Genomic DNA, 72,089 nt, shown 5'->3' with positions numbered 1-72,089 from the left:
ATTCAGCTAGATGTTCGGGGGTATAAACTCTACCAGTTCTTGTCATACCCTGTGCTGCAACGGTCTCTTCAAACCTGACCTTGCCTTTTCTCCTCGCCTCGGCTGTATAATCCCAGGGTACAACCTTTGTATGGATTGGTGTCATGGTCGACATTGCCTCTAAGATTAGCATGGCTAACCTCACTCCGAATGGAGCATGTGCCTTGGGTGGTAAAACTGCAACCTCAAATGGTGCGGGTGCATCTGCCGGAGACACGAATTCAACCTCAATTAGTGTTGGTGTCTATGCGGACGATGTTGCTTCAAATTCAAGTGGTACATACAAGTTCACATCAGCATCCTCAGACGGTTGTATCTGGACTATGATTAGATTGAGAGTAACTATCGGCTTCTTTGGGTCATCACCTTCTGCGAACAACCCGATTGATCCCTCGGGATCCCAATCATCCTCTATTTCAATCATGTGGATACCTCTACTCTTATGGTCTGGCAGGGGGTTGTTGCGGACATTTGGATCGAGTTCATTTGCCAAATTAATCTTGTTATCAATTAAAGACTGTATTTTGTCTTTCAAGGAATGATATTCATCGATGGTGTGCCATTTCATGCCGGAGTGGTATACACAGGATTTGTTTGGTTTAACCCACTAATAAAGGTTCTTAGGGGTTTAGCATGGATGGGGGTGACATAACCAGCAGCTTTGAGTCTTCCGTATAATTGGTCAATGGATTCCGCAATGGCTGTATATTGTTTTGGAGGTCTGTGGTCAAAATTAGGTCGGGGTCTAAGGAAGTTTTGGCGTGCATGAGGTGATTGATAGTGGGATGGTTGAGCATTGTAAGTTTGGTAGACATGAGCGGGTTGGGAGTATCTGGGTGAGGTAGGTTGATATGTGGGAGGTAGAGGCGATTGATAAGTTGGTAGTGGAGCTTGGTATGAGGGTGAATGTGCTTGGTAATTTGGGGTTGGCTGATATATGAGTGGAGGTGTTGGGTAAGTTTGGTATTTGAAGGGAGATTTGGTCCTTTATGCAACCATCACGGCCCCTACATTCATTTTCTTGGACACGCCACCAGACTGTAAGGCCTTATTGTAGCTTGCAAGGCCTCAAAGTTTGTAACATTCCGCTTTTGATACCCTCTTCAATTCTTTCACCCAGTTTGATAATGTCGGAGAATTTGTGGTTCTCGATCATCATCAGTCATTCATAATACTGCGGGTCCTGAGCCTGGACAAAGAATTTGTTCATCTGTTCCTTCTCTAAGGCAAGTCTGACCTTATCAGCTTCGGACCTCCAGCGATTAGCATACTCAAGAAATGTTTCTGTAGGCTTCTTCTTTAGATTCTGAATATAGAACACATCCGATGCGTTTTCTGTGTTAAATCTAAACCTCTCCATAAAGTCGGACGCCATGCCTACCTAACTTGACCACTTCTTTAGATCTTGGCTGATGTACCAAGACAACGCATCTCCTTTCAAAATCGTCATGAACAGCTTCATGCATATTCTCTCGTGTTTCCCTACTCCAACAAGCTTGTCACAGTACGTCCTCAAATGGACCCTTATATCCCCTATACCATCAAACATTTCGAACTTCGGATGTTTGTACCCCTCGGGCAGTTCGACATCGGGCTGTATGCAAAGATCTTCATAGTTCAGCCCCTCGATTCCTTTACTTTCTTCAATGCCCTGAATCCAGCTAGTCAATTTCTTAAGTTTCTCTGCCAGGCTTCTGATGAGCAGGTCTTTTTCATCAGACTCGGGTGTGCTTGAGATAGGTTGGGTGGAGTGTGGCATGGTCTCCACGTAGATAGGGGTGTTATGGTGGGTGTGAAAGTGGGTGTTAGGGGTATTTTGGGGTTCTGGCATGAGTAGCGGAGTATTGTTTGGGGTATGGCAGGTGTTGCATTGGGTCTTTGGTGGAACAGTATGATGGTGAGGAGCGGGATGATTCTGTTGCTTTGGGATGTTTTGTGGCGGTGTAGGGTTTTGAGTATTGGGGAAATTGATATCTATGGTGCTGAGGAAAAATGACAGGCTTGCCAGATTCCAAACCTGCTCGAGCTCTTCTTGGAATTTCGACAACTTTTGTTCAAGCCGGGATACATTCTCCTAATGAACCTGAGTACTATGGCCATTAGTATCCTCTACCTGTTTAGTTGGATTCTCCTTTCTGACGTTGTTCAAATCTTCCATCTTGCCTTTATTCTTGTTTTTGACAAGACTAAGAGGAGGAGTGGGTGGAGGGCCCCTGGATCTCGTGGAATAGGATGATGATGCCAGAGTGCACGAACTAACCTTGGGGAAGGGAATAATAAAAACAAAAAACAAAGAATAAAACAAAAAGGTAACCAAGTTAGTGAGGATCATAAAAAGTATTGCAATATTTAAACACATAATGCGGGAATGTAAAATGTGTCCTAATTTGGGGACCTCTTTGTACCTGAGGTAGGCCTAGCGACAAATTGATTTGGAAAACTTAGGATGCTAAATGACTCATTTTATTGATAAAAAATAGACGAATCCCAAATTTACACTAAATAAACAGGAAATAAAAAGTCACTAACGGCTATTGGCCTTATTACAATTTATAAAGCGAAAAGATAAACTCCTATCTACTTGGTCCCAGAAGGACCTTCCCCAGATTCGGCATCCTTGGCTCCGTCGAACAGCTTCCCCAACTCGCGAAGTCCCAGCAACAGGTATGCTCTGGCTAGGTGTTCGCCTTCTGTCCCTTCAACATTTTGGCAATCTTCGACCCTTTTGAGAAATTTTCTTTCCAATTTCACTATGCCTCGCTCCAAGTATCCTAGTCGTTTGTTGGCACTGACATCCATGCCCTTCCATTCCTTAATCAGCTTTTGGTTGGACTCTTGTATCTCGCAGTGTTCACTTTTGTACTCCTGGATCCTTTTGTGCAGTTGGTTGTATTTGAAATGTGCCTTGGCCCTTTTATCTATAATCCTGTGACCTCGAGCAAACCCTGGCTAGCCCAGACCATCATGATTGTCTTCCAACCAACTGGAGTAGAAAGGAGCGCAACCAGCATGATACCTGTCTGACTCGATGGTATCTCTCCCCATTATGATCTTGTAGTGCCACATATGCTGAGCTTGGTACTTGTAAGGACTATCATCATTCTAGAAGTCAGCCCTGAAATGACTCATCTCGTCGACCCAGGGTATAACCTGCTTCCTACCAGCTTGTCTCATAACTCGGAGAGGGACGTAAGGATATGTTCCCTCAGACCAATCAGTATCAGAAAAGGTGCATCTCTAGATCGGGTGATGAATTCCTCGGTCGGAAACTACTCAAACATCCATTGAACCTGTTCTTCCGCCAGATTATCAAATAGCTCGACCCATCCCTCAGCATCCTCTGATTGAGCGAACATATCGGGGATGTAATTCATTCGCTTTGGATGATGGAAAGTGATGTGATCATCCCATTCCCTTCGCTGAATTTCTTGTCTGTATTCGCCCATTTGGAGATGCTCTATGAGCCAGAGTTAAAGTAATAAATTGCAGCCTTTGAAGTGCTTTGCTCCTTGTTGACACTTCTCCAAGGCTTAGTATATGTCCGCAATGATCATAGGCACGATGTTGAATGGCTGCCCACCAATTCCTTCCATTAAGGTCTTAGTTACCATAGCTTACCTGGTATGAACTCTTGCTTTCTTCATCGGAAACTCGATCTGACCCAAGAAACAAAACATGAAGACGAAAACCTTACGATGAATGTTCCCCAAGGATGTGATGGAGAATTCGTCAGGGTAGGTATGATAGGATTTGCTGTGACCATACCTTTCTTACAAGTAGTCGAAAGGGATGTATGATTCCTTCAGACATGTCAATTCTGGGTTCTTCTTCAAACCCATCATTTTGAGGAAACCCTTGCCCTTACGGTTCTCAAGCATTAACAAACCCGGAGTTTCCAATACTAGACCGGCCAATCCTCCTATCTCCTCTAGTAAGGGTGTCATTTCAATGTCCCCAAAGTAGAATACAACCCTTTCACAATCCCAAAACAGTGTGGCAGCTTCTATGATCTTGTTGTTAGGTTGGATCTCCAGAAGGGATGGTAGATTTCCCAGATATTTTCGGACGAGAGTTTGATCACTAGAATGAAGATCTTTCCACCATCTTAGCAGCCTTGGGTGGATGTTGGTGACCATGCTGAATCTAGGGACTCCGTACCTCATATTTCTGCAAAACAAATAAGGTTAGACTCTTACCCCCACCAGACTCGACTATTTAATACCAACAATTAGCATAAAGCATTTAGTTCTCCAAATAAATGCACAGAACGTGGTAATGTCCATTTGGGTTTAGGGAAACCTAGTGGACTTTGGACAAGGCTATCTTAAAGGATCATTATGTGGACAACATAACTGACCTGGCTAGGTTTGACCATGATGCATGCACAATTTGAACAGAGTAAGGTTTCTATGGTGTTTTAGACTGGTACCCTTGAGCGGACAACTCAAGGGGAAGGCACAGAACTGTCGACTGCACCGCTGATCGACTAGTTTTACCGCAAATATGTCTTTCCAAATTTAGGGGGTAATGATATAGGAAGAGCGCAACCACTCATTATAAGTGTTGCTATTGTATTTGATTGGCACGAGTGGAGTATGATGTTGAGCATGATTATGCAATAATTAAAACATGTTGGCATGTATTTGCACGTTAAGAAAGTGATAAATACAGCAGTTTCATAATTTAAAGCAGCAATAAAGGAAAGAAACAAGAAGATATGTCAGTCTTGCTTTTGAAAAGAAATTAAATGCTTAAAGGAATTAAACAAGTAATTGCACATAAGGGAGGGTACAAATTCACAAGAACAATCTGAAGTGGTAAAAGCCTAAGTCTCCCTAGTAGAGTCGCCATGCTGTCGCGCCCCCTTTTTCCCTCTTTGCATCGGAAAATCGGGTTTATGACATTTTGGGTATGGGACAACTCATTCCTTTTGGGAACTGGGTTTGAATTTGAAGAGTCTCCACCTAATGATTTAAGGAGCATTAGGACACCTATAGGGTTCATTTCTAAGTTTGTTTGATAACCAAAGATAAGGTAAGAGCTTGAAATTATCCTAAGGGGAAGGTTTTAGGCACCCCTCAGGATCCACTAGTGTGATTTTCGACCAATCAGTTCTTGTGAATTTTGTACAATTAGAAGATAGACAAATATATAATCAAATAGTAGGGGATTTAAGTTTGAACAGATAAGAGTTTGAAAACAATTAAAAGGCGAATTTTGAAAATGAGTTATAGTTCTACAAATACTTGAGAATATAAAAGGAGGGGGGGTCCTAGGTTTATTTATAATATGAATCACATCAATGCGATATCTGATATGACACTCCTCAAAAGAGGGGATACACTGGCATTAGCGCACCCGTCATCATATCCATATCTACCCTTCACACCCCGTTAAGGTATTAAAGCGTGGATTGGTCTCGACCTCTATCGCATGCTATTACCTATCCAATTTCTATCAGTCCCGGAGGAATTTAGGACTACTATTCCTATAAGAGGGAGTATTTTAGGCTAACTCTTGGGTTATAAAGGTAAAAAGGCTAAGGCGACATACAAAACACGTAGGACTGAATATTAGAGGAAAACATATAAACAAATAAGAGGCTCATGTATACCTCCGCAGACAATGCACATAAATAACATGACTTAAACACAATTAGGGTTAGAATTTAAAGTACTAATTTAACTAGACTGATTTAGATCCTATAGGCATGATCTCTATTATAGCTGATTTTAATTCCTATAGACATGGTATCTACGTATTAAAAGCTGATTTTGGTCCTATAGGCATGATATCTATTTGAACATGCAGTGAAGTAGGCATAATTTATTTGATTAAAGAGAAATTCCTATAGGCATGATTTCTATTAAAATAAATTTTAATCCTATGGGCATGATCTCTATTTGTGTGAAAGTAAAGCATGAAGAACTTGAGTTAAAACATAGCAGATCCTATAGGCATGTTCTCTATTTTGCGTGAAAGTAAAACATGCAGAACTTGAATTAAAACAGAATAGATCCTATAGGCATGTTCTCTACCCTTCTAATAGCTAAAACATGCATAATTACCCCATCCCTTTTCACTAGCCAACCCCAATATTTGTTACAAATTATTACAGACCAAATACTGAATTATATCAGAAAAATGTAAAATAAGAAGTTACAACCATATGAAGCCTGATTCTGACTTCCTCTATGAGTTATGGAATAAACCACCTCAAATGCCACTTGTTTCAAAGCCTTTCTCAGAAACAGAGATTTATTTAAAACTGGGTTGAGAATTGTAAGTGGTAAGGGTGATTTGAAAATTGTAGTAATAAAACTCAAACTACACAGAATCAGCAGTTACACAAAGGGGTCGGGGGTTTTGGGATTATATTGCATGAAGCATATGACCCCAGAAAGGGTCAGGTTTGGTCATGTACATCAATAGATGATGATGGCATGCCCACAAACTAGCCACAGAACACAAACACATAGGGGAATATGGGGGTTTGGGATTCATAAGTCAACAAATCACATAACAAGTGACTGATAGAGTACATACATAAGGGAAAATATTAATTTAGAAGGGGAGAGAGCAGATTACAGCATGCTTAGTAATGTAACTTGATTGCATAAACATAAGCAGAAGCAGACAAGAGTGAAGGAAACTGAAACAACTAAAGAAACATGTTATAGGTTATGCTTGAAGATTAACTAGGACATACCAGTAGAGAAGCAAAGTGTAGAAAGAAAGGAATAAGCAAGATTCCACAGTCTAGCTCTGGCTTTCAGCCGGATAGACAAAGCAGTAGCACAAGTAGTAGTAGAAAAAAGAGAGAAAGTTTTGAGTGTAAGTGTGTGTTCTTGAACTCAATTGTCCGTGTATTTGAAAAAAAAAGGTTGCAGGGTATTTATAGCTTATGAAAACGAGTGAAAAGTAAGGTAATAAGTAAAGTCTTAACACAAACATAGAAACAATCACAAGTCAGAATCAATTAACACAAGTGATTCCCTTTAATTAAGGAATCACTGCTTAATGGATACAGATTGATTATTGTCATATAAGGGGCAGTAAAAGCATGAAGTAAACAATCAAGTCTAAGTACAAAATATGCTTATTTTGGGAAAAAATTCAGCAAGGTAAACCATCACAGTAAAGGGAAAGGAATCAATTAATTTTAAACAGGCGAGTGAAATTAGGGTTCATAAAAGAAAAGCTTTTGTAATCAGTCACAAGATCAAGATCAAACAAGGAAGAAACTTCAGTATATAATTAGAGTGAACAGAAGCATCAAACATGCGAGACCAAACACATTAGCAAAAGAGATAACGCAAACATACAGTTGTGGTAGAAATAATCTAGGATTCAGTAGAAAGTAAAATATTCGAAGCACAGTAGTCAAGTAGTCACATAGAATCAAAAGTGAAAAAGAACATAATAACAGGTAAAGAGAGTCAGAAAAAGTAAATATCTCACAGTAGTAATAGGTGAGAAAAACCCCTTTTAAGAAATTAGGGCTTCGACAGTAGTCGAGTTTGAGAGATAAAAAGAACTCAAATCAGATAAGTCAAATAAGGAGAAGAGAGTCAAAAACAAAGAACTTAAAATAAGCATACGTTTAGGCAAACAATTTCAGAACTCGGATAGGACAAAGAGGGAACGAGGGTTTTCAGCATGCTGAAATAAATAGAAGAACAACATGAGCAAGTCGTTTTAAACATAGCAAAATCACAAACAACATTAAAATCAGAGAAGAGATCTTTTGAAAAACTTAAAGGAAAACCTTAATCGTCGGAAAATGAAGAGTCGTTTTGAAAAAAAAAAGTTGAAGAACCTTCGAGAAAACACTTAAGAAATTCATAGCAAGCACAGATCTATGGTAGATCTAAAAAAATGAAAGATCTTAAAGATTAAGGTTTCGGAAAACCCAAAAAAGGTGAGAAAGACCTTGAAATCACCGATCTAACCAGGAGAGTCAAGGATCTGCCTTGAAAGTCCATGAATGGCTGGAGAAAGGTCATGGATGGCCGGAGAAAGGCCATGAACAGAAGTCGAGCATGGACTGGACCAGATCCCTTCGAGGTCTGGCCATGAAACCATAGAATCAAACACCCAGGAGCCATATGAGGCTGATACACATCTCCAATGGCCACGAGAGGCCATGGATTAGGTAGGGATTGAGGTAAATTAGGGTGAAATTAGATGGCGGCGGCTAGGGTTCCTGATGGGTTTCAGAGAAAGTTGAGAGAAGAGGGATTCAAGGGCGGCGTTTGTTGAAGAATGAGGTAGGTTTAGGGGTCTTTTGGGTTTAATTAAGGAAGGGCGAATGGTGACCGTTGATCTGAATGATCAACGACCTGGATTCAAAAGCGTAGGTAGGGGAATCCAGGTTGGGTCGTTTAATTGGGTTAGGGGTCGGGTTTAAATGAAATTAGGCCGGGGAAATTGGGTTTAATTTAGGTTCGAATTTAGGCTAAAATTGAAATATAATTGGGCTATTATTTAAATAGCCAATTTTCCCCTTTTAAAATTATAAAAATAGTAAATTAATTTCTAAAATAAATTGGAAGCTCTAAAATGATTTATAACATATAATTAATAATTTAAAAATATTGGACTTAATTTTATGAATATAAAATACAATTGAATCTTAAAAGGGCTAATATTGCAATTATATGCAATTTATCTTAAAAATACTAAATAATTTTGTAAAAATATGAAAACATTAAATTAGCTATATTTTAATATAAATATAAAAGTCCAACAAATGAATTACCAGAATAATAATTTTGGAAATAATTATTGGATTTCTTATGGATAAAAGAGGGAAATAAATTGATTTGAAAACCTTTAAAAATTATGAAAAAATAATAAAATACTTGGATATGCTTACATATGCATATATATGCTATTTTTAGGGTATTTTGCATATTGAAAATATGTAGGAAAAATTTAGGTATCATCATCATGTAGATGGCGTGGACTTTGGCACACCAAAATTTGAAAATTAGCAGAATTCCAATATTTTGGCCATAAATTGTCAAAACTGAGGAGCGGTCATGCTGAAGCCATGACTATTGTTCATGACCGTTGCTCGTTTTTGGTGTTTTAGGGCCATAAAACAGAAGTCAGGACGATTTTTGAAGTTTTGTGTGTTATAGTCCATGCCATCAGCATGAACTCGGGCGACCGACTCCGAATTGACTAAAGTTTTTTGGGCCCATCAAAAAGTCCTAATGAACAATAATTATCATTTCACCATGCCCGTTCCTTATTTTTGGCATTTTAGGTCCATAAAATAGGAATTCAACACGATTTTATAATTTTCATATGATATAGTCCATGTCATCTACATAAACTCGGAAGACCAGTTCCGAATCGCATAAAATTTTGCGGACCTATAAGAAATGTCCTAATGAACAATAGTCATTACTTCTCCATGACCAATCCTCATTCTTCGGTGATTTAGGGCCATAAAAAAGGAATTCAACACGATTTCTAATTTTTCGCGTGCTAATGTCCATGCCATCTTCATGAATTTGGGAAACCGGCCCCGAATCGCCTAAAATTATGTGGACCCATCTGAAAGAACCTAATGAATGGTAGTCATTGCTTCTCCATGATCATTTCTCATTTTTTGGCTTTTTAGGGTGATAAAACAGGAATTCAACACGATTTCTAATTTTTCGTGTTCTAGTGTCATTGTCATCTTCATCAATTTGAGTGGTCGGCCCCTGAATCGGCTTAAATTTTGTGGTCCCTTCATAAACGACCTAATAAATAATAGACATTGTTTTTCTATGACTGCTCCTCATTTTTCGAAGTTTTAGGGCCATAAAATAGGAATTCGATACGGTTTTCGATTTTTCATGTGCTAATGTCCTTGCTATCTTCATGAATAGATGACCGCTCTGAGTAGTCTAAAATTTTGTGGGCCTATAACAAACGATCTAATGAAACATAGTCATTGCTTCTTCATGACCTTTTCTCCTTTTTTGCTTTAGGTCCATAAAACGGGAATTTAGCATGCTTTTTTTATTTTTAATGTTCTAATGTCCATGCTATCTTCATGAATTCGGGCAATTGACCCCGAATCAGGGGCTTTTGTATCTATACCTAATTTTGAGGTCACAATTGAACCTATATCCACTTTGCAAAAAAGGTTACAAGCCTACCCACTTTAGGATCAACTTCAGACTTATCGGGTTTGAAGTTAAAAGATTGCACTTCAGATGCACTTAAGGCCAAATAGGTATGAAATGCAACCAATGGTTTCATACACTTAAGGCCATTAAGTCTGAAGTAAAAAATTGCACTTGAGATGCATTTAAGGCCAAAAGGCTGAAGTGCAACAAACGTTTTCCTACACTTAAGGTCAATAAGTATGAAGTGAAAAATTGCACTTCAGATATACTTAAAGCCAAATTGGTCTGAATTGCAACTAATATTTTCATGCACTTAAGGCCAATAAGTCTGAAGTGAAAAATTGCACTTCAAATGCACTTAAAACCAAGAGGTCTTAAGTGCAACAAACGTTTTCCCATACTTAAGGCCAATAGGCATGAAGTGCAAATTGCCCAGAAACAGAAATTTATTTTTTGAATTTTAACAATCCAATATATGATTTAATACCTAAATCTACTCCAAATGAGCTCAAATTTGAAACATAACCTCTAAATATCATCAAGAACAAAACTCAATCATCAATTTACCAAAATAACAATAAATCTAACGAAATCATTTTGCAATTATGAAAAAGAAGAAAAAAGAAACTCTAAGCAATAGTAAAAAATAAAGCGCCACAATAGCTCACCACTGTAAAACATCATAAATGACCTTAAAATATATTCATAAACACCACATAAAATCACTATTACAGGAAGAATTAGAATTAGAAGCAGAAGAAGAAGAAAGAGGAGAGAAGGCCTGAAATTGTTTAAACAATGGGTACAAGTTAAATTTTTTTTTGAATTGGGTATAGGTAATTTTTACCCTGCATCGCCAAAAATTATGTGGCCTAATGAACAATAGTCATTGCTTATGCATGACCTTTCCTCATTTTTTGGCGTTTTAGGTCCAAAAAACAGGGATGCAACACAATTTTCGATTTTTCGTGTGCTAATGTCCACGCCATCGTCATGAATATGGGCGACCAACCTTGAATCGCCTAAAATTATGTGGGCCTAACAAAAACAACCTAATAAACAATAGTCATTGCATCTCCGTAATTGTTCCTCGTTTTTGGCATTTTAGGGCCATAAAACATAAATTCAACACGATTTTCGATTTTAAGTGTGTTAATATCCACATTAACTTCATGCATTCGGGCTAAAATTCGTCGGCCGACCTCGAATCATCTAAAATTTTGTGCTAAACCTTAAATATTGAGCTCATCACATTTGAATTTGACATATTAGATCGATTTTGCAAATTAACGAGAAGTAGGGAAGAAGAAAAAGAACAAAATTGAAAGAAAATATTTGCTGCAAAGGTCTCTGCGTGCTGTTAGAAAAAAAATACCTTATTCAAACTGCCTAACAAAAGTAAAAAAGGACAAACGGAACATCATAGAAAAAGTGAACGTACAAGTTGCAGTCATCTTTCTAAAACTAGAAAAAAGAATTGTTACGAAGTAAGTAGTAGTAGTACTTTTGCTGGTACTTAGGGGTAATAACTTAGGGGTAATAGACCATCATGTGGTGCAGTGGATGAGGTTGCTCCTTCTTTAATCAAATGTTTCGAGTTCGAGTTCTGTATATGGAGAAATCATTGGTAGGGAGCGCTAAACCCCCAAATAGGGCCTTACCCGGCGCGAATTCGAATATAGTCAGACTCCAATGCGGGTATCGAACACCGGATGGAAAACCAAAAAAAAGGGGCAATAGGCCTTAGGTTACTGGAATTGAAGTTTATGTATTCAATAATTGTTGTGTTCTCTTCTTCTTGTCTCTGTTACATAAATGGTAAAAGAAATATCCACCTAGCTAGTTTGCTAGCTTATTTCCTTATATTCAATTCAGTTTGCTTTTGAGATTCTCTTTTACGTGCAATATCTACTCTTTAGCAATTCAAGAAAAAAGATACTCCGACTACTTATCAAGTCAAAAGTGAATTGCATCTAAAGAAATATGATCACAGGCGGGGAGACCTACCCAAAGGGTGGGTGGGTGGGGTGGGGTGTGGGGGGGTCAGTGCCCCGGTAACTTAAGAAAAAATATATGTATATATGTTTACATATCTTAAATAACATGTATTATATTTTTTGATTGGCTACATTGGTTGCAGGGGTGGATTTATAGTTATAATTATGGGGCACGTGAACCCATGGTCTCTCCGTAAAGTTAGATATTTTATGTACGTATTTTCTAAAATTGGCATAATACTAATTGTTGGCACCCATGTTTCAAGAAGGTTGAATGGTGCACTTGGTTGAAGGTTGAGTCATTTACCAAGAGGTATAAGGATCAATCCGCACTAGATATATTATTTTCTCCTTTTTTAGTTGTACACCCATATACTAGAAATTCTAGATCTGCCTCTGATTGGCTGATTTAGCTAGAGGGCACAACTTGACTTTTAATATGTTTCCTGAGTTCGATTCCGACTCCAGCATTTGCTCAAAATTTTATTCGATACTGGTGCTCCCGCCACTTTTAAATCCCGAGTCTACCTTTAACCACAACAGGTTGAATAATATCTTAGAATTCACCTCTGTGAATTAGTAGAACTAAACGTTTTCAGTGATCATCATTATCAGAACATTTCAAGTCACCATTTCCGCTTGTTGTTGTATTAGAATGTCTGTCATTTAGACCATTGAATCAATCAACTTTGACTGTTAAAGTGTCCTACATTAGTTAAGAGAACGAGTTGTTGTTTTCCTATATGATATTGGGCATCTCATCGAATAAGTCCGTTTTTGGAGTTGAGTTAGATTCAAGATCCATCGTTCATATCTTAACATATTATCAAAGTCAAATCCATCTATAATCTTGGTTTACCTAATGCTGGCCCCCATCTTATGCTCCAAATGCTTAGGCTTGTGCTAGGGGAGAGGTGTTAAAATGTCCGACGTTGGTTGAAGGAATGAATTGTTATCTCATTATATGATCTTGGACAATACGTATCACATGAGTTAGCTTTAATTTGAAACTTGAGTTACGTCTAAGATTCATTTTCTTAACATTAACGCTAACTAGCAAAATTGTAGGACTCTCTATAAGTAGTCTCAAGATTTCTAGCTTATGCTAGCTGGAACTAGTAGTAAAGTGATTTACTTAGATGGATTATTGCATGTATTTGTGAAAAATTGTGCACTTTTTCAAGGCATTCGTACCATTTGTAGCACAAAAGGGAGTAGCAAATTGCAAAATGTTTGGATTGAGGCTAAAATATCGTGTGAAAATCTTACCAAAAAGCTATAAGACAACAAATTAAAGGAGTTCACTTGCATCTCGTGTTCATGACATTATTCACATGTGAATCCTCCCCTAACACCAACAATATTGTAAATATGGGACTTTGCTTTCCCCCCGGAAAATGACCCTTCAAATGTTTGATAGAGTTTAAGTTATATGCATTAACGGTATATATAACTTACTTATGGTTGTATAATGTTTATACCAATCGAGTCACGTTTATCAATAGTAACAGGTATAACCTGTCTTATTTAAAAGTTACAAATCTTATAATTTAAGGAGGCTTATTCGTAGATCTCCTTTGATTATTAGATAGGGTAAAAAATAACGATCTATATAACTTACTTATAGTAGATTCTTTCTGCATCCCTAGATCGGTTCCAGACAATTTTTTTTTGTTTGTTTAAAATGAATTATTCTTGAAATAATTTTTCTACTTAGACTAATGAAATATTATTTATAAAAATTTCAAATAAAATGTTTATAACTAATGTGAAAAACAATGCAAATTACCCGATACAAAAATATGTTAAAACACACACGTAATGCTAGAATTATCAATACTACAACCTATTATTGAAAGGGTTAGTTTGGTAAAATCCAAAACAAATTTGTTAGGTCCCATGCAAACGTACGTTATAAATATTTCAAGACAACAACCAGCTGTTTCTTAGCAATGGAGAAGAGACAACAACCACCACCACCACCACCACCATCCCCGCCAGTAAATTGCCGGAAAATAGACATCGAGAGTGGCGGCAGCAGCACGAGACACCCGGTTTATCGCGGTGTCCGAAGGCGGCGATGGGGAAAATGGGTGTCCGAAATTCGTGAACCAAGAAAAAAATCACGCATTTGGTTAGGTTCTTTTTCTTCACCTGAAATGGCCGCTAGAGCATACGACGTCGCTGCATATTGTCTCAAGGGATGTAAAACACAGCTGAATTTCCCCGACGAGATAGAGCGATTACCGCGGCCGATTACTTCAACTGCTAGAGATATTCAAGCAGCAGCAGCAATGGCAGCAAATAATGCAATAATTGTAAAGAAAAAGAATCAAGAAAATTGTGGTAGTGATGATTTTTGGGAAGAAATTGAGCTTCCAGAGTTGAAGGATGGAAATGATTATAATCTTTATTCTGAGGTATGGCAATGGAGATTTTGTAATTATGGGATGTTTTCTAGTGATAATAATACCTTCATTAATGACGATGGAGTTGTGTAACTAACGTACTCCATCGTCTGTCCACTTTTACTTGTCGCGTTTCGTATTTCGAGACTCAATTTGACTAATTTTTTAAGCTAAATTGCATTAGATTCTAATAACATTTTAAAATTAAAATTTAGATATTCATAAACTATATAAAAAGTACTATAATTTGTTATTTTTCTTATACCAGAATGGTGAAAAAATACATATTAAAACGTTGGTCAAAATTTATGTAGTTTGACTCTCAAAAAGTAAAATATGACAAGTAAAAGTGAAAGGATCGGAGGGTGTACAAGTCAGTTGTTTTTGTAAAATTTTCAGTCAATATAGTATGCATTAGGATTTAAGTTATACTCCCTCCGTTCACTTTTAGTTGTCCACTTTTGACTTTGCACTGTATTTAAGAAAAAATAAATAAAGTATATATTTTACTACTTTACCCATAATAATGGTAGCATTTTCAAAATTTTTGGGGAAATGATTTAGAGAATGAGTAATATGATAATAAAAGGGGGAAAAGGATATTTCTCTTGATTTTGTGTATAGTGGACAAGTAAAAATGAAAATATATTTTTAGTATAATGGACAAGTAAAAGTGGACGGAGGGAGTATACACTAATAGAATAAAGAGTTTTCATACTATCATGTGTAATTTAATAACGAGTTGTTATCCTATTTTTCAATTTACGAGATTAGATTTGCTATGAAAAATTTACCTATTGTTATATATCGATTTAACTTGATGATGTAAATATTTTATATATATTGTTAGTGCACAAAGCTTAAACTCGCCGTTGAATATATATGTTTGCATTAGTAATTTCTCTAATTTGTATTTATGTTCAATTAATGGTTGTTCCTGTATAAAGATTTCTAGATGATTCATTTGACTGAAATGTATTAATTCAGGGGAGGGTTTTTTAGTCACTAAACCTTTATATATACTACTGCTTAGTGAATATTTGATAGTAGGATTTTATTCTTGATAATTAATGTCCGTACGTTTAAGGTCTTATCTTCTCCTCTCCCTTGAGTGGTAAGTACTCCTTCATACGTAATTAGAGGTGTCGAGTTCGAGCCCCTGAATATGAAGTCGCCTTTGTTAGGGAGCATTTTACGCCCAATGTGGAACTTCCCAACGCGAATGCGGATTTAGTCGGGCCCCAGTGTGGGTACCGGACGCCGGGTAAGAAACCAAAAATGTAAGAATTGGTTATTAATTTAAGCTATATAAGAATTACATAAGAATGATAGTTTTTTTATATTTGAAAATAATTAATTTTAAGTTACGTAAGTTTTGATGAATAAATTTGATACTTGTAACGATGGAACACTAAACGTACATGCAAACTAATCGGACAGTTACAGAAAAAGGTAATTATGGATTGAGTCTTTTAGCAGTAAAATCTTCTCCTAACTTGGTCAGAGGTGGTAACTATTCTTCAAGATTCAGTAAAGTAGAATTTTTAGTTTAAACTTTCAGGACGAAATTAAAAAATAGCCAAATTTTTAAGTGGTAATTCAAAAATAATCACAGTTTCAAAAATAATCGAAATTTAGTCACTTTTCATGTAAAGATAAATCTGAACAAAAACATTGTTCAAAATCTGAAAATATAATCCAGCATAATATACTGGAGTTCCAGTATAATATATCAGTCCAACATAATATGCTGGAAGTTCATACACATGTGCTTCAATCTCCAGTATATTATGCTGGAACTTTCCGCGTATTGGAGTTCCAGCATAATATGCTGGAAGTTCATACATAGGTGCACCAATCTCCAGTATATTATACTGGAACTTTCCGTGTTTCAGCAAAATAGTAGCTATTTTTCAATGACTTTGCAAACGCCAGCTATTTTTCAATGACCAGTCCGAAAACTGGCTAGCCCGTGCTATTTTGACCACAATAAATACTAACCAATCACTAAATAGCCGCCCTAAAAATGACTATTTGTGTACTTCTGTTCTAAATGGTAGCATATATGTTATTTTTGATTTGGCCCATATTTTACAAAGGCCCAATTGTTGGCTATTTAGCGAAGTAGCCAAATGCCAACACCTGTGGGCTGTCTATCTCGGTGATTTTGACTTTAGTCAAATATTGATTTTACTGTTGAAGTAGAGATAAACAGAATTTTAGCACGTACAACCATCCAACTACAAATTCCATTTTGATATGAAGAATGTGTAATTTCAATTATATAATAATATTAGAACAATGAATTAATCTAGTTCCATTTTTCTTTTCCTTGTGGTTTTTCTATATTTTAAGATTTAAGTAGTTTGAGAATTGAATGTTAATAAATTACTGCAAAAAAAGAGAACAAGAAAAATCAAACCAGAGGGCTAAAGAGAATTATCCCTAGAAATTAAAATTCTATATTATACTTTGTATCTGCAGTTTTGTTTTTTTGTTTTTTTGTTTTTCTTTCTTTAGTTTGAAATTGCATTAGAGGAATTATGGTTTTTTGCTTTTGCTTTTCCCCTTTCTCATGGTTATGTCTTTTCTTTCTTTTTCTTTTTCACTAGTCTTTTCATATTTGAGCAGGTAAAAGTATAAGCAAAAATGTCTATGATCCTGGAGTCAAGTGGAGCTGACATTCCCTAATAATCTAATACTCCCTCCGTTTCAATTTACGTGAACCTATTTTCTTTTTGATCCGTGCAAAAAAGAATGACCCCTTTCCTTATTTGGAAACAATTTACCTTTATGCAATTATTTATAGCCATACAAAATATATGTGTCTTATTTTACACCACAAGTTCAAAAGTCTTCTTTCTTTTCTTAAACTCCGTGCCCAGTCAAATGAGTTCACATAAATTGAAACGGAAGGAGTAAATGCTTTAGAATCCAATGCAGTCTCCAATACACTAAAAAGTCAAAATTTCATTAAAAAAAACAGAAATTGAAAGGGAAAACTATGCGATGCATCAATCATATACACTATATTTAATTACCATTCGTAATTATATTTAAAACAAGAGATTAATTGTTTTGAAATAAAACAAAAGAGCAACAAGCTCTCGTAGTTTAGTTGGTTAGAGCGCTTGTTTAGTTAGCATAGGTATTGAGTTTGACTCTCAACAAGAGCATTTTTTCCCTATATTTTTGTATTTCGTCTTGGTTGTGTTCGTTGCGCGAATGAATACAGTCGATACATATTATATCTTTTGTATACATCCTTGTATTTCGCCTTAGTTACAATTGATACATGTTGTATTGTTGTGCGAACGAATACAGTTGATACATATTGTATTCGTTGTACGGACAAATACAGTTGACACATATTTTATTCATTAAGCAAACTACTGTTTAGAGCCACCAAGTTAGGATGGTGGGTATGTAACAAAGAATTGGCAGTGGCACGAGCTCTAATCAAGTGTTAGGGAAGTTTTGTTTCACAACAAGACAAAAACAATGCATACAATAAACTCTACTATAGGGCTGTTCATTTGGATCGGATATCCGAAATCCGAACCGATTCATTCAATTTCGGATTTTGAATTTCGGATTAGATCGGATTTCGGATTGTGTTTATTAAAATTTTGGATTTCGGATCGGATTCGGATTGGTATATTTTAATCCGATCCAATCCGAAATTCGAAATTATTAGGGCATATATAAATACTACACTTTAATTTCGGATAGTCAGTACTTCCTTTACATCAACCTCCAAGTTATTACCTTTACAATTGCTAGATTTAGCTATATTGGCATCATAGTACTCTCATAATTGCATAAACATGAATTTTTTCTTAATGTATTGCCTCTTTTACAAAGAAAATATACATATTAGTTTAACTTTGAGGCATAATAATACGATCTGAAATCCGATCCGATCCAAACTTTAAAATCCGATCCAATTCGATATAATTCGGATCAGATTCGGATTGCATTTTTTAGAATCCGAAATCCGAAATTCGAATCCGAAATGTGCTAAATCCGATCCGATCCGTGCACAGCCCTACTCTACTACGTAATAATAATTTAAGATCACTATTGGTACTCATTATCCATTTCCAAAGCATTTTGAAAGAAACCTATGTGTCGTAATTTCTTATGCTGTTCGATTTATTCCACATTAAAAACATTGGACTAACAGGAGGATATTTATCCTTATCATATCAGCTGAGTAATAATAAAAGGTGAAGATAGTCAATGAGTGGATATCATATTTTAAATACTTTTGAAAGTCTTTAGTCTTTTCCTCACCATTTGCACCTTTATTTCCTTTTCTTTTTTCTATTTTTAATCATCAAGTGTCACTATTCATTGATCCGATTAATTCATATTCCTAGTGCGTAATGTTCATTAAAAAGAAAAATATTTTTTTTCCTAGAAAGTTTTTCATTTTCAACTTTCGAACCTAAAGCTCTAAAGCCAGTGAAGAAATCGCATCCATCCCACCACATCTTACAATAGTCTTTCCTCCTTCCTCTTTATAAAGTGACCAAAAAGTCTGCTCTTTGACCAACAATAATAACAACAACGACCCATAAAAATCTCACTAGTAGGGTTCGGGGAAGGTAGTGTATACGCAGACCTTACTCCTACCCCAAGGAGGTAGAGAAGGTGTTTTCGAAAGACCCTCGACTCAAGAAGACGAAAAGAGACAATATTAGTACCACCAACAGAGACCATATGAATAACAACATCATAAAGACCAGAAAATAGATGAAACGCAAAAGTGATAGCTAGTAAAAAAAACTGACACTATGAAAACGAAAGAGTAGTGAGACACAACATTGACCATGTCTAGCTGTCTAAGACAAAAATCCTATCAGACTAGCCTCACGTAGGTATGAAGTAGAAATAGATTCAACTACCTCCTAACCTACAACCTTAATACTCAACCTTTACAGCTTCCTATCAAGGGTCATATCCTCGGAAATCTGAAGCCTCACCATGTCCCGCCTGATCACCTCTCCCCAATACTTCTTAGGCCGTCCTCTACCTCTTCTTGTGCCTTCCAAAGCCAGCCGCTCACACCTTCTTACCAGAGCATTTGGGTTTTTCTTTTGTACGTGCCCGAACCATCTGAGTCTCACTTCCCGCTTTTTATCATAATGGTAGCCATGCCCACCTGTCTCTCCCACCAACAAAAATAAGAAAAGAAAAAAAAAATCCCTTTTATCTCTTTCTCCATCTTCAAACTATATATAGTACCCCATCCCCACCCCTCCTACCCCCACCAAACCACGAAAGAATCTACAGCCATGGGGTCAGAGGAGCCAAGTTCTAGAGTACCAAAGCTTCTTCAATTTTCAGTACCAGCAAAACAGTCACAAGAACATAAAGAAATGCCAAATTCACCTCTTCACACTTTAGCTTCTGTTCCTTTTCAATGGGAACAAGAACCAGGCAAACCTAATCATCCAAATTCCACTTTCAATATTAAACCTAAATTCTTAGAACCTCCCCCAAGACTTTATATAGAATCTATTAAAACACCATCACCCAATACTGTATTTGATGGACCTTATAATTATAATAATGTCAAGCCTAAGTTTTCCTCTTCTTCCTTCAGGTTCTTGAAAAATAATTATCAAGGAAATTGGTGGCAGAAGATTAGTGTTAAGTGTAAGGGTAATGATACTGCTGATGATAGTACAAGTTCTTCTGTATTTTTATGCTCTATTGATTCAACAGATTCTGGTAATGGTAATTGTGATAATAAAGGCAGAAGTTCAAGTGCAAGAATGGCAAGTTTTAGAAAAAATGGAAGCTTATCCAGTTTCTCTAGCAGGTCTCATATATGGGTAAGTTTTACAAACTCCATTTCACAGTTTTCACTCTCTTGTCTCTGTTACACTTCACAAGATTGATTGAAATATGAACAATATAACAATAACAAATCCAGTATAAACCCATTAAAATACGAATATTAAAGTGAAGAAAATCTTATAGGAGAAGAAGAGGATGTATGTTATATTTAAATATTTTTTACACTATCAATATAGTTAAATTATGATAAAGGGTGTGAAGATTGAGAATTATGGTAGAAGGTTAGTGAAGTAGTCGAACGTTTTTCTGCTAAGCTAGTATTTTATGTTATTTTTTTATTATCTTGCCGTTGTTACTGCTTCTGCTTGTTGCTATTGCTTCCTTCCGCTTATTTTATTTCTAGTCCTTAGATTGCTGGTACTTTCTTTTTGGCCTTTGTGGTTGATACTACTTGTTTTTATTGTTGCTTTTCATCTTCTTGAGCTGACGGTATACCAGAAATAGAAATAGTCTATCTACCTCCTAAGGCAGGGATAAGATCTGCGTTGTACACTGCCCTATTGTTGTTCATTATTGTTGTTATTGTTGTTGTACTATCAATATAGTTAAAATTGAAATGGTAGGTTGATTGCTATTTTTAGTAAATTACTGACTAATGTTTGTCAATAGATTGTCTGTAATTGTTTCATAAATAACTTAATTGTGCGAGTATTTATTATTCGTACATAAAACTTAAACTCGATTGAACAAATGAAAGATAAATAATAAGATTCTAACTAGATGGAAAGTGTAAGTAGGAATGTAGGATAAAGGGTGTCTAATAAGTAACTTGGTCCTACAGGTCTTGACTCAACAAACTTAGTCAAATCAATATGAATATAGTCAAGATCTATACCTTCTTAACGCAAGATCACTTCTAAAATAAGTTTGTTATAAATTGTTAAAAAAAGATTTTCTTTCTCCTTAAATTCTGTTATTCATTTAGTTTTTAGCTAAGAAATTTAATTTATTGCTTATTCTTAATTTAGCAGTAGCATATGTCAGGTTACATAAAACTTAGTCAAAATAAGTTTTATTATGCATTTATATGGTACTAATATAGCGGCTTCTGTTGCTTTTTGAGCCGAGGGTCTCCTGGAAACAGCCTCTCTACCCTTCGGGGTAGGGGTAAGGTCTGCGTACATATTATCCTCCCAGACCCCACTTGTGGGATTATACTGAGTTGTTGTTGTTGTATATGTCAGGTTACACTTTATTAACCGAAAGTTTTGACAGGTCAAATTGATCAATACTCCCAACCTTTAATTACATTTATTTTGTTTGTTATCAATAGCCCAAATTATCAAACTTTCAACAAATTGTGGTAGCTACATAAATATGAGCACATGGGTAAGACTCCCTAATAATATGGGGCAGTTGAATTGAAGAAGATGGCTATGGAACTAAGAGCTAAACCTACTATTTCCTTTTAGCCAAGGATATATGCATATACATATCAAGATTGTCTTTAGCAATTTATAAGCATGAATAGGGTTGAAAGATAGGTGTTGGCTCACCTATAGGTTGCTCAATTTCTATCCATAAGGAAGATATGGGTCTGCTGATTTATGATATTTTGATAAGGATTGTGATATGTGGTAGAAATGACACCAAGTAGCCACTCTAAAGGGTTGCTATTAAGACTTAGCCAATGTGTCCTGAATTTCAGTTTTCCAGTTCAATTTTTCGGGACAAAATTGACCTGAATTGAGGATTTTTAGTTCAAATTTTCACAACAAAATAAGTACTGGGTAATTTATAAATAGCAGCCCTAAGAATGACTGTTTGTGCGCTTTCCTGGAATATGTGCCTACAATCGAGCGGTGTGGTGGATTGGTCGGGAATCATGTATTCTTAAAAAGATGTTTCGGGATCAAATCCTATGAATGGAGAACCTTTTTAAAGAGAGCATTAGTCAGGCTAGCGAAGTTACTTCCTTTAGTCCAGCACGAACCTAAATTAGTCAGACTCAAATCCTATGAATGGAGAACCTTTTTAAAGAGAGCATTTTACTAAAGTTACTCTCCTCAATTTAGTGCGAACCTAGATTAGTCAGACTAGCGAAGTTACTTCCTTTAGTCTAGCGCGAACCTAGATTAGTCAGACTCAAACTCTATGAATGGAGAACCTTTTTAAAGAAAGCATTTTACTAAGTTACTCCCCTTAATTTAGTGCGAACCTAGATTAGTCAGACTAGCGAAATTACTTCCTTTAGTCTAGTGCGAACTTAGATTAGTCAGACTCACGAGTTTCAAGTAATTAAAGGTTAAAAAGAGAGAGAAAAGAAAAGGAGTAACTCCTTGGGCATATTCTTTGTCTAACATTTCCCCACATCACCATCCAAATCTAAGTCATGTCAGAAATCATATGCGTGATGTGTTGAGTTTGATCATTAAAACGCTACGGTCTCTGTTGTTCCATCAGCATTTACAAAACCAGAAATCATATGCGTTATCTGCTGAGTTGGATCCTAGTATGCCCACACATTCATCTCAACATCCTCATTTTCGCTACTTTCATTTAGGGGTGTACAAAGGAAACCGACAAACCGCACCAATCGGATAATCCGAGTTAAACCGAGAAAAAAATCCGACTATGGTTTGGTTTAATTTGGTTTGGTATTGGAAAAAAAACCCGACCATAATTGGTTTGGTTTGGTTTTAACTAAAGAAAGTCAAACCGAAACCAAACCAACCCGACATTACATATATAAATTTTTTAGATATATTTAATATATAAATATACTTATTGTGATGTAATTTATAAATATTTCTTAAAAAAATTCATAATTTTATCTTTTAAGGTATTATTTCAAGGTTGGATTTAGAACTTTTGAATGTTCCCATAAGTTTTATAGCCATTAATATTAGTAAATTAAATAATGCTAACAAAAGCCCAAAACCAAAATCAAATCAATACTAATGCTAACAAAAGTCATTCAATTCAATACTACAAATGAGAATGTATTGAATATCTATTTTTTGTTTGGTAATAATTTAGATAAAAATGCATATCTTATTTTAATTTTTTCTTTAGCGTTTAGTCATGTAATTAATAATCCCTTATTAGTCTACTTATTTTAGCATGACTTAGTACTTTTAGATTATGCTTATTTTTATTATGGCTTTTTAATTAGCAATATTCATATTACATAATTTTATTATCTTTATTGTAGAATATTTTAGGATAATGCCATGACACATCTCATATTTCGTATTATTTTCTTGAAAAATACTTTATATAGTTGTATTTTACTGGGATTAAAGAAATATTTTGAGCATAATTTATATGTTTTGTTCTACAAAGATTTTTATCGGGAAAAAACCCCGAAAAAACCCGAAAACCCGAGAGTGAAAAACCCGAGTTTTATTGGTTTGGTCTTTAGATTTAATAACCCGACACAATTAGTTTGGTTTGGTAATTGTAAAATCCGAACCAACCCGACCTACGTACACCCCTACTACCAACAATATTTAAATGGAGGGCGAGAGGGTTGCACGCATGCTCTATACTTTTCGCCAGCTTTCCCTCTAGTAAAACATTACTGCCTACTAAAGCTTCGACAGATAAGAAAAAATCACTTAGTACTTTTGTCTAGACTACGATTTGAACCGGAAATCTTATGACCTGCTTCATTAACCACTAGGTAAATGCCCTGCTCCATCAACATTTACAAAACCTGTTTTTCTTCTTCTTCTGAATACCTATAAAGTAGCATCGTTGAGAGATCATGTGCTGGAATTTTTGGTTCTCCTCTTTTCTGTTTTATTTTGTTTTCCTTTTTTAACTTCATTCTTATCGACAAAATTACACAGGCAGCAATATACGAGGGTTTCAAGCAGATCATACCAAGGAAGAATAGCAAATCAAAGAAGGAAGATCACATCGCATAACTTTCAACTCAAACATGTCATTTTGATCTTATGGAAATTTGTTAGTTGATGTTCGTTTAGTATTACTAGAATCCTTGTAAATTATATTTCAAGTACGATCCATGGTATTTGCAGAGTATATTTTAAGTACAATCAATGGTATTTGCAAATTATATTTCAACTTAAATTTGAAATAATGTACTTGCACGAGCCGAATTCCCGGAGAAAGAGAGTAAATAGAAGCAACTCAAATAGTGAAAAGCCTCTTACAGGCATTGACTGGGTAATTAGTGAAGGCAATTTCTCATTCAAACGAGCTCGAATACAAATTTTTTTAATAGTTATCCACAAATGAAGATCTTATTTCCATTTTTATCAGAATGAACAAAGAGAGGTGTAACTAACACTTGAAATACAAACCTGACCGGCATGTTATTCTTGTTTTTTACCAGTCACACCAGCAACCACCTGCAAAACATGGAAAGAGAAGACTTCTGTTCAAGTATAAAGTAGACACCCCATCTTCTACTTAAATGTCGAATTGGACGGCAATTAAGGTAATTTTAGAAATCCAGACGTGACCCTTTAAATAGATTCCACATGTTTCACCTCATAATCCTGTTCAGAGTCTTTGGAATGTTATATGCAGCTAACTCAAGAGGTCTATTTTATTGGCCAAAGAGATGCAAACTATCTAGAATGAGTTGGTTGATTGACAAACAAAGACTACCAGTCCTAACAGTTTACAACTCAAGTCTTAAATTAAGAGTGGCACAAAAGGAAAAAACTATAAAATGGAGGACATTGAAAAGAAAAACAAATATGAAAGACATGATTTTTAGCGACCACCGAATCCTTATAGCATGTAGAGACTGGCATAACCTGATAAAAATTGCCTTACTGCATAAAAGACTACAATGATTGCGTCCTTATTACCCATAAAAAAAGATTACAATCATTATGCGTAACCAAGAGGGACATAAACTGAAATACCATAACTAGCCAGCTGAAAATGACAATGAAACTGAGAAAAAGAGGAAATAACCAGGAGAGTTGCACTTGAACCAGTAGGCACAGATTAACTCACATCACTTAGAGCAGGTTGAGGGACTTGCTTTGATGATTCAAAAGAATCAAGCATTGGCCTTACAACCGCAGGAAGGAAAAGGCCTGAAAGTTGAAATTACAATAAATGTAAGACCAACTAATTCACAGACATGTCAAAGCAAAATTCAGGCAGAAGAGACGAGGAGGTGCATTTCAAAGACAATATCAAACTTGCACTTCAACAGTATTTAATTAGTTTCACTCATTCATCCAGTGTTTTGGATAGCGTGCGGCGACAAATAGCGACGAGGGCCCGCTTCACTGAGGCGAGAGGCGCGCAGCGAAGCGCTCGCCTTTTTGATGTGAAGCGACAATTTATACAAAAACATAAAATATTATATACATATAACTAAAAACTCAATAACAATAATATATTAATAAATATATCATTCAAAAATTAAAGACTCAATAGATAGTCATAGACTCATAGATTCTGCCTTTGGAAACACTGTCTCTGGAAAAAAACAGCAAAGAAAAAAAGACAAAAAAAAAAAACAGAGCAAAACAAAAAATTGATTCTGCCTTTGGAGACAGCAAAGAAAAAAGAACAAAAATGAAATTTTTGCCTCTAGAAAAGCAGCAACTAAAGAAGAAGACAACACAGAGCAAAAAAAAAGATAAAGAGAAGAAGAAAAGCCTCAGTTTTTGCTCGACAAAAACAGCACAAATACAGACCCTATTTGGCTCTGTTTCTATCGACAAAAAACAGAAGAAACAAAATAGAAAGAAGAAGAGAAGAAAGAAGAAAGAAGAAAGAAGAAGAAGAAGAAAAAGAAGAAGAAGCAGCATACCTCTGTTTTTTCGCTATTGAAGCTTGAAGAAGATGAAGCCAGATGACGAAGAAGAAGACTGAAGAAGACCGTTGGTTTGTTCGCAGGTGAAAAGCCCTAATCGCTGAAGTTTTTTTGTTCGCGGGTGAAAAGATCGAAGCCCTAATTCCTGACTTAAGTCTTCTCCCTTTCTCTTTTTTTTTTTATAAAAAAATAGCGATGCTACAGTCGCGACTCGCGACACTGTCGCCTCACGCAACACACCCTGAAGCGAGCGCTATTTGGAATCGCAACGCAACAGATGCTCTGAAGTGACACACCCTCGCCTCGCCTCGCCTCACGCTATTAGCGCTGAGGTGAGCGCTATTTATAACACTGCATTCATCATCCCTGTTGACCAACTTCTTGAATAGGTCATAAGGAATCAACCTATCACTAAGCATGTTAGACTACTGTGCAACAAGGTCATATGCATTGCGCCATTGCCTCCCTAGGAATGGGTTTGAAACTGGGTGACGTAAATTAAGATATTATGAAAAGAGATCCTAAGTGGTAATCTTCCAAATGCAGATTTTATACATAATAAGTTAATGGATTTAAAGGTCAATTTGCCGAAACCCGGAACTTATATGGGAGAGGAATCTAAACAAGCCCAGGATTCAAATAAAGAAAAAAATGAGTGACATGTTGAAAAGACATGAGTAACAAATGGTCTCACAAATCAGAACTCTCCAAAGCTTCCCATGTAAGGCTTGACCTAATAGCCTGTAACACACAGGAAAATAATCCACTAAGCACTATTGACACCAATAAGACCGAGGCTCCCAAAGAGAGCAAAATCTAGAGTCTGTTGTGTGTGGAGTCAATATCTCTGTTGTAGAGGAGACAAAAGAAAACAGAAGAGCTTCCACAATAAACTCTAAGTGCAAGGTAAATGGCTAAATAGTTGCACAAATGTACATCACTAATCTCTTGTCACAGTACCACTGTTTTTAAACCCCCCGGGTCAGCTAGATATGGTAAGACCAAATTCAGCCTCAAACAAAACCAAATTATGGACATCGTTGCACTTGATGGAAATTGTTTACTGGATAATCCATTTTATTTTGGATTGGAAGTCGTTCAAACATGAGACAAGATAATTTAAATAAGTACGGCTACCCGCCCCCAAACAAACCCCTTCTGTATCATAACACATGAGGAACCTCTCGATCTATAATTAGTGCACTCTGGGTTTAGATAATTGATGGGCGCGCACATACAATTTGTGTATTTTTATCTTTTTTTGACAATTACACAGCAGTATAAATTAGATGCTAAATGTAGACTATTCGCAACTAAGATAGATCAAGGCATGTATTATCTCTACTAATCTTCATGCCTCTCTAGGAGTCACCCTCTAAATTCTCTCTATATGCAGCGGGTAGACGAGACCAAATGCACCAGTGGATTCACTGCATGTAGTCCGAGCATTGAGTCGAACTCAGCCGAGCTTATTACAGTACAGAGTCATGCCGAGCTACAGTACCAAGCCGAGCCTGAGCTCGAACGAATGCTTTAATCTTTACTTCTTCCTATAGTGCTAAGCCTTTAGGAAAAAATAAATTCATAATAAATTGATTGATATTCAAATGAGATTGAACAAAATCAATTATAAGTCTAAATTTGAATTAAATCTATGTACATTAGTGAAGCTCTAATCTAAAAAGAATTAGTAAGCCGGACAAATGGAAAGGACAGTTAATTTTAAAAGCAAAAAAAAAAAAAAAAAATCTTTAACTAAATTACATGATTCAAAGAGCTAATTTGAGCAGATAATTCGAGATTTTGCAAAATTAAAGAGCAAAATCTAAAATTTTAAGATATTAGAAGGTTACCGAAACCGGCGATGAGACAAGAAGCAGCTACCACAGGCTCTTGGACTACGAACATTTTCAATTTCTCCATTACCGGCATCTTTCTTCTTCTCCGACTACTTTCCTCTGTAGGTTTCTTCAATTCCTGAGATCAAATGCCTGGAGAAGATTTTAGGAAACGGGTTGGATTTAGTGATGTGATCTTGATTATGATCAAAATAATGACCCGGCCCATAATGTTGAAACTTGGCCCATATTCTTTGTTCCATGGACGGCCCATCCTGATTGCTAACATTAGCATCTTTTCGGGGAAGTGCATAGTTAACCACTAATAACACATGTATTTACTTTTAAGTCACTGTTTAAAATGTCTTTAGTCTTTAGCTACTGCTGTAATAAACTTTACCTACCCGGACGAAAACACCCTTCTGCTCATAAAGTTCAAGACCAAGTGTCGTTAACTTTTGAACTTGTAACTCTAGGTTCAGGACTTCAGGACTACATCTCGTTAACTTTTGAACTTGAAACTCGAAGATCAAAGCCACCTGTCCTTAATTTATGTGCTTGTAACTCTACGTTAAGGACTACTTGTCCTTACTTTTGAACTTGTAAGTCTAAGTTCAGGACCTATTGTCCTTAACTTTTGGGCTTCTTAGCCTAAGTTCAGGACATATTGTCCTTAACTTTTGAGCCTGTAACTGCAAGTTCAAGACCTATTGTCCTTAACTTTTGAGCTTGTTAGTCTAAGTTCAGGACCTATTGTCCTTAACTTTTGAGCTTGTTAGTCTAAGTTCAGGACCTATTGTCCTTAACTTTTGGGCTTCTTAGCCTAAGTTTAGGACTTATTGTCCTTAACCTTTTAGCTTGTTAGTCTAAGTTCAGGACTTCAGGACCTATTGTCCTTAACTTTTGAACTTATAACTGTAAGTTCAGTACCTATTGTCCTTAACTTTTTAAGCTTGTTAGCTAACTTTTAAACTTGTAACTCTATATTCAGGACCAAGTGTCCTTAACTTTTGATACTCAGTAAAAATGCAGTACCCGCCACGTCGTCAACTTCCTTAAATCTTTCACTCTCTTTCATAACTCCTGCTATCTATATCTTTATTAATTAAAGCGTTAACCCATGTTATGGAGTATGTATAATAGAAATACCAACGGAATTTTCAGAATTGCATGAAAACAAAAATGGAGAATTGATAGGATGTTTTCTTGTCGGTATTTCTAATTGAAACTTTTCAATTTTTGTGATACACTGCAAAGTGATAAGTCATCTCTATCTCAAGAAACTATCTCACTTAATATTGGAGATAAAGTTGTTGTCTTCTTGATTTATCAACATGCAGAATTAACTAATTCCCTGCTGGTAATGGGTAAAAATTATAGGGAATTGGATAAAACCAGCTTCTGCAAATAAATGGTGAAAACAAGAAGAAAAGACCAGACTCAACGGCAACTAGTTGCACAATTTCTCATTTTGAATTCTGATCATTTTACTACTAGTACTATTGCGATTATCAATTTCCCGAATTAAACAGTTATAGAGTAGAGAAACAAACGGAATGGAAAACGGAAAAGTAGAGAACGGAGGAGTTTGCTCATCGAAAACTGTTATCGGCGACACAATTCTTCTCCCTAACACATAAAAGTGATAGAAGAAAGGGTAACACAATCTTTTCATATTAATTTTAATAGACTAGTGGCTAGTATTGCTAAGCATTAAAAATATTGAATAAAAAGTAAATACCACTTTAAAAAGTGGCTACTCCACACAACTTTTACGCATCTTTTTTTCGCACGATTTGCACAAGACACCATTTAAATTTTGACCTTGTTAAAGAAAAATTTGGGAAAATAGCCCTATCAGAATTTTGAAACACTTATTTAAAATTTTAAAGCATACTGTCAGAATTCTTGGTGCTTCAAAAGAATTGGAAAACCTACATAGTATAGTCACTCCCAAAAATAATAGCCGGCAAAATATATATTTTTATATATTAATGTATAATATACATGTTATATACATATTCTTATATATTTAGCTAGTAGATGTAATTATTTTTGGTTGATCGGCCAAATGTGTAACTTGCCCATAAAAATTATTGGGCGAAGCTATTTTCTCTAATTATTTTTTTAGCGGAGTCAAAATATTAATAGTAATTCGAAAAAGGTCCATCCAGCATAATTTTACCTCATTTTTTTATTATTATTAATTTTCTATTTGTTATTCTTTTACGTGGTATCTAGAAAAGATCCTTGGTAAATCGTAACTATCCAAGTGGAGTGAAATTTTGTCATCAAACTAGTTAACCTAAAGTTTAACAAAAGTCATTATCTTTTTATTTAATATTTCCTTATTCAAAATTTATTATATCATTAGTCAAATTAATGAGCTAACTTCGACCCACAACAAACTGCATGATACTAAAAATTCATGTGATTAATTTAAGGAATTTTTACATTCCTATACACTATATGAAACTATATTATCCTCCCTACTTAAGTTTTACTATAATTACATTATATATATACCCAATTACCATTTATGTATATTTTAAGGGAATTAATGATAATAATTAGTGTCCTAAAATTATTCTAACATATTTTCCACTCTCCCACGTTTCTCTCTCCACATCCCACCCTCCTTCCCACGTATCTTGCATAAGAGAGCAGCAATTCCACCATTAACAACCATTAAAAAGCTTTGAAGCACAGATACATTCGTCGTTTTGGCGGGTGGTGCTGATGATGAGGTTCTTTGCGGTGAAGGCTGGGCTTGAGTTTATGCTTAACCATCTCATCAGGCTATACCGGCCCTTTCATCACCAGGGCCTGCTAACCCTGAGGTGTCGTTCGTCCATGCCTTTTGTAATTGATGACGAAAAGGACGGGGGTCGAGAGTGGTACGGTTGGTTTATCCGGGTTCGGACGATCAACATTATCCCCGTGGAGCTTTTGCCATTTCCCGAATGGTGGAATTATGCACGTGAGTGGAGCGTCTGGTGCTTTTTCAGATTTTGCTTATAGCGAAAATCAGTTGAGTAATAGCGTCGTCTCCCTTGTTGCAACAACTTCATGGACCCTGGGCGAAGTCCTTGACCTGCCCGGCTAGGTCCGGAGGCTAGTAACCCATTCGTCCTGCGATGAGCGTCGGTGGCGAGCTGTATTCCGTGCCAGATGGGGAGCGAAATACCAAGGTATGTGCGCACGCTGCCTTTGCCTTCGTATATTTGAGGTAACGATTTCCCCTTACATTTGTACTAGATTCGCCTCTTGCAGATACCGGGTGGTTCCTTGGGATGAGGCAATGCTCTTCCAAAGAGGGGAAGGAGTCGTCGGCCTCCAAGCCGAGGGAAAATGGCAATAAGAGGGATCGACACCCGCGGTGTGATGGAGCTTTTAGTGGTGTAGATCGGGCCCGTGTTTCCGAGGAGAGGGCATCGTCCGAGTATGCTACTCCCGAAGTACCTGGTTTTCAGTCGGTGGTTCTTTTTAGTGAATATGTTGTGCCCGAGGTAGGTTATCCTGGGGCCGAAGAGGCAGGATCAACAAGAATGTGTTCTGACTTCGAAGAAGTCTGTCGGCTTCACTTTGTTGTGAGTTTAGGCGTAGTTACCTTGTATTCTGTGTCCTCCTCCCTCTATTGAACTTTCCTTGTGCAGGCCTGTGATAGGCTTATGTCTGAGCTGCTCCATCAAGGGGCTAGGCTTCAGAAAATTCTGGACGAGGGCGAGTCCCTTAGGCTCCTTAGCGAGGAGAAGGAGGTTGAGTTGCAGCATTGGCGATATGAGGCATAACGGAGCTCGAATTACGAGAGCTATTTCACATAGCAGGTAACTTTATGCAACTCGTGCTTTGCTCCCTTTAGACCTTAAGGTTAACCCCTTTTTTGTTATATTAGCTACAAAAAAGGACAGAGGCCTTGGAGTACCTCAAGGGCGACGTCGACCGCGTCAGAACTGCCTGTGGTGAGCTAAGGGCTCAGGTGCAAGCTCAAGCTTTAAAGGAGGCAGACACCTCGGCCAAGGTCCCCACCTTCAAAGCCCAACTCTGCTTGGCTCGTGATAATGCCAAAGTTCAAGCAGATATGATCGAGAAACTTGAATCTGATCTCTCGAAGAACAAGGCTGAGATAATTAATGTCCGGGCTGAAGCGGCGCTAAGCAGAACCAAGGCTGATTAGGAAATGGCAATTTGTATGATAGATACTACAGACGCTCAAACCGAGCTAAAGCGAGCCCTCGACCAGGAGAAAAGGATCGAGGAATATGTTCGTTGCAGATCCCGAAGAGAAGTACTCGAGGAGATTGATGTGAGGGGCTTCGTTCTCTAATAGGAATTGGCTCGAGCAAGGGTGGACGAGCGTGACGTGCGGTCACTTCTTGCTGACGAGGTGAAGAGCGAACCCGGCAAGCTATAGCCTTTTGGAGCGGAGAGTAGATTTTGCCATTTTGTCGCTTTTTTTTATATATGTAGAGCATGTCTGTAGATGTAGATAGAGAGTGCGCCTTTTTTTGCGTATGTAATATAAGATGAAACTTGTAGCTTTATTTCTTCTGCATCTCTCTTTATTATTACTTTTGACCAGGTAAGCTAGTTTCGGTGTTTGGCGGGATCCTCATAGGTCCGGAACTAATCGGACAGGCTGGGGGGCTCTAAAGTGCGATCCTCAACGTGAGCAGGTGCTGGGGACTCCGTGCTTTGCCCGGCTATTTAGGCTTAGTCTCCGAGTTAGGCTTCGACTCGGGCCTTCTTGCCCTTAAATCATCTATGCCCGTGCGGGCAGGTAGTAATTATTCGCATTTTTTGCCCTTGGGCATTTTCCGTTTAGACTATTTTGGGTCCAGTCTCCGAGTCACGTTACGATTCGAGCTTTAATTGACTCTCGAGTTCTTTCCTGCCAGCATGGGCGGACGGCGATGGCCTTTTGTGCTTCGGATCGAAGTGACCTTACAGTGGGTGGCTCGGAGGCTCACTCGGCTGGTTGACAGTGGCATTTATGCCGTGCCCTAAGGCATATTGTAGTTTAGCCATTTCGGGTCCAGTCTCCGAGTCGCATTACGATTCGAGTTTTAATTGACCATTAAGTATTTTGCTGCTTGTATAGGCGGATGGTGATGGCCTTTTATGCTTCGAGTCGATGTAACCTTATAGGTGGGTGGCCCGGAGGCTTACTCGGCTAGTTGACAGTGGCATTTATGCCGTGCCCTTAGGCGTGTTGCAGTTTAATTATTTCGGGTCCAGTCTCCGAGTCGCGTTGCGATTCGAGCTTTAATTGACCCGTAAGTATTTTCAGACCGGCGATAGTGCCGCTTATGTTGTTTTGGTCGTTGAGACATTTCCATATGTGGCACGGAGGCTTTCATAGTTAACTATTTTGCATCCGGTCTCCGAATCGGGTTACAATTCGAGCTCATTTTAATCCTCAAGTTGTCAATTTTTTAGCGGGCGACAATAGCTCGTACGCTGTTTGTTCGTAGATACCTTTTAATATGTGTCCCAGAGGCTTGCTTAGTTGGAGACAATGGCTCTTACGTTGTTTTTGCCCGTGGGCTTTTTGTAGTCTTTGTTTTTCGCTCGTTAAGGTCTTTTGAATGATTTTTCCCTGACCCGTCATCGGTTCTAGAAGAACCTCGATTTTAAGTCGTTATCGGCGATGTTTCGAGCACCTCAGAAGGTTCATAGCTTGTAGGCTGAGTAGGTCGAAGCCTTGTGATTTGGAGCTTACATGGTCGAAACTCGTTTTGCCTGTTGAGGGAAGCCTGTTTTAACCGGTTCTTTCCAAAGTATATTCGAAGTAGTGGCCTGCGATTTTTGTTTAGCGACGGTCAGGCATCCCCGAGTTGCATTAGTTTGGCTGTATCAGTCATTTTGACCGTAGTCATATGTGTTTGGCATTTTTTATTCCGAGTGAGAGTTTAGGCGTCTACACCGAGGGTATGCCTTTTCAGGATTCTTACAAATATGACGTATAGCCTGAACTTCAGAATTTTCATGCCTATTGAGGTCTTACAGTTTGTCATGCCTGTTGAGGTCTTATAGTTTGTCATGTCTGTTGAGGTCTTACAGTTTTTGTAATGTAGAATAGATCTGGTTACGCTGAGTCTGCCTGCTAGGGGTCTTACAGTTTTGGGTTTTTCAGCGCATCGCGATTGGCGATGAGTGACAGCCTCCGAGTCATCGAATTTGTTTAAGCGTGAAGATCGCTTTTCGTGAGCTTAGAGTTGCCTTGTAGGGGCTTTATGATCACGGAGTTCCGACCCTGGGGTCGTGCGAGTGATGAATTGCTGACGCTAAGTCTTTGAGTATCTCGGGACGCATTTGGTAACATGTTTGGTGGAGAGGCCCCTGTCGGGGGTATACTTGAGATCTCCTTGTCTAAAGAATAAGATGCTGAAAAGATATCCTTTTATTGCTTGGTGTAGACATATATTGTTTCATTATCATAAGCTCGGCCCGTGCGGGCGCGAGTTCTCGGACCATTCGACCCGGTACATAATTCCTGATTGGGGTTTAGTCTGTCATTTCCCGGTCCTCCCGAGGGGATGGTGCCCTTAGAAATAGATCATCGCTCGTCGTTGGACTATAAAAGAAGGCTTGCGACCGTATCGGATCCTCATCTGGGGGTACGTTGCTCCGCTAATAATCTTGCTGACAAGGCCCTCTTTGGGGCGAAAGCCCGACTAAGGGGAAAGAGCACAACGACCCCCCTTTTTAGGCCTAGGGGTTTTCGGGTAGAGTTAGAACCTCCGAATATCCTGGCCAACTATCTGCATACAGGTCAGCAAAAAATAACTAGGGAGTAAAGCAGTTCTTCCTCACCGCGGGTTGTATAGGCGACATTTTGAGATTTGGTATGTTCATATCCTTTCAGGGTGTGAGCCCTGGTTTAGCCCTCTGTCGTGTCTTATCGAGCTTGGCCGAAGATGTGGTTTGCTTACCCTTTGATCCTTCCGAGGGTGGGGGCATTGATGCCGATGACGCGCCATTTGGTGAAGAATTTTCTCTCGTCGCGTATTACTTTCTGTCGACTTATTTTAGTTCTGCCCTTTGCAAGGGATTTCATTCTTTTGGCGAGATGAGGCCGACGGTGTCCTTGGGTAGTGTGTCAACAGTTGTCTGAATAAGGAGCCCATGATTTGCGCCTCCTCTAATGGTATAGAGCTTGACATCACGACCCGAGCTCAGACGGGCTATATCAAGAGAATGGTCTTTGTGGCGATTTGTCATTTGGAATCCACCAGGGATTCGGGATGCGGGAGAGATTTGGTCCGTTAGTTCGAATCACCCCGCCGACTTTGGTCCGACATCTTTGTTGTACGTGACTGAACCACCTAAATTCATGAACACATGTTTTATTTAAGATAAATCAAATGAGGGAGAGGGCTACCAATGTGTCAGTGTGACGCCGAGGCGGAGTCTCAGTGCACTTTTCCCTGGTTGTAAGGGTGTCCTCTGAAATATTTCCATGGGCCTGTTTTTCCCTGACGGTTAACATTTTCACTTCCCATGTTATGAGTCATTAGAGGGTGTCACCGCTCCTTTACTATCGTGGTAATACGTCGTGGCTTGTTCACTTCATCCTTCCCGGTCGCCTTCCTTCCTTGGGGCTGAACTCGATCCTGATCGCTCGATGGTACTCGGCGGTGATTTTCATTGAGTAACATAGTTGTCGTCTTTCCGATATGAGGGTCATTTTTGACCCTATGGCCGCCTTGCCTTGGGACCCTTGAGCTCCCTCTGAACTTGGACACATAAGGGCTGGCCCTTCCACACTGCACTCATTCTGTTTTGGTTATGCAAAATCTGGGTGTGAGCACTGCCCGGGATCCCTTGAGGTCCTTAGGGAACTTTGACACACCCAGGTATGAGAAAGTCTTTGAAATTCTGGCATTGAAGTGGTTCATTACATAACTCAGAGAGGAAGTCAAGATCAGGCTTCCTTTGGTTGTAATTTCTTATTTCTGCACTTCTTTTGTAATTCAATCATTCGGGCTGTAATAATTTGTGAACAGTTATAGGGTGATTATTGAAAAAGGTGGGTATTTATATGTTATGGGTAAATTGGGTAGATAACATGCCTATATGATCTGCTTTGGTTTAAAATAAATTCTGAATGCTTTACTTTCACAACTAGAAACCATGTCTATAGTATCTAAATGGTTTTAACAGTAGAGATCATGCCTATAGGATTAAAAATCAGATTTATAATTAGATATCATGCCTATAGGATGTAAAGTAATTAAAGTTCAGTTTTCATTACAGCGTGTATCCAGATTCGTTTCCCTTAGAGATCATGCCTATAAGTCCAAAATCAGCTTTTAATAATTAGATACCATGCCTATAGGATTTAAAATCAGCTGTAATAGAGATCATACCTATAAGGTCTAAAACCAGTTTAGTTAAAAATCAGTTTGACTCGTGCCTTTATGAATCAGATTAAATAACCTACTCTTTTCGTGTTAATCAATATCATTAGAAAGAATGCCTATATGATCCAAATCACCCATTTAAAATTAACCACTGCTCTACTGCATTCTTAATCAATATAGATATCATGCTCATAGAACATCACCATTAAGCCTAGGCAAGCCTTAGCTAATTACTTAAATAAAACTGGAACTGCCTTTGTTAATTACCAATTGCTACAACCAGCAGGCAGGCTTGATTCGGACTTCTTTTCTGAGTTATATAATGAATCTGGTTCTTATTCAAACTCTCTACTTTAGGATTTTAAAATTCAGATCGTAGCTGTGATTAAGTCGTGCTATTTATATGAATTGTTTGCGGAGGTATATATGAGCCTTATAATTGCTTACATATTTCCTCAAAATGCAGTCCTACATGTTTTTGTATGTCACCTTAGCCTTTTTAGCTTTAAACCTAAGAGTCATCCAAAAACCCTCCCTCTTATAGGAATAGTAGTCCTAAATTCCTCCAGGACTGATAGGAATGGGACAGGTAATAACATGCAATAGAGGTCAAGACCATCCGCGCTCTAATACCTTAATAGGGTGGGAAGGGTAGATATATATATAATGACCGGTGCGCTAATACCACGTGTATCCCCTCTTCTGAGGAGTGTCATATCGGGTATTGAATTGAGGTGATCCATATTATAAACAAACCTAGGACCTCCTTTATTATTTTTACAAACATGTCTAGCTTATAACTCTTTTTCCAAAAACCTTGCCTTTCAATAATTGTTTTCAAATGCTTGTGTGTTTAACTTAAATCCCCTCTTACTTGAGCCTTTATTTGTTTACTTTCTAATTGCACAAATTTGCAAAAACTATCTGGCCGGGAACCACACTAGTGGATCCTGAGGGGTGCCTAACACCTTCCCCTTAGGATAATTTTGAGCCCTTATCCAATCTCTGGTTATCAAACCTAGTTGTATATGAACTCTATAGGTGTCCTAATGCTCCTTAAATCATTAGGTGGCGACTCTTCAAATACCCAATTCCCATAAGGAAATGAGTCATTATACCCTACGAATATCGAAACCCGGACTCCTCTCCATTGGAAGGGGAAAACATGGGGCGCGACAGTATGGCGACTCTGCTGGGGATCTTTTGGCTTTTACCATTTCAGATTGTTCTTGTGTATTTGTACCTCCCTTATGTGCAATTATTTGTTCAAATTTCTTTAAGCATTTAATTTCCTTTTCAACTACAAAACTGCCTTATCTTCTTTGTTTCCTTCCTTTACTGCTACTTTAAATTATGAAACTGATGTATTTATCGCTTTCTTAACGTGCAAATACGTTCCAACATGTTTTAATTATTGCATAATCATGCTCAACATCATACTCCACTCGTTCCAAACAAATACCATATCAATGCTTTTAATAAGTGGTTGCGCTCTTCCTATATCATTACCCTCTAAATTCGGAAAGACATATTTGCGGTAAAACTAGTTGATCAGCGGTGCAGTCGACAGTTCCATACCTTCCCCTTGAGTTGTCCGCTCAACGGTACCAGTCTAAAATCCCATAGAAACCTTACTCTGTTCAAATTGTGCATGCATCATGGTTAAACCTAGCTGAGTCAGTTCTATTGTTCACATAATGATCCTTTAAGATAGCCTTGTCCAAAGTTCACTGGGTTTCCCCTAAACCCAAAATGACATCATCACGTTCTATGCATTTATTTGGAGAACTAAATGCTTCATGCTAATTGTTGGTATTAAATAGTCGAGTCTGGTGGGGGTAAGGGCCTAACCTTATTTGTCTTGCCGAATATGAGGCATGAAGTCCCCAGATTCGGCATGGTCACCAACATCCACCCAAGACTGCTAAGCTGGTGGAAAGATTTACACTCTAGTGACTCTTGTCAGAAAATACCTGGGAAATCTATCATCCCTCCTGGAGATTCAACCTAACAATAAGATCATAGAAGCTGCCACATTATTTTGGGATTGTGAAAGGGTTGTGTTCCACTTTGGGGACATTGAAATGACACCCTTGCTAGAGGAGATAGGAGGACTGGCCGGTCTAGTGTGGGAAACTCCAAGTTTGCTAATGCCTGAGAACCACAAAAGCAGTGGTTTCCTCAAAATGATGGGTCTGAAGAAGAACACAGAATTGACATGTCTGAAGGAATCATACATCCCTTTTGACTACTTGTATGAAAGGTACGGTCACAGAAAATCCTTGCGGACCTACCCTGACAAGTTTGCCATCACATCCTTGGGACACATCCATCGAAGGGTTTTTGTCTTCATGTTTTGTTTCCTGGGGCTGATCGTATTTCCGATGAAGAAAGGGAGAATCCATACCAGGCTGGCTATGGTAACTAAGACCCTAATGGAGGGAATTATTGTGCAGCCATTCAACATCGTGCCCATGATCATTGCAGACATATACCGAGCCTTGGAGAAGTGTCAATAAGGCGCAAAACACTTCGAAGTCTGCAATTTATTGCTTCAACTCTGGCTCATGGAATATCTCTATAAGGGCGAATACCGACAAGAGATTCAACGAAGGGACTGGGATGATCACATCGCCTTCCATCATCCAAAATGAATGTATTACATCCCCGATATGTTCGCTCAACCTGAGAATGCCAAAGGATGGATTGAGCTATTTGATAATCTGACTAAAGAACAGGTTTAATGGATGTTCGAGTGGTTTCTGACCGAGGAGTTCATCGCCCGATCCAGAGATGCACCTTTCCCGATACTGACCGGTCTGAGAGGAACATACCCTTACGTCCCTCTCCGAGTTATGAGGAAAGCCGGTAGGAAGCAAGTTATACCCAGGGTCGACAAGATGAATCATTTTCGGGCTGACTTCCAAAATGATGATAGTCCCTACAAGTGCCAAGCCCAGCATATATGGCACTACAAGATCATATAGGGAAAGATACCATCGAGCTAGACAGGCATCATGCTGTTTGTGCTCCTTTCTACTCAGGTTGGTTGGAAGACAATCATGATAGTCTGGGCCAGCCAGGGTTTGCTTAAGGTCACAAGATTATAGATAAAAAGGCCGAGGCGCAGGCCAAGTACAACGTGAGTACGAAAGCAAACATCGCGAGATACTATATTCCAACCAGAAGCTGATTGAGGAATGGAAGGACATGGCTATCAGTGCCAACAAGCGGCTAGGATACTTGGAGCGAGGCATAGTGGAACTGGAGAGAAAATTTCTTAAGAGGGTCGAAGATTGTCAAAATGCTGAAGGAACCGAAGGCAGACATCTAGCTAGAGCGTACCTATTGCTAGGACTTCGTGAGTTGGGGAAACTGTTCGACGGAGCCAAGGATGCTGAATCTGGGGAAGGGCCTTTTGGGACCAAGTAGATAGGATGTTTACCTTCTTCGCTTTTATGAATGTAATAAGGCCAATGTCAATTAATGACTTTCATTTTCTATTTATTTAGTATCGATTTGGGATTTGTCTTGTTTTTTATCAATAAAATGAGGCATTTAGCATTCTAAGTTCTCCAAACTAATTTGTCGCTAGGCCTACCTCGGGCACCAATAGGTCCCCAAATTAGGGCACGATTTACATTCCCACACTATGTGTTTAAATATTGCAATACTTTTTATGATCCTCACTGTCACACCTCCCTTTTTACTACACCCGAAGGAGTGTATAAAGGAGTTTTTCCAATTAAAGTGACATTATTCGAAATGAGATTATTTAATTATTTCAGAGTCGCCACCTGGGATAATTTATGGTGTCCCAAGTCACCGGTTAAAATCCCAAATCGAGTAAGTTGACTCTTATTTAATGGTCTACGAACATAGAAATCCGGATAAGGAATTCTGTTAACCCGAGAGAAGGTGTTAAGCATTCCCGAGTTCTGTGGTTCTAGCACGGTCGCTTAGTGATTTATAATTGGCTAAAATTGCCTAATTACTTATTTTAAAACCTATGTACATTTACCTTTTACCGTTTTTAATCACTTGATTTGTAATTAAAGCATTGAGTTACGCGTACGTATACTCTTTTCTTTCGGCGCGTCAAAAAATCATGTCACGCAAACGTGTCCACAATTAATAACTCTTGGTTTATTTATATTAAGAAAGGTTTGGTTGAAGTTGCGCGAACGCATCCCTCGAGTTACTTTTTTGGAAATAAAAACGCAATTATGTTACGGGAACATATACATAATCACAACACTAGTCTAAATCGAGCCTAAAGCAAACCACGAGTGTTCATTTTTTAGAAATTGTAATCATGTCGCGCGAACGTGTACACAATTGAATTAATGACATTTTTATTATAAAAATGAATTTGGCCAAAGTTGCGCGTGCTTAAAACAAGCTACGAACATTTGTCATTTTTGTATGATTAAATGGTAGGCGGCGCGCCTCGGACTATATGAGCTAATTTAATTTAATAACCTCCGAAAATCCATTTTTATTGAGAAGATTTGTTCGAAGTTGCGCGAACGCATACTCCGAATTATCTTTAGAATTGTAATCATGTCACGCGAACGTGTACACAACCACGCTAGTATTTTATTAAGATTAAGATTGTTTCGCCCGATGTTGCGCGAACGTATACTCTGATTTTTTTAGAAATCTTAACCGTGTCACGCGGACGTGTCCGCAATCATGATAATATTTTAAACGGCCTTAAAGGTCTCTCTACGAATGTTTATTATTTTTATATCTACATTAATACGAGGGCCATGGGAATTCGCTAAATGGCGCGCCTCGATTTCTAAAGAATTAAGATTCATTAAGTGATGGTCATAGGTTATATGATTTAAATGTGTTAATGTCACGCCTCAAACTATTTAACTAAAAGAATCAACGAGATAATTAAAACTAATTTGAAATTAAAAATCACAACCACACCGCGAAAACAGTACCCTTAATTTAATTATGTGCCTAGAGCTTGATCAACATATTCATAAGTTGTTTGTTCTCTTCCTATGCTTGAGACCAATTATATGTGTTTAAAACTTGCAAAATGGTTCACGTGTAAAGTTGGGAGAAATTTTAGTTGATATGCATACCATTTGTTTTATGAAGTAACTGTCACTCCACCCAGAGCAAACTCAATTTTGTATATCTTCTTTTTAAAATGCCGAAATCAGTACTTATAAACCCAATCCTCTTCTACACATTTATTTTTTAGTCCAAGTCCTAACTATTCTGTTAATTCGCTTATGACGATTGGGTTTTAGACGAACAAAATCAAACCAATTATTGTCCAAACTTGTGAAAACTCTTTACAACTACCAAATCTATACCTCGTAATAATGTTGACATTATTTTGTTATAAGAAATGGGCTAATTGCACTCCTAAAGTAAAATAAGCAATTTATTGTTAAGAAAGAAAACTAGTTTACAAATTGATTTGATAGATAAATTCACACTACATATACCACGAATACACAACTGAACCTCTCAGAATACTCCAATACTTTAAACATAATGGATTATATCAATTTACCTCCAACTTATGGTGATCCCAATAGCTGTTATCATACAAGATTACATACAAACAAGAGCACTTATCTCAACAAGAGTTAAAACAAAATTCTGATGTTTGACGAAATATACTATTGTGGTTCCTTGATATTTCCATATTACCATACACTTAGCTAACATGACTTAAACACAAAATTTAGCTAATGGTCAACATTCTACAAAGTTCCCCATCTCAGCAGTTCAAAAGCAGTTATAACCAATGAGCTTCAAAAGTAAGTAAAATTACTGTAGAGCTATACTAACTTCACCAGAGGCAAATTGACTAATAGCTCCCATGTTGAGCATATAATATGTTAATTAACTAAAAAAAATAAAACTTAAACTTAAACTAATAGATTTGAATGTGCAGAAGACATATTTGGAACTCCGGATTTCATTTCATTGCGATATCGAAACCTTGTGTGAGATAAGTCTAGAAACATATACCTGGAAATGAGAGTAAAAAGGGGTAAGATTCAGCAGTAGCAACAACAAAACCCAGCAGCAGGAAACACCAAGGAAAACCAATTTTTCGAGTCAAATTCAAACCAGTAGAAAGATCAAATGATAATCAGTAATCAAAAATGCAGCCAACACTCGAATCAAACACTTGAAAACCAACAAGTTCAACTCATTTTTTAACATCTAATTATTCAGGAATTATTTCAGAAATGAAAAGCCTTAAGAATTTCAGAGATTTTAATGGAACAATAATATTTTATATTCTTTCTCGTATTTTTCTGAATGTTTTTCTTTTTCTTTTCCCAGTACCTTCTTTCTAACTCTTAAGCTCTATCTCTGTTTCTTTTTTCCTATCTCCCTCCCTCTCAGAATGTTCTCCACCTTCTTCTATATCTGAAGCTCTATCTTATAGGCAACTGGAAATTCCCCTTGGATTCATAAAATGACCTTTCAATATTTTAAAATGATTCCACTTACTCAATTAATGCACTTCTAACCCTACCACTATTACAATCTTCTTAAGTTAGGTGAATGCCCCATTTAATTATTAAACAATGCTCAAATTGTACTCTGAAATTTTTATTTGATCAGAACTACTGAAAATTTTGATTATTTGCAAGCTTGCGCAAACAATTCTATAAAACAGAATCATCAAGCAGCCAAAACCAAACAGCATCAATTTCTGATTATTTAAGGGTTTGACATTGAAAAGAAATCAAAAAATACCCCATACATGAGTGATCAGAATTGAAACAAGCAAGAAATAACCAACAAATGAACTCATTTGTGATTCGACCCTTAAAACAATCAACACCAAATTAACTAGACCTGTTACTATACAAATTTAATAAAAGATTTAATTAAACTGACTGAGTCAGTGGACCAACAACTAGAGAAGTAAAACGAAAATAAAAAATAAATAAAATAAATAATCAAGAAAACTTACCGGCTTAACTAAACAACTTGGTATCAAATTTTCTTCCTTTTGATTTCATCGCCAAATGATGTTAGTCACTTGTTCTTTGTTAAAACAAGTGATTAATATCATTTCGTGATGAAACCGGCTCTACAATTATCAACAGTTCTTGAGTTAAGTTTGACCTTAGAACTTGGACCCCTGGATTTAAGATTCGAGCAGATCGAGAGCCATTCGAAGGAAACAGGTCATGGATTAGTGAAGAGGGAGTTGTGGTGGTTCTACGGTGTGAATTTGGGGTCGATTGGGTGAGTTAGGGTTCAGGGTCAGATCTTCGATCAATGATTCGAAGAGTTAGGGGGTGATTCGAGGAAAAGGGAGCGGGGATTTGGAATGAGGGAAGTGATGGGGTTCTGCGGTGTAATTTTGAAGGGGATTGGACCACCGGAACCGCCGTGAGGCGATTTCCGGTGGGCGGATGGCAGTGGTGTGAGGCGGCGTTGCATTGGGTCTCTGAAGAGATGAGAGACGAAGGAGGGGGGGGGGGGGGAGGGGTTAAGGGGTTTGGATATTGGTATATTAAAATGGGTGATTAATTTGGGCCGTTGGATAATTGGAATCCAATGGCTCAGATTGGCTCATTTAATGAAATGGGGTCGTTTTGGTTTCATGGGGGGAGGACCGATTCAGGGGCGGGTAATGGAAATGGGGCAAAGTTCTGGTCGTTGGATGTGGATGAATGGACGGTTGAGATCTATTGAAATCGAAACGACGTAGTTCTGTCCCTATACTACGTCGTTTCGATGGTTTCAGAGGCTGGAAGTTTGGACCGAGTATGGGGCATGTTTTTGGGATGGGTTAATTGCTTTGGGCTTCGGGATTTAATTTAGATTTGGCCCAAATTTTATTTCCTCTCTTTATTAACTCTTTTTTCTTTTCTTTTCTTCTTTTCCTTTCAAAAATTAAAACTCAAAAAATTTAAAATTAAATTATAAAATACCAAATTAACTTAAAAATACTAATTAACTCTGACTAATAATTATTACAAATAATTAAATGCCAAATTAAAAGAAAATCACACAATTTAACTAAAATTACAAAAATATGTTATTATTTTTTGAATTTTTATTTTTGTAAAATACCTAATTATCAATTAATTCTAAAAAATGTAAAATCAAATATTAAATGACAATGCTATATTTTTTGTATTTTTAATGCATCAATAAAATTAAACATGCCCACAAATATATGCAAACAATCAGAAAAATCACGCAACAATTCCTAAAAATAACAAATAATCAAAGCCAAAACCTAATTTTGGGAATTATTTTGGAGTAATTCGTATGAGGCAAACATCACGTGTTCACAGCTGACCCTCTTTGTCCGGAAACACGAAGAGTTTTCGTGCAAAGATAAAGTGAGCGGATACGAGCGATTTTTGCCTGTTTTGAACACTCCGTGGGAAGCATTTTTTGAAAGATTTGACCGAACCTCAACTTCAAAGGTTTCTACATATCCTTGGCTATTAAGGAATTAGGTCAATGTAGTTCGGAAAGTTTTTGGTAGCTGGGACTACCATGAAGCTACGGCTTTGCTGTTACTGCTGTTGCTGCTGCTGATACTGCCTACTGACCTCCTTATTACACCATGACAAAAATGGAGAAGCTAGACTAAGCTATAATCTATGCTTTACAAAGATTTATTTGCAAACTTGATCTTGTGACTGATGTTGCCTCTTTGACTTGTATCTTCTTCAGAAGTTCCTTTGTGGCTGACTTGAATAGTATTCTTTGAAACGCTTTCCCTTCTTCTCCAGGCGGGCACCTGACTGCTGAAACCCCTTTAAATGTCTTTCTTTGACTATTGTTTCCTTTCCTCTGTTCTCTAGGTGAGCTCCTGATTATTTGAAATTTGAATTGCTTCTTCCCTTCGTTCTCTAGGCGGGTTCCTAACTACTTGAAATTTGAATTGTATTCCCTTGTTCTCCAGGTGGGCTCCTGATTGCTGAAACTTGAGTTGTACTCCCTTGCTCTCCAGGTGGGCGCCTGATTGATGACACTTCAACTGTTGTTCCTTGTTCTTCAGGTGGACGCCTGATTGTTGATACTTCAACTGTTGTTCCTTGTTCTCCAGGTGGACGCCTGATTGTTGAAACTTCAACTGTTGTTCCTTGTTCTCCAGGTGGACGCCTGATTATTGAAACTTCAACTGTTATTCCTTGTTCTCCAGGTGGACGCCTGATTACTGAATCTTCAACTGCTTTTCCTTGTTTTCCAGGTGGATGCCTGATTGCTGACACTTCAACTGTTGTTCCTTGTTCTCCAGGTGGACGCCTGATTTTGAAACTTGAATTGTTGTTCCTTGTTCTCCAAGTGGACGTCTGATTACTGATTCTTCAACTGCTTTTCCTTGTTCTCTAGGTGGACGCCTGATTGCTGACACTTCAACTGTTGTTCCTTGTTCTCCAGGTGGACGCCTGATTGATGATACTTCAACTGTTGTTCCTTGTTCTCCAGGTGGACGCCTGATTGTTGAAACTTCAACTGTTGTTCCTTGTTCTCCAGGTGGACGCCTGATTGTTGAAACTTTAACTATTGTTCCTTGTTCTCCAGGTGGACGCCTGATTGTTGAAACTTGAATTGTTGTTCTTTGTTCTCCAGGTGGATGCCTAATTACTGATACTTAATCACGCTCTTATCTTTAACATCCACATTGTTCTCCATGTTCTTTAGATGGGAACCTGACTCCAACAAAAATAGACAAAACAAAAAAACATTCTGCCCCAGTTTGGTAGCTGGGCGCATATGTGAGTGTTAAACTGAATCACCAAATATTACTAAGAATTTGAAAGCTAGGTCCCATTATCTAGGGGGTCCTGACAACTTTTAACTAAATGACAATTTCAAAGCTAAATTATATCTACTGAAGGTATGTCTTATGCTAAATCTTGTTATCCAAACCAGTTTTAAACTACGTCCTATTATTCAGGAGGGTCCTGACAACTCTTACGCGAACTTTAAAGCCAACTTATATTCCTTTTGGTGCACATTTGTCTTATATTTACTACTTATGATTGTTTTAGGGTTTAACCTAGGTCCCATTTTCCAGGAGGGTCCTGAAGTTTCAAATTGAGTCTTGTCTTAAAAAAAATGAAAAATTCAAACCAACTTATATTTTCACAAAGTAGAGCTTATGCTAGATCTTGTACTCATGAATGTTTTGAATTAAAGCTAAGTCCCATTTTCCAGGAAGGTCCTGAGAATTTATACGATCAAACCTGCATGGTACTTACTTTCCTTACAGGGTGCTTCCTGAAATGAATGCCATCTTTGCCCTTGTTTCAAATCAAAGAAAATCTTGTCAGTTTAAAACGTGGTGGTTAGTTGTGGCATTCTTGCTGTGGAGGATTTTCTCTTTGCCCTGCTTTGCTTCAACAGACTGCCTTGAACTGGTCGAAAGGACTGTTTCGACCTCATGACTGATCCTCAACTACAGGATCCCAAACTGTTGTTTTTACTTCTGGCCCTTTTATTCGTAACCATACATCTCATATGACATTACTGAACCATTCCATCGATTTAACCTTTGCTTACACCATAGGTCCCACTTTTCATCATACTATCTCCAGCATATCCTAGCCGTATTTTTCTTTGTGCAATTTTGAATATGGTAGTACACTTTGACATTCGTTCTTATTTGTTGGAACAAGGCTAACCTTGGAAGAGCTTTAGAGGAGTAAAAATTAACAGCAATGAAATGCAACGATTTTGAGAAGTAAGAATAAAGAAGAAAATCCAAATTTGGATGACTGTTGGAGATAGGAACAAGGAACTTATCTGAGTGGAGTCACTGGCACCAATGATCATGGTATGCATTTTGGATTAATCAGCCCATTCTATTTAACCAGTCTCCTTTCCAATTGTTTTACTTTGTTCTCCAAGATTTCCACAACCCAATTTTACTTTCCGCCAACTTACGGACCTTGTTCGACTTGTAGTGCCCTGAAGGGTTTTCACCGACAAACTTCTCTCATTTCTTTGTTCCTCAATTCCTTGTCGCCTTATGATGCCCATGAAGGTTTTCACCGATAAGACTCTCTTATTTTTACTTTCTCTCGGCTTTCATCGCCTCATGGTGCTCGTGAAGGTTTTCACCGATAAGACTCTCTCATTTTTACTTTCTCTCAGCTTTCGTCGCCTCATGGTGCCCATGAGGGTTTTCACCAATAAGACTCTCTCATTTTCGTTACTTTTCCTTCTTGGACCAGAGTGTTATCCTGATGTGATTCACCTCTATTTGCTTAACTTGGCATCTCTCAAAGACTGATCGGAATGTCTTTCTTTGGACTGTAATGTGGGCTTTTGGATGGGGTTAGAAAGAAAGGGTATCAAAGGCTCAAAACAATTTGACATGGGTTTAAAATTACAACTCTTGGAATCATATTTCTTATAACAAACACAATTTCTACCCCAATTTCTTGCTTGGGGATCTTTTGATATTTTATTTTACTTTGACCGAGCCGTGAGGCTGCCTATGTATCCTTAACAAGAATCAGGTCAAACGTAGTTCACACCTGAATTTCCTTGTTGTCACTTCTTTTCTTTTCTCTTTTTCTTTTCTTTCTTATTCTCTCTTTTCGTTACTGATTCCCAAAAAGGGGTATGAAAGAAATAAATAAGGCTCAAAAAAGGGGAACAAAGGGTAAAGTATTTAGATAGTAGAACAAATTGCCTTCGTCATTTCAATCTTCGAAATAATGCCAAATACAAACAATCAACAATTATACCAAAGAAATCATACATAATATCTTTTTAATGCATCAGAATTGATAGCCATATCTATGCATTTTCCTTCGATATCTGTTAAACATAAAGCACCATTGGACAATACTCTGGTTACAATGAATGGACTTTGCCAATTCGGGGCGAACTTGCCTTTTGCTTCAACCTGATGTGGAAGGATGCATTTCAGCACTTGCTGGCCCACTTCAAACTTCCGGGGATGCACTTTTTTGTTGTATGCTCTTGCCATTCTCTTTTGATATAACTGGCCATGACACACAGCTGCCAATCTTTTTTCATCAATCAAGCTCAACTGCTCCAGACGGGTTTTGACCCACTCATCATCATCAATCTCAGCCTCAGCGACAATCCGAAGGAACGAGATTTCAACTTCCGCAGGTATTACGACCTCAGTTCCATATAACAACAAATAAGGAGTTGCCCATACTGAAGTACGGACAGTAGTGCGATAACACAACAATGCAAATGGTAATTTTTCGTGCCATTGCCTAGAACCTTCTACCATTTTCCGAAGTATCTTCTTTATGTTTTTGTTGGCTGCCTCAACTGCTCCATTCACCTTGGGACGATATAGGGTAGAATTGCGGTGTGTAATCTTAAACTGTTGACCTACTTCTTTCATCAAATTGTTGTTAAGATTAGCACCATTATCCGTGATGATCACCTTTGGGATTCCAAATCGACAGATGACATTTGAGTGAACAAAATCGACCACTGCTTTCTTGGTCACAGACTTGAAAGTTTTGGCCTCAACCCATTTGGTGAAATAATCAATGGTTACCAGAATGAACCTATGCCCGTTGGATGCTGCTGGCTCAATTGATCCAATGATATCATGCCCCAAGCGACTAAGGGCCATGGCGCTGACATTGTGTGTAATTCCGACGGCGGAGAATGAATCAAATCTCTGTGTATCTAGCACTGATGACATTTGCACACAAAACTAATACAATCTCGCTCCATGGTGAGCCAATAATATCCTGCTCGGAGAATTTTCTTCGCCAACACGTATCCACTCATATGTGGTCTGCAGACTCCTAAATGTACTTCGGAAATGACAGACGTAGCTTGTCTAGCATTTATGCATCTTAACAATCCCAGGTTTGGTGTTCTTTTGTACAAAACTCCTCCACTCAAGAAAAATCCGCTTGCCAATCGTCGAATTGTTCTCTTTTGATCCCCCATGGCTTGCACTAGGTATATTCCTATTCTGATGTATTCCTTGATATCATGGAACCACGGTTCGCCATCCCATTCTTCTTCAATCATGTTGCAGTAAGTATGCTGATCTCATACTTGAATATGTAGAGGATCGACATAAGCTTTGTCCGGATGGTGTAACATTGATGCCAGGGTAGCCAAAGCATCGGCGACCTCATTATGGACTCTTGGAATATGCCTGAACTCCACTGATCGAAACCGTTGACAAAGATCATGTAAACATTGTTGGTACGGTATGAGCTTCAAGTCACGCGTTTCCCATTCTCCTTGAATTTGATGTACCAGAAGATCCGAGTCTCCCAAGACCAAGATTTCCTGGATATCCATGTCTACAGCTAGCCTTAGACCTAAAATACAAGCTTCATACTCAGCCATATTGTTGGTGCAATAAAATCGAAGGTGAGCTGTAACAGGATAGTGATGCCCTATTTCAGAAATAAGCACAGCTCCTATTCCGATTCCTTTCATGTTGGTAGCCCCATCAAATAAAAGTTTCCAGCCTGGTTTTTCAATTTGCTCCAGTTCATCGATATGCATCACTTCTTCATCGGGAAAATAAGTTCTCAATGGCTCGTAATCTTTATCGACCGGGTTTTCGGCCAAATGATCGGCTAATGCTTGGGCTTTCATCGCAGTCCAAGTCACATAGATGATGTCAAACTTTGTGAGCAATATCTGCCACTTCGCAAGTCTCCTGTCGGCATAGGCTTTTGAAAGATATACTTCAACGGATCCAAACGCGAAATGAGGTAAATAGTATAGGATGACAAATAATGTTTCAATTTCTGAGCCAACCAAGTAGGGCGCAACATGTCCTTTCCAGATAAGTGTACTTAACCTCATAAGCTGTGAACTTCTTGCTAAGATAGTAGATGGCCTGTTCCTTTCTTCCGGTGATGTCATGCTGCCCCAGTATACAGCCAAATGAATTTTCCAAGACTGTCAAGTAAAGAATAAAAGGTCTTCCTGGTTTTGGCGGAACCAGCACAGGTGGGTTTGACAAGTATCCTTATATCTTATCAAATGATTCTTGGCACTCATCAGTCCACTTGACCGCAACATCCTTCTTCAGCAATTTGAAAATAGGCTGACAAGTTGTCATGAGCTGAGCAATAAACCTGCTGATGTAGTTCAACCTCCCTAACAGACTCATCACTTCAGTCTTGTTCCTCGGAGGTGGCAATTCTTGGATGACTTTGATCTTTGATGGGTCCAACTCGATGCCTCGCCGGTTGACTATGAATCCCAACAACTTTCCGGATGGAACACCAAATGCGCACTTGGCAGGGTTAAGCTTGAGGTTGTACCTGCGAAGTCTCAGGAAATATTTCCTCAAATCCCCAACGTGGTTGGCCTGATGCTTTGATTTTATGATCACATCATCCACGTATACCTCAATATCCTTATGTATCATGTCATGAAACACTGTAGTAATTGCTATCATATAAGTTGCCTCGGCGTTCTTCAAACCAAATGGCATTAACCGGTAGCAATACGTTCCCCATGGCGTGATGAATGCCGTCTTTTCTGCATCTTCTTCGTCCATTAGAATCTGATGATACCCGGCATAGCAATCCACAAAAGATCCTATCTCATGCTTGGCACAATTATCGATCATAATGTGGATATTGGGTAATGGGAAGTTGTCTTTCGGACTAGCTTTGTTGAGATTGCGGTAATCGACGCATACTCTGATCTTGCCGTCTTTCTTTGGCACAGGCACGACATTAGCCAACCAAATAGGATATCGAGTGACCCGAATGACCTTTGCATCCAACTGTTTGGTGATTTCTTCTTTAATTTTCACACTTATATCAGTTTTGAATTTTCTCAACGTTTGCTTGATGGGAGGAAACACTGGATCAGTGGGTAATTTGTGGACCACTAAATCAGTGCTCAAGCCCGGCATGTCCTCATATGACCATGCAAAAATATCTTTGAACTCGATGAGTGCTTTGATTAACTCTTCCCGGATCTTTGGCTCGAGGTGGACACTTATTTTAGTCTCTCGGATATTATTCGTGTCTCCTAAATTGACGGCTTCTGTATCATTCAGGTTGGGTTTGGGTTTTTCTTCGAAGTGAATTAACTCCTTACTAATCTCTTCAAAGGCCTCATCCTCCTCATATTCGGATTCGTAATCACAACCTACTTCTTGAACCATTATTTCGGAATCAGATTGATTTTTAAGACTGGGTTGAGGGTTCCTTATGCATGCCATATCACTAGAGCCAGCGTAAAAAGAACTATACAGAGAAGAAAAACAAAAGAAAAACTATCAGGAATGATAAAGAAAGGGAAACTGCATTTTATTGAATGAAACAAGGTTTGCACGCTTCAAACAGACTGGAAGATAAAAAAAATCTGGATTACAACCCTGGAATGATCCAGACAAACTGAAGAAAAATCAAAACAAACTACAAGGACTCCTTTCGAATGGGGAGAGGAGTGGCTTTCCAATTATTAAGCTTTGTTTCTGGCCCAACGAATTGAATTTCTGCATTGCTAGGACCTTCACCACTTTCCACCATGTTCACACCATTAAACAAATTTTCAAATCTTTTAATTAACTCCACGTCAGGATTAATCATAGAACTGGGAATTGTTGTTACCGGGCGACTTTTGGTACCATACTTGACAAATGATTTGGAAAGACGTGGGACTAGCTTTGGAAGGACCCATGCCTTCTGTTTTAGCTTTCTGACCTTTCTTATGTCTACGACAGTGGGCTTGAATCCCAAACCAAGCATTCCCAAGTTTTCGGGAAGAGACACCGGTTGTATGATGCCTTGCAAAGATGAACCCAAACCTTTACCGAGTACAAAACCATTCCTCAACATCTCATAGGCTACTATGACTGATGCGGCGGTTATCTTTGGATTTGGAATGTATTTCCCCTCCGGAACTTTCTCTACCAATATCGTGTCAGAAACTTGGTAGACCCATGGTCCCTGTTCATCTTCCACTTCAATGACTGATATAATGGCATTGCTGTGAGCACCTAAACCGTCCTCCCCATGCACAACTATTTCTTGTCTATCCCATTCAAACTTGACCACCTGGTGTAGTGTTGATGGGACTACTTTAGCAGCGTGAATCCATGGCCGACCCAACAGTAAGTTATAGGAAACAGCTATATCCAGCACCTGAAACTCCATTGTGAACTCGACTGGCCCTATTGTCAGCTCCAACATTATGTCCCCAACCGAATATTTACCTCCGCCGTCAAATCCCTGCACGCAAATACTGTTCTTATGGATCCTCTCATCTTCTATTTTCAACATGCTTAGAGTAGAGAGAGGACAAATGTTTGCGCTTGACCCGTTGTCAACCAATACCCGGGTTACCACAGAGTTTTCACATTTTAATGTGAGGTAAAGAGCTCTGTTGTGCTCAGTACCTTCTACAGGAAATTCATCATCGGAAAATGTGACTCTGTTTACTTCGAAGATTTTGTTGGCTATTTTTTCCAAGTGGTTCACGGAGATCTTATCGGGAACGTGCGCCTCATTCAAGATCTTCATTAAAGCTTGACGGTGCTCGTACGAATGGATCAATAATGACAATAGGGAAATTTGAGCGGGTGTCTTCTTTAATTGTTCCACGATAGAGTAGTCATGTAGCTTCATCTTCCTCAAGAATTCTTCTGCTTCTTCTTCAGTTGCAACTTTCTTCATTGGTGCTGGATTATTTTTAGCTCTTCTTAACTCCTCGGGAGTAAAACACCTTCCCGAGCGAGTCAAACCCTGTACTTCACAGATTTCTTCTTTGACTTCCTTCCCTTTGTACATCACCGTTACCTGCTCATAATTCCATGGAATAGACTTGTTGTTGATTATTGGTAATTGGGTTACTGGCTTGATAATAACCCGATCTGCGCGGGCTCCTTCCACGATTATGATGGGTTTGCTGGACGCTCCCGGTACAATCACTTTTACCCCTTCCTGTTTCGTTGCAACTCTGCTTAAAGACCCCTTCTCTACTGCCATAGATGGCTCAACACTCGTTTTGCTCTGCTTGAGCACCAACTTCTTATCTGTTGATTGTTTATCTGTCTTGACTCCACTGGACCGAATCATCATGACGGTCTGTGATGGCTTTTTGGGTTCCCCCTCCGCATGTACTATTTCGATCATATTTTCCTCCTGATGGGCTGGCATCGGATTCCTGTTGATATTGGGTGATTTGGGTGATTTGGGAGCTTGAACTTAAATTCTATTGGTATCAATCAGCTCCTGTATCGCGCTTTTCAAGTGCTAACACTTTTCTGTATCATGACCCGGAGCACCAGAACAATACTCACAGCTGACTGTATAGTCAAGATTCTTTGGAGGAGGATTTGGCAGTTTGGACTGTATCGGCCTTAACATATCTAGCTGTTTTAGCATGTGGAACAGACTAGTGTATGATTCTCCCAACGGAGTAAAGGTTTTCTTTTTCTGCAACCTTTCACCCTTGAATGCTTGACTAGGCCTGAAACTTGGTCCGGGAGTATTTTGGTAGGCTCGTGGATGTGGATAAGTATTTGGTAGGATAGGAGCACGCCATTGAGTGTGGGCAGGAGGTTGGTTGTATGCTTGTGCATGGTGGACGGAAAAATGAGGTTCTGGTGGGGGATAGTAGTATTGGGGTGGATTAGGGTGATAGGTTTGTTGGTGGGGTCGAGGTTGATCGTAGTGGTAAGGTGAACCTCTGGATCCTGACCAAGTTCCTGAATCAACCATTGCCGCTTCCTCTCTTTTCTTCTTCCCAATCCCTCCTATACCGCCTTGAATAGCCTAAGTAGTCGCTTTGATAGACGAATAGCTCATGATTTTATTCGACTTGAGGCCTTCTTCTACCATGCCCCCCATCTTTACTACTTCGTTGAATAACTTTCCCACTGCCGAGACCAAATGGCCATAGTAAGTAGGTTCCAAAGCCTGTAGGAAGTAATCTACCATCTCACTTTCCTTCATTGGGGGATCTACTCTTGTCGCTTGCTCCCTCCATCTGAAACCATATTCTCTGAAGCTTTCACTGTCCTTCTTCTCAAGTTTAGTCAAGGACAGTCGATCTGGAATGATCTCAAGATTGTACTGGAAGTGACAAGCAAATGCTTGCGCCAGATCATCCCATGTGTACCATCTCCCATGGTCTTGGCGGGTATACCATTTCAATTCTGATCCACTCAAACTCTGACTGAAGTAAGCCATTAACAATTCGTCTTTTCCTCCAGCTCCCCTCATCTTGCTACAAAAAACCCTCAAGTGGGCTACTGGATCACCGTGCCTGTTGTATAGATCGAACTTGGGCATCTTGAAACCTGCCGGTAATTACACATTCGGGAACAGACATAGGTCCTTGTAGGCCACACTGACTTGCCCTCCTAACCCCCGTATGTCTCTGAATGATTGTTATAAGCTTTTAACTTTCCTGAACATCTCCTCTTGTTCGTTATTTTTGACTGGTTTATCCGCTTCTATCGGGAGGTCAAAGTGATGAGTATATGAATGAGTTTCTGGAGCTTTGAAAGTGGGCTCGAAAGGGTAGTATTGGTTGTCCTGGGCCTGGAACATAGGCTCGCTAGGAGATTGGTGGAGTGTATCTGGTGGAGGTGCTACAAAGACAGGAGTTACTCGTGGAGGAGGGTATGGAATTGGTTTAGGGGGTGGAGATTGTGGTGTATGCGAAGTGGTGCCCCGATAGTGCTGGTAAATGGGAAAGCTCGGGGATAGATCTGTGTCAGGATAATCCTGAGTTTGAGCCGGTGGTGAAGTGAAAGCAGGGTAAGCTGGGGGTGATTGTCCTTTAGACCAGGCCTGATACATCTCGACCATCTGTTGCTTAAGTTTGAGCATCTCTTCTTTCATTTTACTGACGTCCAGCTCCTCTACCTCAACACTTGTGTCGACATCCGGGATAGATATGATTTCCGGTATTGGTCCTTTTGATCTGGTTTGGTAATGATAATGTGCCAGTATACTCTAGATAAACTAACTGCTTGAATTCTCTGGAAATGAACAAATTCGTTAGTTTTTAGAGTTTAACACATATGTAATTGCACGTTGGGATGCAATGCACCTAGGTAATTAACCAGTTCTATCATGTATTTGCTTAGTTGCTTGTGTCATCCCAGCTTTTCCTGACCTTTCCCTTTAATTATCACTCACGCCTATCTTTTATTTCCCTCCCCTTTTCATTTTATTCTTTTCTTTTGGGTCATGGTCGAATCTTATAGAGATTGCCTACGTATCATGTCCCCACATGAATCAGACCGTGCGTAGTTCTGGTGGAAACAATTATTATTATTTTTAACAAACGAAATAGTACAAAGACAGAAATGACATTACATTTGGACAACACTTTAAGAAAATGGTTTAAAAGACTTAAAATGGACTTAAACTAAAACATGACTATTATATGAAAAGTTCCGACAACTATGACTACACTTCACTCCACAATATTTTGCTTTTAATCACTGGAACATCTTCTCACGGTGGGGCTTGACCTGGATGACCTCCTAGTGTACGGTACATCCTCTCTAACTCCATTGCAAGATGATGGGCAAAAGTAGGTGCATGCTCTAGAAACCTTTCATAATCCATCCCTTGGCAGTTTATATAACTTTGAGAGGTGTAAACAACCAAATCGTGGATTTGTGCTCTGAAATCTTGGAGATTTTGGTCTTGGTTTTGCAATTGCTGTTGGCGAGTAGTGGCTATATCTCTTATGTGGTCTTCACAATCTAGAGCTGACTCCAATTGAGCTCGAAGTCTGGCCTGATCGAGTCTTGCATGTGCTCTTTCCCTATCGATATCTGCGTGCTGACGTTCTCTATTGTACCTTCTCATTTCTTCCAACTGTGCACAGAGTTGAGCTTCTGAATGTATCCAATGCTCCTTCTCTTTATTGAATTGAGCCATTTCTTCTTCACATCTCATTACTTGGCGTTCCTTACTAGATTTGGCCTCCTCATTTAACTGTATGATTTCCTCCTTAGCTTTGTCTAACGCCTTTTCCGTCTTTGTCAAGATGGAGTCATAATCTAGCATTTTTCTATCAGATTGGCAATGATTTTCTGATCTTTCCAACTTCTCACTGGCGCTTCAGAGGCTTTCTTCATCTGTTGAAACTGAACGCGAAGAGTTTTATTCTGGCTAATCAGACTCTTCTTCTCCCCTTCTGCTTCTTGTGCTTGTAAGTCTCTCTCTAACTGGAGGCTCCTCAGGCTTTCTTCTAAGGCACGAATAGTTTCTTTGTACCCCTTCTCCTTTTCGCCCCAAGCCAACCGTTCTTGGATTTTGTCATCAAAGGCTTGAACATGCGGTCTTTTTATGGGCCTCCTAGGATCAGGTTCTGGTGCATCATCCACACGGGATCTTTTCTCAAACCACCTAGCATAACCTGGATTTATCTCGCCTTTCGCAGGATCTGGAACTTGGGTATCATCTTTCAAGTATCGACAACCATTCCAAATCTGTTGGATTAAAGCCTCAGGGAGAGTGGCTTCGGGGTGTAGTTCGATTACTTGCATACTCAAATCTTCATCATCAGGCACCACTTGGTATCTTCCTAGCTGTCTTAGAACTCTTTATGGCGCATACGGCTGGACACTTCTTAAACCCAACAGCAGCAAATAACTCTTCAAGGTTGACATGTGTATCACCTCTCTTACCAGGAGCCATCCCAAAGTCCACTCAATTTGACTTGCCATTAAAGATCTTAAATGGGATATTCAGGCTTCCACCCCTTCTGGAGATTTATAATCTTTTATTCTTTCTTCATAACTCTCGATAAAATTGTCCTTGCTTGGACCATACTGCATGAACTTGGAGTGATGTTGGAGATGTTCGATCAACCACATTTGCAATAAAATATTGCAACCTTCGAAGAATTTTGCCCCTGATTTACACAGAGTCAACGCCCGATAAATGTATGAGAGAATGATTGGGGCCAGAGTGTGATGTTCTTTGGTAGTGAGGACTTGTACGACTCTGGCTATGCGAACATCAATCGTCCTCTCTTTGTTTGGGAAGACCATGATTCCCAGAAAAGCCACCATGAAAGCGAAGCGATGGTAAATTTGCTAGGTATCCTTATTTTGTGTGTTAGTAAGGCCCTTTTCATGAATTTCAAATCCATCCGGCTTTCCGAACCTTGAATATAGGAAGTTGAAGGAACAACACCCTTTGACAACGTTGCTTTTTTTATTTGATTACTGATATTCAGAAGACCAAAGAATCGGTATACTGAGGGAGCCTTTGAGAATATAAGGTCCTGGTTTCTCAAATCTCCGTCAAAATCTAAATATCCAGCTATTTCTTCTAATGTGGGAGTAAGCTTGAAATCAGAGAAGCGAAAGACATTGTGAACAGGGTCCCAAAAAGTCACTAGTGCCGTAATCAAATCATTGCGTGGTTTAACTTTCATAATATCTTTAGTAATTTGGGGAGATCTATGAGTTACCTTTTCGTGTCGCGAGGCATTGGAATTCGTTGGTTATAGGCACATATGGTGCGATGTTATTGGGGGTCTCTCAGTGGAATTCGAGCGGGAGGAGTATTGAATATTGCTTGGCGGATGGCGTATCGGTTGTGTCCTTTTGAGTTTTGTAATGTTATGTCAATTGTTTCACCGTGGTTATGATGATTTGCTTTGGTTCTAGACATCAAATTGTGTGTGGCGATCGATTTTGAGCATAGTGACTTGAGGTGTTTCATATGGACCAGTGTTTGGATAGGGTCGCGCATTGCAGCGAAGTTATGTGGAGGTATGATCCTTCGGGTTGGATTCGTATGTTTTGTTTCTATGAGGTGTGATGGGTTCTCAGCATGGTGAGGTTGTACTGGTGAGATTGCAGTACAGCTCTTTCATTTGAGTCATTTTCATGATTTGGGTATGTTCGGGTTTTGCTTATTGGTGCACGGATTGCACAAGTTGCAGTTTTAGCCTGTATTGATGTGTCATGTCACTAGAGTAGTCGTGTTGGATTAGATGAGATCGTTAGGGTCTTTGATGTATACAAACAGATTCGATTTCAGCATGTTGGAAAGATAATGTCGAGGTTCGGCTCAGAAATTGCTATGGTCTTTGCCAAAGGAGAAGTGGCTTCATGAATGGTTGATCTGAGAAATGGCTATAGCTTACTGTGTGTTTTATTTGTCATTGGCAGTATGAGAAAGTGTTGGAATGAGACTTTAGTTGATAAGGGGTTTTCCACCGGTATTCGATCGTTGTGTGCAGCTGCTGTGATTAGAAGTTATGACTACAAGCATTGAGTTATGTGGTATATCAGGTAATCGCACCTGAGGTTGCAGGTATGGGTTATTACAGCTTATTCGGGCTTATTCAGAGTATAGGTATGAGATTCTGATCTTGTGGATAATTTCGGAAGTGGAAATGTAGTTCTAAGGTTTATGGGATAGGTTGGATTGTGAAATTTCAGTTGCATTGTGTTATCGAAACTATATGAGATAGAGTGATGTGGGATAACCCCCAGGTGTATGCATGGTAAGGTTATTCAATGATTGGTTGGCTTTTGGAACAACTCAGGTCACGTTCGAGGACGAACGTATATTTAAGTGGGGGAGGATGTAACGGCCCAACCGGTCGTTTTTGGGGTTTTACACTTTGTTCGTCAGTTCTCGGGCATGACTTGCCCCGTGTGATGTATTACAACTTAGGTAAATCGTTGGTTTTGGTTTTCAGGGTAATCGGAATGAATTTGGAAGAACATTTCTCAGTTTGAAGCCTGAAATTTGAAAGGTTTGACCAAGATTTAACTTGTTTGTATATGATCTCGGATTGGAATTTTTATGATTTGGTTAGCTCCGTTAGATGATTTGGGACTTAGAAGCGTGATCAAAATGCATTTTGGAAGTCCGTGGAAGGTTTAGGCTTGAATTGGCCAAATTGGGATTTTGGCATTTTTCGGTTGATAGGTGAGATTTTAATATAGGGGTCGGAATGGAATTCCTGAAGTTGCAGTAGCTTCGTTGGGTCATTTCTGACATGTGTACAAAATTTCAGGTCATTCGAACGTGGTTTGGTTGGGTTTTTGATCAAAAGTGTAATTTGGAAGTTCTTGAAATTCTTAGGCTTGAATCCGATGTGTTTTGATTGATTTGATGTTGTTTGAGGTGTTTTAAAGATTGGTACAAGTTTGAATAAGGTTTTTGGATATGTTAGTGCCTTTGGTTGAGGTCCTGGGGGCCTTGGGTGGTTAAACAGATCAAATTTGCATATTAAAAGTTGCAGGTTTTAGCTTCAGTTCGGTTGTAGGTTTTTCTTCATCGCGAACGCGTGAGGAGGCCCGCGATCGCGTAGAGCTGTCATTGGGGGAATCCAGGTTATTCTTCGCATTTGCGTGGATAGGGTTACGATCGCGTAAGTGTATATTTCTGTGAATCGCGGTCGCATGGTCTCATTCGCGATCGCGTAGTTGTAAGACTTTGAGCATCGCGTTAGCGTCGGTATATACGCGATTGCATAGAGTGAAATTTTGGGCCAGTGGTATTTGTGCTTCACGATCGCGATGGGTTTTTCGCGATCTCAATTAAGTAAAATAAGAGCTGGGCAGAATGTTTTAAAAGCTCATTTCCGCGAATTTGAGGCTAAGTTCCTCCATTGTTGGTCAATTTTAAAGTTTTTTGAAGAGGATTGAAGAGGGATTCAAGGGGAATCACCTGAGGTAAGATTTTTGAACTCAATACTCGATTCTTGTGTGAATTCTACCTAATTAATCATGAAATTAAGCCTAGTATTGAAGAACTAGGACTTGTAATTGGAGACCTAGGATTTGGGATTTGAGGGGCCATTTGAGGTCCGATTTTGATGTTCTTGATATGGGTAGACTCATGAGTGGATGAGGATTCTATTGATGTGATTTTTATCGGATTTCGAGATGTGGGCCCAAGGGCCGGATTTGAGAAATTTCAGAATGTTGATGTAAATTGGATATTTTCGAGTGGGCTTCGTTCCCTTAACATATTTTAATGATTATGTACTGATTATGGCTAGATTTGGAGCATCCGGAGATCGATTTGTGCAGGCAAAGACATCGCAGGCTAGAGTTTAGACCGGATCGAGGTGAGTAATGATTGAAATGTTGGGTATGAAACCCCAGATTGCACATCGTTGTGCTATATTGAGGTGACGCACACGCTAGATGACGAGCGTGGGGTCGTGCACTATTGGGGATTGTGACTTAGTCCATCCCAAATGAGTGTTTTACTGCGTATTTGATTGAAAACTATTTGTTATCATTGTGTTATGGGGTGAATGCCATATTTGGGCCTCGTGCCAACTATTTGAACCTTTCGGGGATTTTTATTGATATTTCCTCACTATTTTGACTTTAAACTTGTACTCAGTCATGCTATATTCTACTGTTTTCAAAATTCAGCCATGTTTACTCTGCTTTAACACTTGAAATGATATTTTAAATCATATTTTGGGCTGAGCATCATGTTTTACTGTTGCTCGAGTGGCTTATGTGATTTTTGACTGAGTAAGGCCGAGGGTCTGTGTTGTGAGGATACTTTTGGGTCGGGTTGCATGCCGCAGTGGTGATACACTGATTTTGATTATGAGGCCGAGGGCCTAAGATATGTACGTCATGAGGTGGCTTGTTGATATGAGGCCGAGATCCTAGAGATGATGCCACAAGATGGCTTGATATTGCGCTTGGGCCGTAAGGGGCCCCTCTAGGAGGCTGCACACCCCCAGTGAGCGCGGGTACCCATTATGATTTGAGATATAGCCCGAGGGGATGGTATTGTTCTGAGATATTGCCCGAGGGGTGGATTTGTTGACATTGTGCCCGAGGGGCGAACCCTTATGTGTTTATCTTTCTTATTTGCTAGTCATTTACCTTTTTAATGGTGTATTTGTGCCCGAGGGGCGGATTTTCTATGCTTATCTATTCTAATTGCTTTGCATTCAATTACTTAAATGTTAAAAAGTCATTTTTAAAGAAGTTTAAACTGAGCTAAGTGCTTAAAGAGATTTCACAACTTCATTGCTTTCTTACTGGTTTTGTACTACTCTATACAACATGTTGATGTACTTTACGTGTTTTCTTACTGCTCAGTTTTCATTTACCTTTATTACCCACTGAGTTGGAGTACTCACTTTACTCCCTGCACCTTGTGTGCAAATTCAGGTATTTCTACACCCGGTAGCGGGTATTGGTTGAGCAGAGGCAGAGTCATTGGAGTCTAGCGAGGTAGCTGCCCGATGTCTGCAGCACTGCTTTACTCCCTCTTGATGTCATTAGACTATATTTAGTATATTTCCAGAATTTCATTGTATTTTAGACCTTAGTAGATGCTCGTGACTTGTGACACCCCGATGTCGGGCTGTATTCATTTCCGCACTTGTTTTATTTCGCTACATCTATACTTAATGGGGATTTATCCTTATAAATGGATTAAATTGACTTATTAAACTATTAAAACTGAATTTGGGAATTGTGTCGTCTGGCCTTGTCTTCACGAGAGGCGCCATCACGACCGGGTCCGGTTTGGGGTCGTGACAAGTTAGTTCCTACAATGGAAGCATTTGATGGTTTTGGAACCAATTCCCACACACAAGGTTAGTCAAGATACTTACCTCGAAGACGACAAACTGATACTCTAAAATGGACTTCTCGGGTGAAAAGACGTCTGGACGGCTCATATCTAACAAAAAATGACTTGAATACATCTAACAATGCAAGAGAAAACAATTCCAATTAACAAAACTATGATTCCTATACAATTTGTAAAAAGTCAACAAAAGTCAACTCTCCAAGCCCGCACCTCGGATCCCGAAAACATTTACAAAAACCGAATATACATTCCACTACGAGTTCGCCCATACAAAAATTATCTAATTCTGATACCATTTGGTCATTCAAATCATCATTTTACTTTTTTGAAAGATTTCACAATTTTTCCCAAATTTTCCTTTAGATTCTCATGAATTTAATGTTAAATCTAAGATATAATCACAAAATATAGTTGAAAATTGATTAGAGACACTTACCCAATGATTTGGAGAAGTTTGGGTCTTTGACAAATCGCCTATGGAGGTTTAGGGTTTGAGAAAATTGAAAAATGGGTAAAAATCCCGTCAAAAACCTCACTTAACAGGTCTCAGATGTCGCATTTGCGACCCAGGGTTCACAATTGCGAACCATTGAAAATTGCAAACAAAGCAGGGCTAACAGAAGTCGTATTTGCGACCAAAGTTTCGCATTTGTGAACTAGGCATCGCAAATGCGTTGAAAAAGTTCACATTTGCGAATACACCAGAAACCAGCAATTTTCCCGACACGAAAATGAGCATAACTTCCTCATACGATGTCCAAATTCGATGATTCTTTTTTCTATGGCTCCGTAATTTTGATATGGATCTAATGGTTCAAACAAAACTGAATTTTGATCTCATTTACTCAATATGGTATCATTTTTGTTTGAAAAAACGACGATGAAGCATCCAAAAACAAGCGCAACATAGCCTAAACCTATCCGAAACTCACCAAGCCCTCGAGGCTCCAAACCAAACATGCACACAAGTCTATAAATATCATAAGGACTTACTCATGTGATCAAATCATTAAAATAATATCAAAAACTATGAATTTAACCTCAAAACTCATGATTTTCTAACTTTACAACCGGACATCCAAATCACGTCAAATCAATTTTGATTCTCACCAAATTTCATAGATAGTACTTAAATATAATAAAACACTTGTACCAGGTTCCGGAACTAAAATACGGACCCGATGCTAACGAGTTCAAACATTAATTCACTTATTTATTTCCTTTAAAAACCAGCACAAAAATTTTCTTCAAAAATTGTTTTCTAAGGCTAGAGACCTCGGAATTCAATTCCGGGCATACGTCCAAGTCCCATATTTTACTGTGGACCTATCGGGATTATCGGAATACAGATCCGATTCCGTTTACCAAAATGTTGACAAAAGTCAACAAAAAAACTAAATTTTAACACTAGAAATTACTATATTTTCATATTTTCACATAAAATTTTTCCGATTTCATGTCCGGACTGCGCAGGCAAGTCGATACACATAATATGAAGCTTCTCATGACCTCAAACTACCGAACCGGACTCAATTGCTCAAAACGATTAGTTGGGCCGTTATATTGAGAGTAAAAGCACGATGGGTGATGTCGTGCAATTTTTATTCATTATACTTATTCATTTTCATTGGTTGGTGATTTATTTGACTATCTTATGTTGACATTCCTGTTATAGCTATCATATCATGTTCCCCTTCACATGTCCCCTCCCAATCCTACATGTTTGATCTCTATTTGTTGCTATATTGCACGTGTGTGTGTGTATAATATATATATATATCTTTGTTTGTACAGGTTAAATTACGTTAGGGTCGTGTCATAGCCTCTACCTCGTCGAGGTTAGGATCGACACTTACCGAGTATATTAGGTCGGTTGTACTCATACTATACTCTGACTTCTTGTGCAGATTTTGGTAGTGGTTCCAGTTGTCCGTGAGGTGCATCAGCTCGGATTGGCATATTTAGAGACTTGAGGTAGATCAATTGATGTCCGCAGACCTTGAAGTTCCTTTCCTCTTTCCTTATTTACTGTTCATTTTATTCGAAGCAGTTGTATTTATTTCAGACTCTATTTGTAAAACTTCTAGTAGCTCGTGCACTTGTGACTCCAGATCCGGGACCGTACCTAGACCTTTTTGGTTAGTTTACCTTTTCGCACATCATTTCAGCTTTATTTCAGTTTAAATAGGGTTTTTAGCAAATATACCACTAGGCAGGATGCCTAGTGGCTAATATATAAATAAAATCCCAAAATGGGTCAAAAGCTTACAAGATGTCCAAACCAAAATAGAAGTTGCATAAAGCTACTAGCTACTAAAAAGATAGAAAAGCTAGTCTATTGAACTAGCTATTACAACATTGTCCGTTGAATGCTTCTTTCTCTTATTAGTGTATGTGAATCCAATTTCCAGTGGCAAATATGAAGCTCTCACCAGGCGCCAAGATATGTAGTCCATAGGCTAAAATGAATTCCAAACATCCCCACCACAGAATTGAAGCCAGCATAGTCTTCCAATCATTAGTGTTGCTACAATATAATCTCCATAGGTAGTGTACTGAATCTATCCAAGTATAAATCATGTGCTCGCTCATCAATATTATCATGTAAAAGAGCCTGGCTACACCTGTCTTGAAGCTAGCTTTAGGCAGGCTTTGCAAGGCAAAAGCCAGGCTGGGGCTGGCTTTAGGCAGGATTTGCAAGGCAAAATCCAGGCTGGGGCTAGCTTTAGGCAGGCTTTGCAAGGCAAAAGCCATGTTGGGGCTGGCTTTAGGCTGGCTTTGCAAGGAAAAAGCCAGGTCAGAGCTGGATTTAAGCTGGTGACGCCAGGATAATGCTAGGCGAGGGCTAGCTTTAAGCTGGCGACGCCAGGGTAACTTCAGGGTATCGTCAGGATTTAGCCTAGCCGTCGCCAGACCTGTGGAGCTGGTTGATTTTATGATCTTATAAGCTCAGATCCTTCTCTTTCTGAACCTTTAATGTAGAAATCATACTAAACATTTCTAAACCATCCTCAGATTAAGCATGAAGACATGCTAATACCATTGAGAAATGATTTAACAATCTCCAGAAATTCCACATAACAGATTCAACCTTTTCATTAACATTTGAACATATCAAAAGTAGAATAAATTTCACCATTCAATACCTGCTTATCACATTGTGCCTGTACAGTATCAAAGCACCCCCAGAATGAGCATGTGACCAAGCTAATACCACTGGAAAGTACCTTAATAGCATACAGAATGAGACATAAAAGAAACATGCAAGTATGTGTAGATTCCAATCCTCTGAAGCCATCAGTCTAGGGCTCTTCTCTTTGCTATTCTAACCTTAAGGTTAGGAGTTTGAGACTTGTCTAAATTAATCAACCTCCTCCCTGCACTAGGCAGTTCAAAAAATGAGTAAAACTCAGATGTACCTAAGAAAGAAATACAATGTTAGCTATAAAATCTGCCACTGAGTTGCCTTCTCTGAACACATGTTGAAAGATCACATTGAAGTTGTCCTTCATCTATATAATTTTCTTCACATCATTTGAAATTACCCAAGGAGGATCCCATTCCCCTTCTATCACTTTCTTCATCACTAATGAATCAGTCTCCAATATGAGAGGGTGAAGATCATGCTCCACACAATATTCCAATCCTTGAAGAATAGCCTTAACTTCATCCACCACATTAGTTGTCACCCCCAGGTCTACTTCCTTTACATACACCACATCACCTTCATTAACACAAAAGCCTAATGATCTAGGACCGGGAATTCCTTTTGAGGCTCCATCAGTATTGCATTTGTACCAACCATGAAAAGGAAGCTACCATGTTACTCTTGTAGTGATCAATATAGGTTTATATCCTTCAAAATATTGAATTATGTCTGGCCATAATAATGGAATATTAGGCATCCAAGCATACCTCACCCTTGCTAGTTGATGTAATGTCCTATTGATCTCATGAATCACCCTATTTGTGGACATCGAACCCCCTGTTTACCTGCATTTCTTCTCTTCCAAAGTTCCCAAGTGATGATAGCTAGTACTGCTTGAAACAATGGCTTTAACTTTGGACAACATTGAGCATAACACCAACGCCTTATAACCTGCTTCAATTGAATCAATAGCATAGTAATTCCAGCAGCCCCCATGAACAAGTTTCATACTTTAGAGGCAATAGGACTTGTGACAAATATATGCTCAATAGATCCTCTTGGGGCTGCTGACAACACTAATACCTCGACATCACCATTTGCCCTTGCCTTCTCCACATGTCATCAGTGGCTATTTTCTGCCTCCACAATCTCCACAACAAGAAGGATATCTTGAATGGTAAGCTTTTAATCCACATTAACTTGAATTCCTGATTAGGTTGAGCCCATATGCCTTAATATTTGCCAAGCACTGCTAACACTGAACTTGCCTGAAGGAGTTGGCATCCAGTATGGCCTATCCCAATATCCCTCACTACCTTCATAATGCACATTTAGCCTTATATGTTCTGCAATTTCCTCATTGAAGGTTTGATCTAGCAGCTGATCATCCCATGTTTCACCTTGCCGCAATTCTGCCACATCTTGAAGATCTTCATTGATTGGAAAGTCTTTAGGTAATATGTGATAAAGTGCACCCAATCCAATCCAATTTTCATGCCAATTATTAGTTGTTCCACTCTTCAATTCACATAGGATCTCATGTTCTACTTCTTCCGTAGCATTCAGCATTTGTCTCCAAACATGAGACCCCCTTCTAAACTGCACCACCGTTGGTATCTCCTTCTTGTAATACTTATTCCACGTGAAATTAGACCACAAAGATTTTGTGGTCTTAAACCTCCTCCATAGTTTAGCAAACAATGCCCTCGACACATCATGTAAGGACCTAAAACCTAGGTTCCACTTCCTCTTTAGGAAGGCAAAGATTTTGCCACGAAGCCCAATGTCGGCTTCTCCCTTATTCCTTTGTGCTCCATAAGAACCTAACAAAAATCTTATGAAGATGCTCCAGGATATTTTTTGGGGGATGAAGGATTGATAATATGTGGACTGGCATACTTTGCAACACACTAGAAATGAGTGTTGCCTTTCCTCCAAATGACAGCAACTTTCCTTTCCATGAATGCAATTTAGCCTTTACTTTCTTGATAAGTTCCTCATAATATTCCTTCCTCCTTCTATTGTAGAAACGTGAAGGTAATTTACCTCTTGCAAATCCTGTAATAGCTCCAACCGCCTGGCATAATCCATTAGGAATCTTTCAATACATATAGTATGAACTCTTTGTTGATCATCTGGCCTGATATCTTCTCATAGTTTTTCAACACTGCCATAATCTTGCTCAAGGATGGTGGATGAGCAGAAGCAAAGATTATAGTATCATCAGCATATGCTAAATGGTTTAATTACTTAAAATGCTTAAAAATGGCAAATAATTTACTCTAACGCTAGCTTGCCTAGCGAGTGAAATGTTAGGTGTCATCACGGTCCCAAAGATGGAAATTCAGGATCGTGACATGCGCATACATAAATTAAATATGATAAAGTTAGATAATACCTATACACATATTAACAAACACAATAATGTTTAAAATATAATGTAAAGATAAATTGAGATAGATACTAATTATCAGTGGCTGTCACGATAAGAACATTATTAACTAAACTAAGCCTTAGCAATACCATTTTAGGAATAGTTCACACGTTATACACGTTTTTATATAAACTAGTCTTAGGGTACGCGCTTTGCGCGTGTTTCCTCTATCAATAAATATACCGTCTTAAAAAACTAAAATAAATAGCAAACAAAGTGTTTGAGATAAAAAAAAAAAGTGAGTTCCTAAAATTGATAGAATTAATTACACTTTAGCTAGTTCAATAAAAAAAGAAATTATGCATCATAGAAGTCTTTACAATTATGTGTATCTTATAAAAATTGTTATTATTTTTGGATCTAATATCGGGAAAAAAAAGGTAACACAAAAATACTTACCACAACTCATCAAAGATTTTGGTATGACTAAACATAAAAATATAAGCTTTTGGTCTTTTTAAGATTTGGGATTGATAGATTTGTCCAATAGCTCTTAGAAAAAAAAGGTAGATGTGACTAAAATTTAAGAATGATTAATTTTGAACTAATATATTACAACAAACAATTAAATGCATTAAAAATATACAGGGAGTTCAATTTGTAGGAATATTTTTTTTAGGTAACTAACAATTTTATTAATCACCAGTAAAGTTTTACATATTCATAGCCTGCTTATGCTTCAGTAGCTATAATCTTACAAGTTCCAAAAACCTACATAACTATTTCTATGAAAACATGAAATGTTATACCAAACTACTAATCCCAGTGGTGGCTCTCACGTTAAAAATATAGGCTACTTCTCGTGCAAAACTATCAGCTTCTCTTTTCAAATAGCCTCAGGTTCCTTTCAATTCAAATGACATGAGTTATCTCAGCATATACCATCAATATAGAGTTGAGCTCTCTGTGTCCTGCCCTTAACCCATTTTGTCACCCATTGCATATGTTGGTCTCGGTTATCTTTCACAACATCCTGTCTTTGCATCCAATGAAGGATTCTTTGCCATACTTCATTTGTAAAGCGACAGTTCACAAACAAATGTTCCATGGTCTTATCATGATTTTGATTTTGTAGGAATGTTTAAAAAATTAACAATTATTATTGGCAACTCATATAGAATATAATTTAGCTTCTACTTTTTCATCTTTATTATTTCAAATTTGCATTTTTACCGATTTGACTCTTAATATTATGCAATAATTGATTTTACTTATTTTTTTATTTTTCACTGTTAATGCACTTCTTATGGAACAAATATATGTATCCTAGGAGTTTTTTCCATTTAAAAAATACTCTTACTTATATGATATTTTTTGGGGAAAATTGAATTGCATTCTTTTGCTACTTAGCTAATTTAATTATTTAATTACTCCCTCCATTCCAATTTATGTGAACCTGTTTGACTGGGCAAGAAGTTTAAGAAAAAATGAAGACTTTTGAAATTTATGATCCTAAACAAGTCAAAAAAGGGGCCCATAGTATTTGTGTGGTTATAAAAGTTTTTCATTAAGGGTAGAATTGTAAGTTTAAGCTAAATTGTTTCCAAATTTAAAAAGTGGTCATTCTTTTTGGAACGGACAAAAAAGAAAATAGGTTCACATAAATTGAAACGGGGAGAGTATTTATTTTAAGCATTAAAGAAAGTGATTCTATTTAGGAATTTTTACCTCCTATAGCAAAGGTTAACACCTTATTTATTTTAAATAAATGTCATTTAAAAAAATTATATTCTATAGATACCTTTTAATGTTTATAGCAAAATATCTAATTTTGGTTACCTCCTACCCCTAAGCCACTAAATACCCTATTCAGTTACATTATTTTCTTTCTCTCTCTACTTTGATACATGTCATTCTCTTCCTCATTCCCTAAAAACACGATGCTCAATCTCAACATTTCTCTCACCCACATCTAGCTTGGTAAAAAACAACAAGTTTGCTTATTAAATTGAATATTTTCTTCAAAACCTCCCATGTCAAACGATACCGTTGGAGACGGATAAAATATCCAGATAAAAAAACTAAGGCTTTTCTTGGAATGAAAGAGGGAAGGAAAGAGTGATGAAAGAGCAGAAGTAGAAGGGCAAAGGAGATTCAGTAGTATGGTAAAATCAAAAAGGTAATGCAATGAAGAAGATTCCAGATGGAAACGAAAGGATGAGTTTTACGATCTGATGGATCGTCAAAAAATCGTCGGCGAAAACTTAACAATTTCTTCTTCCTGTAATTTTGATGTTGAATTTGTAATTTTGATGCATGGGAACAGTGAGATTCAGGGGTTTTGCTCGATGGCGGATTCGCCAGAAATTAGGGTTTGTTCTTGAACAAAGACGATGGAGTTTGGGGCTGAGCAACTTGATTTTCTACTAATATATTTCAATGTATTTTCAACATATCACGTTGTATTTTCATGTATTTTGTTGTATTTATTGTCTTTTTTTTCATTGTAATTCAATGTATCTCGATGTATTCCATGTATTTTATTGTATTCACTGTCTTTTTTTTCATTGTATTTCAATGTATTCCACTGTATTATATGTATTTTTCGGTTGAGAATCTTTTTATAAACTGAAAATACAAAATTTGTGTGTTATAATTGAGTTTGTTGAGTTATATTAGGAGTCTAGTATGTTAATTGATTCACTTTCTGTTTAAAAATAGTGTAATCTCCCGTTTCACGCTGTGAATACAGTCGAATACATTAATCTATCCAGCTGTAATCATATGTTTCACGCCATGAATACAGTCGAATACACTCGAATACAACAATTGATTAGCTCGACTTCCCTAATTCACGCCTATTTTTGCTACTGTATTCATGAATATAGTAGCTTAAATACATCTAATACATCTTATAACAACAGAAAACGTATCTACAATCCGTAATATAGCAAATGGTATCTATAGATAACTAATTACCACTAAAAGATAGTGCTTTATGAAAATTTCTCTTCTATTTATAACACAACCTTCTATTGTGGTTGAAAATTGCGCTTACCTCTCTTATTTTTATTTTTTATAATGAAACAAAATTCACATGACAATATATAATAGCATCTATGTAATGTTCCAAATTGCCCTTCAATGGCATTAGATATTAAATACTAAATTTAGTAACACAAAAGTCTTTACATGAGTACAAAATAAAAGTATTTGCACTTCCAAAAATGATAAAAACATGGATTACAACTCTTTCATCTCATGCTTGAATTTTAACCTATTCCATGGTTCATGTTGCATATTTATTTACCTAAACTGAATATTGATCTTTAGAAATGAGATAAAATTAATCTTCTATATATTCGGTTATTCCTATAAATTTATTTATTAATATTATAAAATTATTAATGTACGATGAAAATTTATACTCCTAATTTTACTGTGGTAATGTATATTAAAAATCTAAATACCTAAAATATGTCATGTTATAAAAGACACTAGAAGGAAAATAGGCCAAAAATAGTTGAAGAAACGAAAGCAAATATTTCAAACTCAATTTTAAAATTGACTCCTTCGTTTTATGTATAACATGTAAAAATAAATACTTAGACAAACTTGGCCAAAAAATAAATTAGCTAATATATCATTTAAGTATTTAAGAGAAAATTCAATTAACGGAAAAAAAATTATAACTATTGTTCTTTAACTTTTATTAATAATTTGATGTTGCTTTTAATTTTGCCATATATAATGAGTATTTTATTTTTGTGTTATATATATAGCTTACATGTGCCTTCTTTTAGTAGCTTCAAAAGTAGGGCTAATCTAACGGAAAAAAGGTAGCACAACGTATTTTTAATCTCTAAATTTTGAATGATAAAAAAATATTATAGTTTACTACAACTTTAATATTAATGGGCTTTAAATTAAAAAAAACTTATATTAAATAAAAATTTAATTCTCTACATAATTCAAATATAGAAAAATTTAAATTACTATTTTGTCCAATATGAATTCTATTTTTAAAGGACAAAAAAGGCAAACGACATTTCGCTAAATGCCTTCGTGCTTTTAATATAGTATAGATATCCCATTGCTTTCAAAGATTGCTAGAGCTATCAAAATGGGTTGGCCTCACAGGCCAGCCCAACCCGACTCGCTACTTGGGTAGGGTTGGGTTAGGATTTTTTAGCTCATTTAAAATTGAGGCTTATAAGCCCGGTCCAAGTCAGCCTATTAATCCTTGAGGCTTGATCGAGGCTGGGCTTGGGCTGCCCCGGGGCGAAAAATTAATTAAATTCAAACTAATTAACTATTAAATATTTAACATTTAAGAAAAAGTAAAAACTAAAGTAGTTATTAACTATAATCTTCATTCCCCAACCCTAGATTCCTAATTTACCCTTCCATATCAATTAGAATTTAGATTTTTGACAGGTATGTAATATGACAAAATTAGTTTTTCTTTTGCTTAATTAATAAAAAAAAACTCAAAATTTTTTAGGTCCACATTTATCGCGTAGAGCCTATTAAAGAGAAATAGCTATTCACTAGGAAAATTTTCCATTCCTTAGGCGCAAAATTTGAGATCGTACTTTTGGTTAAAGTTATCCATCTCACCATACTCTTTTATGGTG

At 38.0% G+C, this 72,089-nt stretch overlaps 1 protein-coding gene and 2 long non-coding RNA genes across 3 annotated transcripts; 2 read left to right on the top strand and 1 right to left on the bottom strand.

Moving 5' to 3' along the window:
- The first annotated feature begins 14,118 nt into the window (after positions 1-14,118).
- On the top strand, positions 14,119-14,667 carry LOC107776848 (ethylene-responsive transcription factor ERF023-like). Its single transcript, XM_016596786.2, has one exon. The coding sequence runs from the start codon at positions 14,119-14,121 to the stop codon at positions 14,665-14,667; it is 549 nt and encodes a 182-aa protein (XP_016452272.1).
- Positions 14,668-19,358: 4,691 nt separating this feature from the next.
- On the top strand, positions 19,359-24,430 carry LOC107776846 (uncharacterized). Its single transcript, XR_012696888.1, has 2 exons — positions 19,359-20,417; positions 24,237-24,430. It is a non-coding gene; the product is annotated as an uncharacterized LOC107776846 (long non-coding RNA).
- A 150-nt stretch (positions 24,431-24,580) lies between these two features.
- Positions 24,581-28,061, bottom strand: LOC107776847 (uncharacterized). Its single transcript, XR_012696889.1, has 3 exons — positions 28,048-28,061; positions 25,339-25,463; positions 24,581-24,761 (listed from the first exon to the last, which is right to left on the bottom strand). It is a non-coding gene; the product is annotated as an uncharacterized LOC107776847 (long non-coding RNA).
- Positions 28,062-72,089: the final 44,028 nt, after the last annotated feature.

Source organism: Nicotiana tabacum, chromosome 11 (genome assembly GCF_000715075.1).
Source record: "Nicotiana tabacum cultivar K326 chromosome 11, ASM71507v2, whole genome shotgun sequence".
NCBI classification, from domain to species: Eukaryota; Viridiplantae; Streptophyta; class Magnoliopsida; order Solanales; family Solanaceae; genus Nicotiana; species Nicotiana tabacum.
The sequence above is the reverse complement of the archived record's forward strand: the minus strand, read 5'-3'. Positions and strand labels throughout refer to the sequence as shown.

Excerpts from the sequence above, each read along its gene's own strand:
- LOC107776848 (XM_016596786.2), top strand. The coding sequence starts at position 14,119 with ATGGAGAAGAGACAACAACCACCACCACCACCACCACCATCCCCGCCA.